Raw genomic sequence first — 72,089 nt, 5'->3', positions numbered from 1 at the left:
AAAATTATACTTCAACTGAAAGGTTTACCAAAGATGAACTGGAATTTCACTTTGCATTTAACAGGAAAGAGTGTGAAGGAAAAAAACTTATTACAATAACAGACAATGCTCTGTGTCTAAGTTTATAAATTTGACCCAAATTTTGGAAATGGATCTCTAATCTTGCTGTGCAAGCATCACATAATGCACAGCCATAACAGCAAATTTTAACAACTGCACATTCAGTGTGGCAGACTTGCTTGGAAATGATCTAACTTTTGTGGACTGCGAGTCAGAGGTAGGTTAATTTCAAAAGAAGACACATTTACTGTGGAAACTCCTTTTACCGACTTTTAATGTTGTACTACTATATTTCCTGGTTATTTGTGAGTTTCTGAAATTTCCACTGAGACACATTATATGGACAGTTAACCCTTATAATAACTGTCCATGACTGCTGTTTGGCAAGTGGGTTATCTTGGGAATTAGCTAAAGTATATTCCTATGTTGCTAGGCAGTCATCTAGTTGTCTTTGATACTTGAATCTTCAGCACTTCTCCATCCCTATGAAATCCAAGTGCCTTGCAGGTTTTAATGCACCTATTCTCAAACTGCTTCAGTAAGATAGGGTATTGCACAGAGAAAACTGAGGCCTAATTCCCTTTGGAGATGTGAGACACTTTATGCTTGGAGTCGAGGTACCTAACTTTCAGGCACCCTGACACCCAATTGAATCAATACTTCAGGTTTTCTAAATAGTTTGCAAGTGCTTAGGAATGGGATTCATAAAAGCTGGTATGCTCGGAGACACTTCAGCAGGCCCCTGGGAAATGTCCTTTCCATCAGGCAGATGCTTAACTCTGAGCTGCAGGCAGGTGGCTTTGTGCACCAAAGGCCCCACTGAGGAGGAATGTGGTGTGGTTCCCTTGTGCATCCCTAATCGTTAGGGTGCTGACCTGGATGAGAGGCCAGGATTCGAAGCCCTCTTCTGCTGGAAATGCAGCTGCCCAGCCAATCTCACCACACTGTATGGAGAGAGAGATATAATGGGCAACATTAATAAAGACATGGGCATATGAATTATAACATCTTACCGTGCCTTGTCAAATCATCTTCGTTTTGCTCTAAAATCCTCTAGGCTGTAGGGTATTCATTCCTGGGTAGGGCATGAAGTCCTGCTTTCTTTTTTCTATAATCTGATTAAGTATTATTTGAAACGGGGGGAGGATGTCCATATTAAATGTATGACTGTGGTAATCATGCAACTTCCTTGAAATTAACAGGGAAGCATTCCTGTTCTAGTTGCAGGCAGTGCCATGGATACCAAGATATGTACAGTCCAAATTTAGTAATGGGTAATAATAGTGCAGCAACAGTTAAGTTATAAGTACTAGTCAGTAATAGTAATGCTATCTCTGGCTCAGGGAGCGGTAGAGTAGTTTGTACCAAACTGTTTCAATAGAAGAGATGAAAGTATGTCTACATTGTGCCATGAAGGGGGTGGTACAGAGACACATACCTAGTAGCATTCAAGCTGCTGCAGAAAGTAGAAATAATATAGTTGAATCAGCATGTTGCAAATAAGGTCTGCCAAGAGCACTGGCATCATTATCTAATCTAGTGATTATGGAGCTTAGCCAAGAGCGATGTGTTCTTGGTTCCAGTCTCTATGTCCTTGATTATTTCTGGCTTGTTTTTGTTTTTCAATCCAGATGCCATCTAATGTTAGATGTTTAAACACCCCAGGGAGCAGAAACTGGGTCCCAGGTCTGTTCCACTCGGATCTAAGGTTAAGCTTCTCTGGGGCTCTGTCGGGCCCAATCATTCCTGCATTTTCCTGCAGGAGATGCAAGCTGTAGTTTCAGCCCTCATCAGCTGGGGTACACCTGGAATCCAGGTCTACCACTTCCTAAGCAAATACACTGCTCCGGTATTATGCAAAATGTCATGGCTGTGAATAAAAACTTGGCATGCCTTAAGATTGCTCAGAACAGACCAAATAAATCAGACTCTTCAGGACAGACAGCTAGTTTGTAAATCCCAAACAGCCTTTGTTGACAGAGAAATGCTTAGATTGTCAGCTCATCTTGGATTTTGCAAAAATCTAGTGCAAAATCCCTTTGTGTCTTCAGTTTTCATTACCCTCTGATCTGTGAGGCAGAGTATTCGTGTTTGGCATTCAGGATGAAGTGTAGTTCAGCTATTTGTCTGTCCTGTGTACCTATAGCAGCTGGGCCCCAGATCCCCGTTAAAGGGTTTTGTGCCCAGAAAACAGGACAGGAGTAAAGCAGGAAGCAGTGCTACAGCTGCTTGAGGACACAAGCCTGTGTCCTGGCAGCATGCAGGACCGAGTGAATTAGGATTCAGCACAGAAGCCTGGTGAATGTTTCAACAGGGAGAGTGTAACCAGATCCCAAGTCTGCTTGTGTGTTCAAAAGCTGCTTATAAAAGGAGAAAATAGGTTACAGATAAAAAAGTTAATTAAAAAAAATCATATGAGTAAAAATGGATGGTTTGAATTCAGCTCTGAAAGGAAAAAACCTCTTAATACATACATGAGCAGTTAACACCTGAACCTTCCTAGCTTCCTGAAAAATAATGCTTATTGCTAGCAAATGTGCTCAGAGTGACTATCCAGAGACTGTGTCCCATACCTAAGCAGTCAGATAACTTAATAACAAGCAACAGCATGTTCTTTTATGAAGCTACACTGCACTTGGCTAGCTGCTCAGGATGTCCTGGAAAATGATGTCTAGTGTCAACAGCATAAGCAAGACATTTCTCTAAGATGCATCTTGGTTCTTGTTTCAGAAATGTGAAGTTAGAAAGCTTGACATTAGTGTCCTGTGTACTGTTCATCTCATTCTAGACAGAAACTTCTTACTATGTTGGCATCTCTTTTCCTGGATACCATTAATTCTCCAGCTGAGCTACACAATGGTTTACATATGTTAAATCTAATTATGTGTTCACAGTATAAAGCTTGCCAGGCCTTATTTGCATTTGTGGTTTATAAACCTGAACCTGTTTTCCTGAATGCATGATGGTGCCATATATTGTACACTGACATGCTCTGAATACTAACCTCCTAATGACTTTTAGCCTATTCCTAAGGCTGCTTGCTTTATTGTAATGTTGTTGAGTTACCTCTAACAGAGTCAGCAGATCACTATTGAGGTTTTATTCTCCTACGAGATGGCAAAGCAACTCTTTTTCTCAGCTGCATTAGTTGTCTCACTACAGATAACTTGGCCCAAATTTGCATAGATGTTGAATGTCACAGCTGCATGTCCCAGTGGTTGCAAAGACACTGGGTAGTGCTCAGCACCTTCTGAAAAATGAGACTATTCAGATTCAAATTTACCACTGCAAATTAGAAGAATGGAAAGTATGAGGCAATGAAGGAAGGGATTTATTTGCATTCTCCTGATTCCAGTTTACTGGTGTGACTACTAAATGTTTTGAGATCTCCTGAGTGTTTGAGAACATGCAATATATTTGTCTTAACAAGAAAAGGAAAAAAATAATGGATGAAATCAGATCATACAAATTTTTTTTTAAACATGTTGTCACTGATTTGCATTTTATTTCTTCGTCCAACTGGAGCAGGAAAAATCAAGTGTTTTCAGCTCTGCAAGTTTTGTGTTTACATGAGAATCCCCTGAAGAGCTGATAAAACAAGTGTGACAACTCAAATAAATAATTGCTTCTGGCTAATTGTTTCCAAACTAAAGATGCAGTCATATCATATCCAGTTCATGAAGCAACTGTTTCTTATAGAAATCCTATGATTCATTTTGTATTCCTGTCTATTATGTGCTGATGTTGAATTTAATGCAATTACTTATGGAGAAAGATTTTTGTTTATTTTGAGGAAGACATTGGAAACTGCCATTTTTCAACAGTGTATTTCTGTGCTGTATTATTTCCCCTCAATAAAAAGCAGCCAGAAAGATGTGTCAGAAAGACAGGTATCTTTAAAAAGGCATGAAAGGTGGCACCATGGCTTCAACACAATTCTGGGTCATTTCTAATAGTTTACTGTCATATTAACTGCTAAGTACCCTATTTGGTACAGATGTTGAGAGGAAATAAGTCCAAAGCATAGCAATAGTATCTTCTGAACAAAATCACTTGAGAGAAATTCTGATGGGCTGTTCCTTCTGGAGCAATAAATAAACAAACTACCACACAAATAGAAAAGATTCTGACCAAATTTGGCTCTCCACCTGTAAAAATGAATATGGGACTGAAACTGAGGAGATCCTGGCTGCTAATTTTCCTGGGATTTTAGGTCTATTATCTTACTTTCCTCCCTGTAAAATAGGATATTAATCTTTCCTTCCTTCAGAGAATCAGTTAGGTTTTGTACCATCCTTTGGAACTATTAACTAAAGATTTCCTCTGTAGTTTAATGCACCTTCCTCTTTGTCCAGATACTCTAGACTACACCAAGAACCTTTCTCTGAAGAATCATATTCATTGTTTAGGAGTTGATCAATGTAAAGCTGAGATTTTCCCTGGGAGTTTGAAAGAGAAGCGGAAGCAGCTTCACTGAAAAGTGTGCCAGCGTAGTGAGTTTTATGTCCCTAAATTAGCACTGAAGAGAACAGGAAAACTTAAGAAGTAATTTCACAGTAAAGCTTCAATACACTGGTGAGTAGGAAAATAAAGTATTCCTCATCCATGAATCATGCTCACTCCCGGGGAGGAGAGAGAGATACTTACTGCTCTTGCCTTTTACCCTCTGGCCTGCTGTCTGAAGAAGAGTCATGCACCTATAGCCATATGTTGAAAATATCCTCTCTGCTCTCTTGAGCTGTTATAAGGTTAGAAAAAACAGGAGTTGTGAGGGATTGCATTATTCTCACCATTTAATTTTGCAGGAYGCCTTTTGGTACTTCTGCTCTGCAATACAGCAGAGTCGTCCTGATTGATGCACCCRTCTGGTGGACACCAAAATAAGGCTGCTACTACTAAGAAATACTGACTTTGATGTCATGAATTAGGCCTCCCCCCGGCTCTCCCCTCCCTCCCAGAGCAAGGCAATAGGACCACTTTGGAAAAATGAAGTAGCAATACTTATTTATTTAGCAGCTACAGCACAGAAGGAGAGCACTGGAAGGCAAATAAAAAAACCCTAAAGTATGGGAATCTAGTGCTAGCAATGCACCAGTTCACTGTTATCTCCTATGGTTACAGTTGGACGCAGCAGCAGGACTGTTATTTTCTCCCTGCATGAGACGAGTCACTTCCATAGGAGACAATGTGCAATCTTAAGAGCTAAGCGGTAGGTGTTTCATATTTTCTGAATCTCTTGCTTTGAGTCATTGATTTCTTTACATCGAATCTCATCTCTTGCCCAGTTAGCGAGCCATTAAGTGAGGAGTCTACTGTGTTGATGAAATAATAATTCTGTTTACAGAGTGCCTTCTCACCAAGGCACTGGAGGTGCAGCACAGTATCTGCTTAATTCACACTCTTTTTAATAATTAAAGCTTTTCTACCTAATGCCTTTATGCAAAACAGAATTCTTATGTTGTCTTCCACCAGAAGCAATTACAATGAGGCTATTTGGGGAACTGTTTCTAGAAGGTTGCCCAGTTGCTTGGTACAACAGTGTCCTTTCCTCTAGGATGAAGGAAGCATTCCCTTCTTTTGAGGAAGATGCTCAGGCACAAGGAGGTCTGCTGAGAAGCGAAGTGCAGTGATACTCCATTTCTGCCATAGTTGTGTCCCTTTATGGACCAGCATATGTTGAAAACATAATTAATGTGACAACTGCATGTCCTGTCTTTCCTCCACACTTAAGATGTGCTGAAATTATACATACCCCCAAAGAATAAATTGGCTGATGATAGCTGAGTAAGATATCAGAAACTCATTAAAAGTAAGGGCTAGAACCTCTTGCCTTATTCAGTTCAGTCCAGAATGGCTGGYGTTTGGCTATATCTATTTAGCTGCAAACTCCCTTGTTGGGTGTTCACACACAGTTTCAGAAAATCATTTGCTATAGCACTTATGCTATTTTGATTCTTGTGTAGGGAAGGAAGGAGATAGGATGGAACTCAGATGTGCTGGCTAAGCAGCTGATGTGCCGTCCCTTAATAATTGAACACTGCTGGCTTAATTATGAACAGTTCCTAGGTGCTTAGCTTCTAAGAATCCTTAGGGACACTTGCCCACGCAAAACCTATCCAGAGATTTACTTCTGTGGCAAACCAAAGCACATTTTTGCTCAGTGAATCTGACCCAGGAGAGAATAAAGGTTTGTTACAGAGGCAAAAAATAAAAAAGAAAAACAACCCCCCCCAAACCTTTAACCATAAAGGCTTGATTCTCCTTTTTTTTTTGATGAATATTCACAAAGTTCTTGCAAAAAGCCACGTTAGGGCTCTGTACCCACCTCGGGTAGGTGTAAAAATGATGCAAAACAAAAGGCTGTGAAGGATGTCATCGTCCTAAACTGCCATCATTAGTGATTTGCATCCCTAGACCTGCTCTTGTGCTAGTACAGTGTAATTAATTAGTTATATTGGCTGGATACAGCTGTGAAGTGACCATTTGCAGCAGTATGTGAAAAATGAATCTGAGAAACCAGCTATGATACATGATGATTTTCACACCTGGCTGATGTGACTTCCCCTTGCCCGTGGAAAGGGCACCTAGAAGCTATAGCAGTTCTTACATCAGGGTTTAGGCTTTGGGTCACATTCTCTCATTTCTGAAATATGCTTTGAGTAGGAAGAAAGGCTAGCAGGGAAAAGATGAGTCTGTATTGGTATGAATGAATCGAATTGCCGCTTGTGCCCATGTGAACACTGGCTTCAGGAAGTGGTGTCCGTTCCAGCTGCCATGGTAGGTCTGTGGATATACATGTCGGGATGATTTGCATGCTTGATACATTACTCTGGTTAAGCTGATACACTTTGGGAGTGTCCAATTTGCTATTCATGTGCTTGTATTTCTGCACCCGCTCTGCCTATGTTTGAAAGGTGCAGGAATAGATAGTCATTTCTACAGCAAACCCTGCTTCATCCTTCCAAACACTTTCTGAAGGTAGTAGGCTGCAGTAGTAGATGCATCATTCTGGTGGTATTAGCTCACTTCTGTGTAGTTTCTTTCATGAACGCCATGATGTGTCACAGTGTCTGTGTCCTGGCAGGRGGCTTAAACTCATGGGATAAGGGTTGCAAGACCCCCAGGAGAGGTGGAGGCTGAGAGCGGACTATCGTTGTCCAAACTSTGCGCCCTTTCTGCATGTAAGTGGCACTGTTCCCTGTGTGAAGGCATGGGAGCAACTAAAACTTATAATCTCTTCAAACAATGCCTCCGAAAATATTTTCCTAAGATTTTTACTTTGCTTCTGTCACAAAGAGCAGGACTGGAAAATACTTTGAGAACTCTTTAAGATAAATCCTTTTGTGCCTTTCCTGCAGATGCAGGTAATTGCAGAGAGATTTGGGATCTGTCTAAGTCAGATCCTGCCCATTAAAAAATACATCTCAGGGTTGGATTTGACATGCAGTGTTGACATCCTTCTTTCTATGGTAAGGCAGATGATATGTTTAGCAGACAGCTACTTTGACAACTTCCCTTCTGAGGAGCTGAAGGAAAATGCTGAAAATTTCCTATCGTTCTTGATATTTTGTGTGCTTGCTGGGATAATCTTTATAAAATCCTGACACTGGGGGGGGGGGGATCACACTTGCTGCTGCCACGAGCAGATGCAAGTTCAGAGACACCAGTGGAACTGCATATCAATAGAGTGGTGAAGCTGGACCTCCCTTTGAAGAAAATACTGGCTTTGCTTACATTCAGGGGAGAACAGACTCTCCAGCTCCTGAGCTTTAATACCAATTCTGCAGTTTTATAAGACTGTAGGACCTTTCCAAAGCTATATTTTCTTTCCATTAAGAGAATCACCTGCATAAAACTTTCAAGAAATTATGAAAAAGTGTTTTTTCCCCCCAGTAGTTTGAATTACACTTTGAGTCATTCCCTATACATCCTGTATGTTCTTTGCCTTCTTCCTTTCAGTTTATTATACTATAAACTGCCTTCTGTATCCCAGTGCTAAAAGCCCATATTATGTGAAAATAACTAACTTCAGAAGCAGACTCTGAAACCATTATGAAGAGCTATTGAACTGGACTTGAATTGCCAATGCTTTCTTTCAGAATAAGATGAAAACCAGGCTGGTGACTTGTAGAAAGAGTCTGTCTAGATTTTTCATTTTATCACTTTCTCCTTTAATAGGAGATTCCAGAGAGATATCTCAGTGGTTTTCTGGAAACTTTATGACTAGTTGCTATGAATATATTTTCCAAAATCTTTCTTTTTCACGTGGAGAAGTGGATCTAGTTTGTTCTCACTTGTATTGATTTGACTCATATCAAGATGTATACCAGATTTTTACTTGAATATCTGAGCAGAGTGTTTGACTTGGATATTTATAAAATTTTTAAGACCACATGTAATGAAATGGCAGAGTGTTTTGGCATAGTTGAAATTGAGTATTTTTAGTGTCTCTGATATCAAGTTCTYAAGTTGCATTACCTTCTCTGAAGGTACAGTTAGGCAAAGAGGCTTCTTCCCATACAATCAACCGTAATTAAATTTGAATATATATTAGTGTACAGAGATTTCTTTTGTTTTGTTAAATGGCTTGGACAAGTTTGCCCTCTAGTGGTAGAGAGTTTACAAACTATGGACTCCCAGAAACCAGCACAGCAAAGGCACTTTACAAAGAACATAGATAATGGATTTTGTTTAACTCTTGCCGTTTGATTCATGATTCAGTCTATTTATCTGTCTCTGTGGTGAGCATATAGTTCTTATACGTCCCTCCCTTCCCTGTTCAGGGAAGACTTTTTATCGCCTAGAGGTGCAAGTGAAATGTGAGTAAGCGTGCTTTCCTGCCTCTCCGTTCCCAAAAAGGCCAAGACGGAGAGCAGCCCCCCAAGTCCCTTATCCAGCAGGTAAGAGCAACAGCAGCGGGTGGGGGCGCGGAGACTGCAGTTACTTTTCCTGGGGTTTTGCTGTAGGGGTCTGTTCAGCTTGCTGAAACATGCTTGAGCAGGTAGTGCTGTCATTACAGCCCTGCTTTCTGGGTAACACGGAAAAAATAAGTCCTACAAATAGGATACTGAAGTATTCAGTCAAAGAGAAGAACTTAAAGTAAGACTAAAATTGAAAGGTCGTTTGATATGAAGAAAATCTTTTGGGGAGGAGAGTGAGTGATAAAACCCAGTAGCGCTGGGAAATTGCAGTATGATAACCAAGTATCCAACCTCTCAGTCAGTTGTTCAGAAAAAATGTTCCAATTTTCTGACTTGAGTCATAGGAATAGTATGGCAGACTCTATGCCATATTCTTTGTTTTGCATGTGCTGTTTTAAATGATCTACCAATATTTCTGCAGCAGAGACTTTGTTATTTTTTTCTAGCATGTATACTGAACTTAATTGGACCGAGGATTTCCAGAGCACAAATGTGAGCTTCTGCAGCTTAGCTAGTAGTGGTGAAAATCTTGCGATGTCTTCAGCACAGAGGTTACTGGAGGTTATGCAAATGTAATGCCGTTGCGACAGTGCACTGCTTGTCTCTGCTGAATACAGAGCTGCAGGCAAAAGTGAACTTGATGCTTGGAACCATGGTGAAGAGATGGGCACAATTACAAAATTTTTTATACTGCCATTATAAAATCATTGGTGTGACAGTCCTGATCACCTAATCTCAGAATGAATACATTACATACATTAATTATTTTTAAAAACCTTTAAAATGGGGCTTTTAAGCAAGGAGTTTCGCTGACTGTTTTTGAAAAGTATGCTAATGACAAGGCAGGGGTTCCAGGAGGAACATAGACTTACACATTTCAACCGCTCTTCACCTGAGTGCTGAAAACACACAGGAGAGCTAAAGGTGAGAGAGGGGGACATTCAGATGTTTGTATCATAAAGGATTTAGCCATAGAATATCTGGTAGGAGCTATAAAGAAGTGAGAAATCCTTCTTAATTATATTTATGTTTATATTGATATAATATAAATCAATACTGTAGCCTGAGCTGGAATTCTGCCTTGGCAAGGCCAGGATCGTCTCTGTAGGTTTTTCTTCCTGTAAAGCACACAATATTTGTGGTTACACTCATTTGCTGATACAACAGTGGTCCCACCTGTTTTCATGCAATGATTTAGTTACCTGAGATGTGAGACTCTGTTTCTCTGTTTGTTTTTCCCCAGTTGTGTCTCAGAAGGGACAAGGTAGGTGTCAGAGGCTGGGAGATTATTTCAGATATGTAATCCCATTCCCATGGATCCCAAAGCCCTGGAAAAGGCGATGTGTATGATGACCTCTTCAGCATTTCCTATTGACTAAGGAAGATAGCTTAGATCCAACCTAAAGTGCTTAACTCTCATTAATGTAAAGAATTTAGTACCTCACTCTGGGGAGAAGATTGTGCTCTGGGTTCATACGCATAAAAGTTAGATCTTGTAATACAGTGACTCATGATGTCAGAGACCATTGGGGTACTATGGAACATAGTCTAGAGATTTCCAAATTAGCATCAAATGAAAGTGGTATAGCCACATTACAAAGTTCAGTGAAACATCATTCAGACATACCAGTATATCTGCATTGAGTCCAAAGTAATAGAGACAGGCTGGTGTTGTCATGAGGTAAATATTCAGTCCTAGTCTGAGCCTGCGCCAGTCTCTAGTGGCCATAGTGAATCTAATCTGTATATCATCCCCAAAGTCTCATGATCATGAAYAGATCTTGAATATTAATAATTTTGCTTTGACCACATAAGCAGGAATCTGAGCAGAATTCTAGTGCTAGCTTATTCAGCCCAAATTCTTAGCTGTGTTTTTTTTGCTACAATTATCATTTTATCAGCTTGCTAGGAAACAAAGCATCAAAGCAACTCTAGCTAGAATAAATTCTCAACCTCATGAGACAGATATGACCGCTATTAAACAAGACATTTAAATATTATTTCTCAGAGTGTCTATAAAGAATGTCAAATTACTCCTAGTTGTGAAGGTAAGATGATACATGCAGGAAATCATGTGAAAAAATGATGGAGGTAGGTTTGAGGCGAGCTAGTCACAACATTTCATGCATTTTTCACCACTTACTATATTTTGAAATTCATTTCATTACCCAGAAGAAGATTTTGAGAGTCATGAAAGTGCCCTGAAGGTTCAGAACTAAAAGAGGCTGTGATCCATTTTCCCAGTGAGATAAAAGAAAGATATAGCAAAAGCCCAAGGATCGTTATTTCAGCACCATAGTTTAGCATTATTTTTGTTATAGTAAACCTTACAGAGTTCATGCAGGACCCAGGGCTTCCCAGTGTATCTCCAATTATTATCCTTTCTCCAAAGCACTCACAATTTAAATAAAGGCAAAATGCATCAAAGACAATGGAGAACATAGTTATCAGACAATAGGACCCAAGTTTACCTGGACTAATGGTGTGCACAACTTGACGGGCCCCAGTTAGCTGCTACTGTAAAGATTTTGGTTTCATTTTGCCTTCCTAATGCAGAGGCAATCAGTGCACTCCAGGATCAGCCACAGAGGTCCTGGGTGTTCAAACGCCTCTGGGCCCTGAACTCCAGCCTCGTATCACATCAGTAACCTGGCTTTAGTGCAATTACCATGCCGCGCGGTCCCTGGCCCTTAGCCGGTTTGCAATCACTGAACAAGATTATTGTAGGTGGAGAGCACAGYGAGAGGAGAGAGAGCAAGTTTCCAGAACTGCAAAAGCTGACATTTTAACATAGGGTGCAATGTAAATTTTGTCGCTGCCTGAATGGCCCCTCGTCAGGGCACACCACAGGGTGCCCTGTGTACCGGACAGGTGCTGGGAGCGGCGTGCATTTCTGCAGGCTGACTGAAGGTGCCCGAGGTGCCGGTGCTCCTCCTGCTTATGGCTGAACAGGTTGGTGTTCACTGAGAGATGGGGAAAGGGGCCTGGGGTGGCAGGTTTAAGGCAATAAAGGGGAGTGCTGTGATCAGATCCAGCTATATGTGTATATAATTCCTGCTCCCCAAATCCATCTGAAGGTAAGCTTAGTAATATGAGGACAAATAAGTGTTCACTAGGAATTACAGCTAAKTGAAATGCTAGGGAAAAAAGGCAGGAAAACTAGATATTTTTTGGTACATTGAAATGATTTCAGGTACCAMAATAATAACCTCATGCTGATCGAGGAAGAAGCATAAGCACTATTTTCAAACAGCTCTGGATTTTCTTAGTAAACTGTTCTCTCAGCCCTGCTTGCAATGTAATTACTGCCTATCCAGCAATAACAGAAATGAGAATGTCTTAGGCAATGTCTTTTTCCTCCAGAGACAATGTGAAATGGTGTTCAGAAAGGTACAGAATTGTAATGTAGTTACAGGAAAAAAAACCAAATAGTAATCAAGTGTGGAGGTTAGAGGGGAAAAAAAACCCAAACCTTGATTAGAATTTATATAAAACTGCCTGGAATGTATCAGACCTATAAATAAAGCTGGAGGAGAAAGATTTAAACTGCTGTTAGTAAAGGAGCCAGTAGATGGCACGAGAGACCTTGAGATTCAACACAAAGCTCAGGCAGCGACTAATAGCTACTCTCCTCTGCAGCCTTGTGTGCTGTCTCTGGGTTTAGGCCTAACTACTGTATTTGCTAGATTCCTGAGGTTTCTTATTCATCAGCTACACTTAGATCCACACAGTACATTTATTTTTAGGGACAACTAAAGTTCATTTAATAACTCATTTAAACATGCTGAGTAAAAGCCTATCTCTATTGAGTTTAACCATTGCCTTCAGTGGGGTTAGAATTGTACCTGTTATCTTTTTTTAGTGCTCATACTGTGGAGCAGGCTTTTCATTTCCAGGAGGGGTCTGATATTAATGGTTTTGTCCTTTCCTATCATACTGCAGCTCCTTTCTCTGGAACAGAATGACCATGCTTTCCTGAGAGTCACTGTGTCATTTAAAATTAGTGAATCAAAAGAGCCAGGTCTGATGGACAAAAGGTTTGTTGTCTTTGTCCAGGATACAAAGGCTCTGTCTCCAACAGCCTTTTGCCTATTCCACTGTAATATTAGGATCCAATTCTAGGCTTTTATGAATAATCCACTAGGGTTTAACCAAAGCTGACCGTGAACAAATTAAGTACATTGTTTTGATTTTTTCCAAATGTATAGTTATTTTACAGCTGGATGAATCTGAAAATGAAAACCTTCAACTTAGTAATAAAATATACTCATGTGGCTAGGAGATCTAGTGGAAAAATTTGCTTTTCATCTCTAGAATCGCTGAAGAACTTGCAAAAGACAAACAAGACTATAAATTTATGAGCACTTCTGACTCCATCAAGTAGGTAAGTATTCATATCCTCCTGATGCAGAAAATGAAGTAGGGAAATCCCAAGCCTCATGGAAAGCCATATTACAGAGTTGCAAAGCCAAGATTAAAACTCAAGCCTGTCACATGCTTAGCACTATGTCTTTTTTTTCTGTCACTCATTTTTTAAAACAATACTGGAGTGCTATAATTGCAAAGTCATTTTCCTTGATTACTACAGTAAAGTCCAAAGTTGATTTATACATATCATTGAGAAGCACTGGTAAAGAAAAGCAGAGTGCATAAAAGCTCAGACTGTGAAATACACATTTTAATACTCAGTAGGCAACATAACTTTGGTTTGCTTTATAAGATAGGTCAGGCATGATTTCCAAATGAGCTTTAAATCTGGACTGCAGATATCCTCCCAGATGGATTAGAAATGTCTATATGTGTGGTGTATTAGAAACTGCAGAATTGGCTTTTTCACACTCGTACTGTTAATGCTCCTCTTAATTCTTTTGGCAAAATAGGTTGTTTCTCAGTGTTTTGCTTTGCTGTGCCCAGTGCCAACCTCAGGCTTTCCTGACTTTTTCATTATATTTGGATTTTACCGCTGCAAAATAAGTGGTGTCTTTCAGTCAGTTAAATATATTCAGCTGTCTCAGTAAGAGGGCACTAATGAACAGGAACCGGACAAAATGAAAGCTGCCCCTTCGAAATGGAAATAATATGAGATGTGTCTAACCTATGCCCTAAACAGCGCAGTGAAATGAGTCTGCCTTGGTGTAGCTAGCGATTCTTTCCCATATGGCTGAGCCTGCATCCTGAACAGGGACTGTTTTACCACGTGCAGCGATGGTGAGTGATCTCCTAGTCGTGGCCCTGACGTATCCCTCCTCCGAGRCAGCGGAGCCCTGGAGCAGGACGGGGCCAGGTTGCTGGCAATTTCTGCTGGGTGGAAGCAGCGAGGGAATTGCATGGCCACTATGAGAGTGTGCTTCGGAGAGATGAGTTGTTAGAACTGGAGTCGAATTCAGCTCCACCYCCTGCATTTTGTCTTTCCTTCTCGTGTCTGGGACGAGGTGGGACCTATGTGTTTCTTTAGGATTGCAGGGCTCAAACCGCCCCATGCGGCACCCTGCTTTAGGAGCGTTACTGCCTAGCAAGCACCACGGGCAACAGAAAGTGCTAACCGAGGAGGTGCTGTGGGGGGGGGGGGAGGCATATGTGTGTGGGCTGAGCATGAGCCTGATACCTTTGTTCATCCATGACAATTTAACACAAAGAAATCTGTAAGTATTCAAGCAGCTTTACTGGAGGCTCCCTTTAATGGTTTACTTGTTGCTCCCTTTAATTGTTGAGGTGCCTTTTTGTCAGTGCAGAATCCAAACTGGGGCATCTGCAGGAACAGGCCTTACGTGGCACTTCATGGTTTATAACACTGCACAATATTTATTATTATTATTATTATTATTATTATTATATATCATCATTGTAGGAAAAATTAATTTAGGACTTCAGTCTCTCCCTCGAAGCTTTTACCAGTCTATAAATTGTTTCCAGGAGACGGCATTTGCCTTCATGAGCTGCTTGTGTTTTTCTTACTGTACATCCCAGCTTGATTGTTGTTAGCTAGTGTCATGCTACTGTGTTTTACTACAAGCATAATTACTTCACTTACTAATGGCTCTTGGTGTTACTAAATTCCTAATTYCAGTAGTTGAGCATGAAAGTTCATTTTTTTTCTTCCCTCACTAGATCTCTTCACTACCTTTGTCTTATCTGAAGTGGTTGACTGGCAAAAGTTTCTCTTTTGTAAACAAGTGGATTAAAGAGAAAGGTGCTGGATTAAAGATGACAGACCCCAGTCTGATCCTATGAAAGTCAATGGCAAAKCTCCTATAAGCCGCAGTGAAAACAATACCAGGAAGAAAAGAGGCTCTCTGGGTGTAACACTAGTGTGATTTTAAAGGAAAGTGGAATGTGATATTCTTCATCTCCTTTCTTGTTTGGGGCTACATTTCTGCAGAGTAGCACTTCTGATGAGTTAGCAAACAGCACAGCTTTTGAACAGGGAATTTGTGAATGCTTTATTACAAATAAAAACATAGTGCAAGAATTCATGCTATTCATCTTAGCTTGAACATACTTCAGTGGAAAAAAAAAACCCCACTGTTGAGCAGAGCATTGTTTGTCTGCATAAAGGTCCACTACACACAAAGGTGCTCAGAAACATCATAGAGACTAAATTAGGGCTGAGGGGAGAGAAGGAGGCAGGGAACCCCCTTGTGCACTTTGCAGTCATGATCCAGCTGGTTAACCTCAGGAAAGAGGCACATGGGGACAGTGGCAAACACTGGCAGGCAGAATGCTGTAGGGTACGCACCAGGCTTCAGAGCTCAGCCCACTAGCCCCACGTTCAGACACACTCACAACGGCTTATTTTCTTCACTAACTAATTAATTGCAGTACACTGAGAATGGCCAGGTCTCCATCATGCAGGAAACAAAACGTCTGGCAACACCTGGATAATATAGGGCAACAGGGAACAAGCAAATAATTTGGATCTTAAAGAGTTGTCCTTTGAAATCTTAGTTTGTCTGATTTTGCTGATCTCTTTAAAAAATGGGTATTTTCTAATTTCAAATTAGTTGCAAACTGCAGAGAAGGATAGAGGGGTGGGTGGGAGGGGAGAGAGAGAGAGATACTACTTTACATTACTCATATTTCTGCTCTAGAGAAAATTACTGAAAAACGTTATTTTGTAATTGTTCAGCTATTTAGTCTTCAGTCCTTCTCTTTCCAATAACTCAGTTTTTAGGAAGAAAAGTATTTTATTTAATGACAGCTTCCTGACACCATTTGGGTTGAACTATACCTTGCTCGTACTAAGGTTGCTCTTGTAACAGCATGCTTGTGGCTATGGCCCATTACGGAGACTGTATCACGATTCACTACATGGCTGATTAGTGTGCAAGGTAAAGGGATATTGTGCCATCACGTGGTGTTTGAAGGTGCCACCTATTCTTGGTCCCCTGGAGTGGGAGGGAATTGCATTTCTGCCCAGGCCAAGTGAAAGCTAACAGATTGACATTTCACTGGTTAAACACAGTCTGATGTCCTGCTTATACTTTATTTTAGCTTTATGATGCTACAGAGCTTACATATTTTTCTATATATTACTTTCTGGAGTATTTGGAATGCTACCTGATGTATTATTGTTCCCTAAAGTTTTTGTAGGCATCATTTTCATAGATATACAATAGGAAATGGTAAACCAAAAAAAAAAGTTACTATTCATACTTTTAGCTCATGAAGTAACAGCACATCCATTGAAATTTAAATCAAAATGAGGACTGTGTCACATACTATAGCTCTCTGGAAAGCTACAGTGGGAGTCTAGCAGTCCAATTCATTCCTTTGTACAATGTACTAAGGCTAATGGTCTTGCTGGGAGTAAAAAATATTTTTTTGCAGAACAGTTCCAAGAACAGACTTTGCTCTTTACCAGAAAACATAAAAGAAAACAAATGCTTACTGTGTCTTTAGTATGCTAAATATGAAATTCTTTACACAATGGAATGTTAGCAGTAGCCGTAATCATGTTTTCCTTTCATCACCTAGTGAACATAATTTTAAGAGAGGACTGCTGTAATTATATTTCAGATAAAAGGAAGCAGAATTTCTGGATAATATTATAGTTGGCTGATTGTTTTGTTGATAGGGAAAAATAAAGAGAGAGACTACATGAATACTTATTTAATGAACAACATATTTATTAAGCAGTGCAGACTGTACATAATGCATTTGACTTTGGATGCAATGCAGTAGGCTTATTTTCTTCAAGCACATTTCTGAATATTTTACTACAGCTATTATTTTGCCTTCTTATCTGTCCAGCTATTCAATTATTTGTATAGTATGTCTGTAGCACAACACTAAAGCATTTAGCTTAACTACAGTTGCCAGTGCAGGTGCAATCAATGTCAGCATCCACAGACTCCACAACATCCTCAGATGCAGATTTCTTATCGCCGCTTCTCTGCCATTCCAGCAGGCTTACAGCAGTATCTGTCAGAAGAGCGAAGCCATTGTTAACTAACATCAAGCAAATTAACACATTTCAAGGAAATACTGTTTTGATGGCTGCCAACTCCTTCATCAAGTAAAGAATGAAATCCTGCCCCCACAACTGACATCTAACTGACTCATTGACTTGGAGCAGGATTTTCATCCATGATACATTTACTCTGATACTTCCCTAAAAACAAAATGAATAACATTTCACGAAACAAAAAGACAACAGGCAGGAGCCTGTAAAAGTGCTGGAGGTAGCCACCTTCAAAGTAAGACCACTATGTACAAATACACATCAGCAATCTCTTTTTATGTTATTGCTGCATATCGCTGCATATTTCAACTCAGTGTTTGTCGAAGTTCATTCTGAAGGATAAGCCCTTTGGAGAATTTTCAGAGGTTCATAAACTTCTAATTAAAGTTTCCCATATATTGTGAAATCTGGCAGAGCATTGTCAGTTGCAGTATTAACCTTACTACACTGCTTTATCAACAGCAGCTTGAATAAGCCATATCCCTTAATGCTGAAATAATGTAAATGGAATAATAATATTCATCCTCCCAATAAATATTCTTAGGTAGTTGGAGGTTTATCATTGCATCTGGAAGCATATTAGGACCTCCATTTAAATTAAGTTTGCATAATGAGGATGTGCAAAGCTTTCATAATTTTATCTCCATTTGTTTTATCCCTCAGTTGGACAGTACATTTATAACATGCCAACTCTCATCACAGGGAGATCTGGAGGCCCCTGTATAGTTTTGGGCTGTATCGGTCAGTTATCTCCTGAAATGCTAAAAGTCTCCTTGGTTGAATTACTGTCCAACCTGAAGCACAAGTTTTGCATAATATGCATGATCATAAATATTTCCTAGAAAATTGCTTGAGATGCTTTTTAAAAATATATAATATTTTCAAGCTATGAAATGAGAGATGCTATAAAAAAGTCTGAGGGTTTTTTTTTTTATATACATTAATTCTTGCTATACCTCTTACTTGTGTACATTGTGGGTCTGATCACATTCATATCCATGTAGGAAACAGTTCCCTGTGCAAACTGGATCATGACTGAGTGACTATGATCCATAAGGTCATATAACACATAAACCAGTCTGCCTCGGTCAAGATCCTAAGACTAGAGACTCCTAGATTTCAAGGATAACAGTGGAAACTCTGCATCCTTCTACTTCATTTTGTCCTTGCTCCACTGCTGACAGTGATGTGGTCCCACTCTTTTGAGGCAGCAGACTCTCAGGTATAAGTTCCCCTATAAAGAGCTGAGAGAAAGTCTTTGTCTTGTGTATGCAAATACATGTTCTCAACTGGGAGAGAAGGGGATTTTGTTTCTGCTGCTACTCCTACTCTTTGAACAAAGAAAGAATGGTTTTTAAGGACCGGCATTGTATTCCTATTGATCCTTAGCCTGAGGAAAAACAATCAAATTTGTTAAAAAATACAAATGGCATCTTTTCCCTGCCTTCTCCTCAGGATAAATAAATAAATAAAGCCCTTGATTAGGAGTGCTGCTAGCAGACTTCCCAGCCTCTGGTTCAGTAAATGAACCAGAGAAGCCTGCAGTTGCTGTAAAAGCAGCACTGGCTGCGACAACTAACATCTTTTTTCTGATTTTCCTCTTTTTTCACACTTTTTTGTGAGAGAATGAGACAGCTTTATTATAGCCTAATATTCTGAGGCAGTGAGTGGCCTGGGGTGATGACATTTCAGAGATATAGACTTGGACACACAAAAGAAATCTGTGAAACATGGWTATGACAAGATTTAGAAGGGTTTTTTGTTGAGGGTGGGTTTTTCTTTTTATAAAAGGATGCATCTATTCACATCTTAGGGAGCTGTCAGAAAACTATTAGCACTCTCCCCGTGCTACTTGTTGAATTGGCTGTTGTAGGAGGTTGACTATTATAGAAAGATACTTGTTGCTTTTATGGGCTGATTCAGCACATTGTGAATATTAATAATATAAGCAAATTGTAAAGTTATATACAGATGTTGTTCAAAATCAGACATARTTTCTTTTCACTGTAACTCAACATAGAGATTCATTGGCTTCAGTGAAACTACACTGGATTATCTCAGCTGTGGACTTGGCTAACGTGGTTAAAATAGAAAAGGGACCACTTCAGTAGGTATTCCCTAATGGCAGGTTTCCCCCTAGGGTATATATGTCCTGTGTGATCCATTAAAAGATTTAGGAAGGAATGCACCAAAAATACCTGTAGGTTCAAGGCTGGATTCTCCTCTCTTGTTTATATAACTTTAGTGTAAATCTGTATCAGAAAATATATTGCATCCATGGTAAATCAATGTAAGGGAAAGGAGAAAAAGGCCCAGTACTTTGAAAAATCTTGATCACAAATGTGTGTGTATAACACACCTTCAGAAAAAAAACCATTTTTTGAAATAATCTAGAGAACATTTCGGCAATGTGTTTTTTGCTGATGTATTGCACGGTGGCATAGCATGGCAGCCTAATCACAGCAGTCATGTCACACTACTTGACTGACTTTCAATTGCCTTGCTTGCCCTGGTCTACACAAAATCGCAGGCTGTAATGTGCATAAAAGGACTCACTGTTCCTTATCACAACTTTATGGAGATCCTGAAAATGTGAAAAAAATTTATCGATCACTGCGGCCCCTTTTACCACCTCAAATGTTTTCCTCAGATGATGCTACCTGCCATCATCCAAACTAGCTTTTAGCTACCCAGTACTGTCAGTGGTTATAGCAAATACTAATGGGATTAAAAGCAGCAGCTCAAGGAGCCGCAGCAATACAGGTCTGTGTGTGGCTGTGCTGTGTTTTGTTCTCCTGAGTGTTCTGACAGAACTCCTACAGTACGTGACACAGAAAGAGAAAAAATATCATACCTTTAGGGAAACAGTGGAAGCCAACCTTAACTGAAGCTTTTTCAATTGGAGTACACTCTTGCATACATTTCAGTACTGGGTCAACAGAGTAGCACGTAGATTCTTCTCCATCAACAGTAGGATTTTGATTCAGCTTCACATAACTGCGCTGCAGTTTGCACCCTAAGAGGAAAAGGAAAGGTAGTTAAAATTGTAGAAATAAATCCCAATTGATCCTTACAATAATAAAGGTCCATATTTTCTCTTCAGCTTTTATTAAAACACAGGTCCCTGACAACCTTTTTCACAGTAGTGAGGTTATCAAGATAGGATGATAATAAGTTGGGGGATAGAGGAAAGGTTTTGAAAGGGGATCTATTTTTAAAATTGAATTGCACAATATAACCCAAATGGAATCATGTATACTCTCTTTTTTAGAACTACATAATACACAGAAAATAACCTCTCATGTCTGAAAGCTATTAAGAATAGATACTGTCAGCACAATGGCTACTTAATTGCATTACGAAAAATGTCAACTGTAGTGAACGGATAAAAAAAATGGCAGCATTTATATAATAACATCAAGGATAATTTTTGTATTGGATGATTTTTATAATGTTGCAATTATCTCACTAGAAAGGTATAATGTAACTTAACAGGATCCCAGCTATGACTCCGTTTCCTGACATACAGATAAGTACAATTCTGCTGCCACAGAAGTCAAGGAGAAAACAGCCATTAACTTCAATAAAGTTGTCTCAGGTCCAAGGTAAATGGAAACCTACAGAACAAAACTGTAATGATGTTAAGGGAGACCATGATTATTTTTCCAGCTCCACATGAGAGGAAACTCTTTTACCCTAGGAATATTTCTAAATATTTCCCTGAGATTGCTCCCTTAGATGGTGTAGAACAAAAATGAAATTTTGTACACTCTGAAAATGTATATAAATTTAAGATCTGACCTATTGCATTCATGTCCATTCTGTGTGACATCTATGATGTCTGCAACTTGTTTGATTAAATTAGGTCTACAGACAAATCTGAGACTGCTTTGACTGGTGAAAATCACACTGACTTCAGTGGGAGAAAAATTAGGCCTGATTTTGCCTCTTGAAGAAAGAAGCTACTCGGTGTAAGAAATTATAGTCATATCAATTATTTAACATTGAACTGCACATGAGACAAAGACTTTTGTTGAGTACAAATTCTCTATGTTCACAAGCAGTATTTTAAACAGTCAGTAGTTAATGAAGTTAAAATGGATATATACTGCTATTGTCTTCTCTAAGTAAAAGATATCTGCTTTTTTAAAAAAATCTTTCCAGCTATTGGCAGTGGAAAAGTGAAATTGTATTTTCCCCAAGCATAAATTACTCTCAGATCTACTCACCACCAGAGCAGGTTTCTTCTAGCAATACCCATGAATGAACAAAAGCAGAACAGCTGTGTGCCAGCTTATGATTTGGCATTAGGAGTTCATTGTGCTTTTCTCTGTCATTATTTCCACAAACTCCACAGGTCTTTCCTCTCATCCATGAAGCAAGAGTAACCTATAAAATAGCACATCTTTGTAGTGGATACTGAAGTGTTGGTCTGTTACATTGCCAAGAYACTAAACAGAAAGCAAGCTAGTAACCTTTAAAAAAAGCCCAATACCTTAAGGATCACACCATCAAAAGTCACATTCTTCAGGCCATGCGTTGGAGCTTCCACGATAACTGTTGTCCCATTTTTATAAATTTTAATATTGTCTGTAAAAAGACGGTTCATCATAAGGTGATCTACTTAATTTTAAAATAACGGAGAAACTGACTAGCACAACATATATTATAATGCATTTTCTTTTGCAATAATTTTTTTTTTGCTGTCACACATGGAATGTATTTCTTTGTGGAAAGATAAAGGAAAAATAGAAAAAGTGATCTCTTCATTTGTAAAAAATCTTCTACTGTTTTTCCCTATAGCTGAAACTGACTTTTGTATCCAGCTTATTAAGTCCTGAAGTGATAATGACATCAGTGAAGTTTCAGCTAAATATCTGGCCAAAAGCATCTAACAAGCACTTTCTTGTATGCAAGCACCAACATGGACATACTGTATATATAAGAAAGGGCTTCATCTACCTCTCAGTTATGCTAGTGAAAATGAAGAGTATACCTACTACAGAAAATATAGGAACATAAGTAATGCAAATCTTAAGAAAATGAAGTCTGTAGTTTTTCTTGGACTTAATCACACTTGTATTTTCTTTACATTGAGATGCTTCTGTAAAGTTTACAAAAATACAGTCTTGAAGATATTTCGTTTATAAGTCAGTCCTGGAAGGGTGGGTATCACAGCTTACCTTTTTCGTACTCAGAATCTCCACTGTGTGTTAGTACTGGCTCTTCGTTGCATGCTACAAGGAGAGATGAATTTGGTGCAGGACAGATTGTGATGTTTCTTGAGAGAAAAAAGAAAAAAATCACGGTTAATTTATTTAAGATGTGGAAAGTAGAGATTATTCATGACCAAAGCAAACAAAGAACCAATCTGAGCATCTGGATTTTGAATGAATGAATGAATTGCTTTCTTTCCAAAGTCCAAAATTCATTGTGACTTGGACTTTTGAGATTCAACCTGTAAAGAAAAGACAGAATGGGGACTTGTTGAGCAGGTCATCAGATAAGCGATGGCCATGAAACCAAAGATGAGGGCAACTAAACAAAAGACTTTCAGAGGACAGTTCCTTCTGGGACACCTCTCTTTCCCCAGCATTTGACTGCAAACTAATGTCACGTGGGAACGAGACATCTCCCATCCCCAGACTAACTCCCTAAAGTTTTATATCTAATTCTTCAGCCTTCAGATAAATTGCACTTACAATGAGCTTGTATTTATGTGAACCTCTCTTGAGAAGGACTTTGGATCAACCTTTTTTGTAGTAATGATGAATTTTGGATGTTCGGTACAGTCTTGGGCCACTATCAGGCTGCAGCTTTTATTGAAAGAATATGTACGGTTCACATGATCAAATGTTTTGAAATCTCCCTCGCTGACTTCACATGTGGCTGCAAAACAAAACCAGAAAAGAAATGGCAGGTGTAACAATGGCATGTGTGTTGCTGCAAAGAATTTGAAGGCTGCCTGAGATTTGTTTACCTAGCAAATAGGAAAGAAACTTCAGTGTCTCCTAGGCAGAAGTTTTCAAGGCTGCCAAAGTCTTTAAGGACAGGATAGCATTACAGAATAATTAAGAGATGTAGACTATACTAGTGTTGATTTTGATTACATGCTAAATACTAAACTCAAGGTAAAAGTGATTGAAATGTACTAAATTCTTGAGAAACCATGATAAAAAATAGTTAACATTTCCCACGAGTGTTAGACACCAGCCAGCTAGAACACACATGGCTCTTTTCTGAAGAAAATAAACAGGACAGGAATTCATGATCTGTCTTTACGCATCATCTGATGCCTCTCAATGCAAAGATGGCAACTTCTTAGGAGGGGCAAAAGATAATCTTCACTGCTTGCAGACAGGTGTGATTGCTGAACTCTGAAAACTTATATCAATGCAAAGTCTCTTTATTCACCGGCCAACAACAGTGCTTCCAATTGATAGAATGAGTTGCTGAGAAAGCAGATGTTATGCTTCCCTTACAAGGAAAGGCAAGGCCCAATGATGGCAGAGGATGGATCTACAAACATTGCTTATTTATGAGACAAGCATACAAGTAATATTTACATTGATCTTCTTGTGCTATTTGTGATGCTATTTCAGGAAGGAAATTCCAAGCAGTGATATCTTGAGTCTCGTAAGTTGGAGATGGGCCTAAGGGCAGAGTGAATGGAATTCGGAGTGCCTGATAGTAAAGTGTTACCTGAAAAAGCAGAAAGGAAAGTACATTAAGATAAATTGAACCATGTCATTCAAGATATGACTGCAAACAAAAAAGACTCTTATCTTGAAAAAAAATCTTGAAGAAGTATTTATACAATTGCAGTTGTGTTAGTCTCTTCAGGATGCACGCAAACCTCAGGCTTTTGTGAGGAATCATTGTCTTCTGTTCTGGTCTCACTTCCTGACTTTTATGAGTAATTGTTAAGGACACTGGAAGCTAACACAAATGGATGAAGTTTAAGTGATAATTAAGTGACTTCTTAAAAACAAGTTAAGTAACTGGATAAGTGGACGGATGTGTCCGGAAAAGCAGGCAGCATCCATTACAGGCTGAAAACTGGCATGATGTGCCAAAGTGGTAAGATCCCTTACTGCGGTTACAAACAAATTACATTTACCAAGAGAATCAAATTAATGCCTAACGTGCCTACTTCTTCATTACCATATATTAAAGATCCTGCAGTGCTAAAGCACCATTTAAGGTTAAAGACACACTAATTTCTCTGTTTATGAATAGCTAGCTGTTATTAATTTGCCACAGATTCACAGGGGAAATTTTTAAAAATGGTGCACAGGGATTTGGTGGACAAGGGCCAATTAATCATTGGGATTCTGCAGATAAAGCCTATGCAAGCTGCTCTGCAAGTGCAACCTTTCTAGTTTGGTTAAGACAGAGTTGTGTAAGTAGATGTCTAAACTTGATCAGGCCTGTCTCATCAAGGATGGTCACTGCAGACTTGGACTTAAACACAAACCTGGGTAGAGGCTCTACATGGTTGGAACTGAGCATAACACAGATGTTTTCAAGGCCTCTGTTATCTGCTCTTCAGCCCCGTATATCCCACAGAACTAGTCACACTGGGTAAAATTAATAAAGGTTTGTGTGCTGAACAGTCATACTTCAGGAAATTTGGGCTTAACTGCTGTTCTCTGCATGGAAATAAAATATTCAACTACAGAGTCTGATTTTCAACTTCAGCTTATTGCTGTGTTGCATCAAAGCAGTAAAAAAATCAAGGACCACATATTTCAAGACCCATGTATTCAGGGATGTAGCAGCTTCTCTAAGAGGTAATGTTTTGCCATTTTTTTTCTTTACATAAAGTATCATAATGTTTATTAGCTGAAAATCCATTCAAGGTGAGGAAGGGGAAAAAACCTGACACGTACCCCAGGAGCTTTAATTACTGTATCAATTGTCCGTGGAGATGTTGCAGCTGCCCTTACTATAAATTCATGAGATGGATTTCTCTGATGTGCTTCTGAGAAGCCCAACATGAGTGCTGCTCCAGGAACGTACTGCATGAATCTAGAGATAAACAAGATGTGACAAACTCAGGTCCATAAGCAAAGGATGAGGATTACTGGCAGTTCTGAAAAACTGAGAAAACAATGGGTGAACTGAAAAGCCAAAGAAATATTACTTTGGGTCAAACTAAATGCTTGGTTTTATCCACAGGAAACATACTGTTCTAATTTTAATGATCTTAAGTATTTTTTTTTAGAGACCAAATGGAAGGAAATTTCAAAACAAAAAGCCATTTTGAACTGAAATATCAAATAATTTAATTTTGAAAATGCAATTAACTGTGTCAAGTTTTTAAATATTTGGGGGATACCTTTTAATATGAAATGTGAGGGAAATAAAAAATATTCACAAAATAGTTTTGTGCCATTGAACTTGTGTTTTCCATCAAAAACAAAAAAGGTTGGGTTGAAAAGTTTCATCCAGTTCTTTCAGTGTTTTTATAAAGCCCAACTACTGCAAGGAGTACAACACAACAACCTAGAAGAGAGCAAATTACATACACCATGCTTGTCTTTTTTATCCAGGATGGAAGACTTCCCCATTGCACCTTCAGCTGCATGGCTGGTTTCCTTGCCAGCTGGCCCGTGGTAATCCTGGCTTCTATTCTGTAGTCTCGGCACTCCTTGCCCCATCTCAGTCTGGCCTTTATGAAACAGGGAAATAGTCATCCAAATTTCAGAAAAGAAATCACAGCACAACTGAATACCATTTAAAAATGTAAATGTTCCTGCTTTTCTGAAACTTCAGAATGATCCTTGATGCCCCTAAGTCTCTCTTTCCCTCTAAATATCCTCATGGAGAAATTTTGACTACATCTGGAAAAAATGTGAAGCTGAGTAGAAAATGAAGTTCACTAGGCTGTGCTAAGCTACATGTAGATGTTCCTTTTCCAAAGCAGACACTGAAACATTGTATCAAAGAAAAAAATTGCCAGACTCCAGACAAGCAAACTGGTATTTAAACAAATAATGAAGAAAAAATAAATCAGTCAATTTTTAAATTTTCTTCATACTTCTACAGGTATCAAAAATATATAATATATCAAGTATAATATAATATATCTATATATATCAAAATATCAGTATATCTCAATATCAAAATATAATATAGAAAAATATATCAAAATATGTTTTGATGCATCTTCAAAGTCAACATTTTTCTGTCTGGTTAGAAAGTGTTTTTTAATTTTTTTTAATTTGAAAGCCTGGGAAAAGATAGGAACATTTTTTGAAATTTCATGAACATGTTGTGAAACACATTTCAAAATATGTATGTTCTCCCTGTTTGATTATTCTAATCAGCAGGTGCTATATGGTTATTCAGAAAATTCTGGGCTGTCTAGAGCTCTTGCTTGGCAAAGTTGACTGCGTGCTTACCTGTGCTTTCAGAGGCAGTATTACAGCATCAGCACATGCTTTCCAACTGGTTTCAGCCAGCTGAACCACAACTAGTTGCACATCAACTTTGGCAGCATCAGAACGAACATATGCTGTAGCTTGATAACCTTGATTTCTGTTGTCACTCCTTACTGCCTGTGCCACAATCGTAATGCCAGGTGGAATTACGTCTCCCAGGAAGTTGCGCTGAAAAACAACCCCCAACCATCTGTGCTTAAGTATTTCTCTGTATTCASTTTGGAACCTACAGTCCCGTTTGTGTTACACTGATAGCAGGAAGCATTCCTTGTCTTTCATCAGTTTGGTTTGTCGTATATATTTGCATACCCCCAATATTTAAGAATAAATCTGGTTAGAATCTTAATTATTTCATTACCACCAGGAATTTTCAAAGATGTAATTGTTTTAATGAGGAATCCAAGACTCTTCCGAACTACCTCTATGCACTTTTTAAGATTTTGTGTATTATTGTAATATTGGAAACAGATGCCTATGATACATACTAGACATCTTCATTTCAGTATGTGCATTCACGATGTAAGTTACTATATAATAGCTTCTTCAAGACAACCGATTGTTTTGAAATCCTTCTGACTAGCAGAGTCCCCTTACACATTGACTGTATTTGCAGGGCTATTTATTCTATTATTATGTAGATACGTTAACTTAGTACAATTACAGAATACTAAGTGTGCACTAAAGATAAGGATGATCAGTGCTTAATGGGGCTTTATATTTTCCAAGCAGTAATGAGCATGAAGATTCTGATTTTAGTTACACTCTACATGCACTCATGACCTCGGGTCTACATTATAAAATAATTTGGAGGATTTAAGTTAAAAAAAAATCTTTAAGTAAAATCTATTTATTTCCTCTGCAGTTGCATTTTTATGTAATTGCAAAATATTTTCCATTTTGAAGGTTTCATAGGAAAAAGAAAATTCTATCCCCTTTAGCTTATAACCCCACTCCCTTCAATTTTTATCATTTCCAAATCCAAGTTTTCACATACTGCAAACACTAAAGGAAAATTTACTCAAGAAACCAACAAATGAAACCCCAAAGCCAAGAGAATTTGCAAAAATGTCAAATTACTTTGACTTTCAATTTACAAACTTAGCATGCGAAGTACTTCCTGGGCCTAACTCAGAAACTTAGGGTACAACCACCTCTAAAATTCCTGCTCAGCAGTCAGCAAAGCCCTACCATTTATGCGTACAGTGCAGAGACTACCTCACGTGTTAAGCTGGAACCACTCCTGTGATGAAWGCCAATTCCTTTGCTAACGTGGCTCCTCCTAGAGGTGCTGCCAGTATTTCCCCGGTGGCGGTGGCTGCTGCTGCTGCTGCTGCTGTGGCTGCTTCCTGATTCGGAGGAAGATGATGATGAGCTACCTGATATCTTCTGATCTGGATGCTATGGAACAAAAATATGTTATGAAGCTATGGCATGGCTTCTAGATCCAGGAGAAATGAAAAATGTCTGCTAATGGAAGCTGTTACTTCTTTAGCTTTACAAATGCAAGAACACATAGAGGTAAACAGTACTATAGGTCAGGATTCATCACTGTAAATTGTATTTTTACAGTGTAGACATCTAAATCAGATTATCAGTATCAATCTGTAGGCAATGGAGAGGCTCAGACATATTTTCAGTGTGATTCTTATTATTCTAAATATGAAATATGTTGGGTAGGAATGTGCCTTGAATCCACCTGTACCTCTCTGCTGATTAGGAAGGCCATGTAGATAATGACTGGAAATGGAGATTTCACATTGTAGAGGTCTAACATTAGGCAAGGTGAAACCCACACTTACTAAGTGATCAGAAATATCCATTTTAATTTAAAATGCTGTAAAACATCTTCCTACTCATAAGCAGGGTAAATAACAATTTTCTAGGTAACACTTACAAAAGCTACTACATTATCATCCTTTCAATGCATACTTAAAATTTCTCTGTGCCACAATGCATAGTCAGCCTGGTTTCTGATACCATCTACATACATGATGAGTTTGCTTTACTGCTATAATTATCTAAAAAATGAGGAGTTAACAATTCCTATTGGAAGATCCTCTGGTTTCTGTTTTTTATAATTCCTCTATGGACTTTCTTGGCTTAGCTTTCACTGTACTGTACCGTATCTAGCCCAAAGGTGTCCTGACCAAAAATTTATGGTTTTAAGTGCTGCAACAACAGAAGGGTGTAACAAGACCGTTGATATTTTAATAACAGAGCAGCTTATTTTGGCCATCATCAATGATATTACTAAACAATAAATAAGGTAGATTCTATAGAATGCTTAAGTGAAATGAACCTAACAAATCCCTTTAGTAATATGCTTGGTCATATCAACTATAATGATAGGAGTGCACACTTGAAGTTTGGACCTACCCAATGGACATGAGCAGACCTGAAGCGGAGTCGGTACACTTTCGGAAGGTAATTCTCCTGCAAAATTCCACAATAAGTTATAGCCTGCAGCTCAGTGAGGATCACCTGCTAGTAGAAGTCATAGCATTAGAAACTTTTACCCATTCTGTGGAAATGTCGTAACTACTGTGACTGTTAAATTGGGACTTGACGTGTTTTGTCTCAGCTTGTCTGTCATATTTGCTGGAGTGCTCCTTGCTGTGGCGATGGGGTACACCAACACTTTCACTGCTGCTGCTGCTTCTGCTGCTACTACTGCTGCTACTCTGTGTTTTAGGCCTCTGCTCATGAACACTTCTCCCTCCAACAGCAGCACTGGCATGTGGAAACGACGCGGGCTTGGGATGCTTTTTACCTGTACGTTTCATACCAGGTGCTTTGCTGCTGCTGCTGCTGCTGCTGCTGCTGCTGCTGCTGTCACTGCTGCTTTTGCTGCTGCTACTGCTACTACTGCTACTGCTTTTGCTGCTACTGCTTTTGCTGCTGCTGCTTCCACTACTACTGCTCTTGCTGCTACTGCTGCTACTGCCGCTGTCCCCAAAGGGATAGAATTTCTTTCCTTTGGCTTTAGACTGTTTTGTTTTCAGATTTATCTGGGTGCCTCCCTGTGAGGCCCTGTTGTCAGAGTCACTGCTGGAGGGGCTGCTTGTTGTACTCTCAGTGCTTCCACTGGTGCTGCTGGCACTGGACGATGAGCTTCTTGATTTTCGTGTCCCCTAGTCAAAAGTACCATTGGAAAAAGAGAATTATTTTTCTGTGTCTATGCAGAAAGCTCTAAATAAAATCAGATACAGAGAGCTATGAATCTCTTTGCTGCCTCAGAAGATAAGATGTATGCCTGAGATAGCAGCCTTGCAATACAATAAAAACACAGCTAAGTAGAACAATCCCCCAAACCCATGTGTGATAATGAACATGTGTAGAAATTATTGATCATACAGTTATGTAACTAGTGTTAGTAATGACAGTGCTGTAGCTGTGACTATCTCAAGGCAAGCTGTTTAGGAGGTATCATACCTTTTTGCAACAGCTGCAGTAGCTGGAAGGAACAGACAATCTTTTGGGCACACAAAATCTTTGGGCCTTACATAATTGTGCTAGAGATCTTCAGAGAAACCAGCAAAACCAACCAGCTCTCCCTAATCTCCTTCACCTCACCTACTGCAAAAGAAATGAACCCCAAAAAAAGACCTGCAGAAAGACTTGTGTACCTAAAAGCTTGTCTTTATTTTCCAATTTTTGTGTACTATCTAAACAATGAAGGCTACTTAGTAAAAGCAGTAAAAATAACTAAGCTTTGTGTATTGTCTCCCACAAATCTGGAAAGTGGATTTTTACAGAAGTACCTGGCCATCAGTATCATCAAGGATTTTCTTCACTCTTTTAATTGCTTCTTTGCTGGAAGATACTTGTGTCTCTGGATCTTCAAATGTTACTAAGCGTACCATTTTTGTAGGAGCTTGGGCCCCTGCCTGAATCATGAATTGTATTTTTTCAATAGGTGCCTCTGTATAAACTGAAATTGCACAAAAATAATATTAGTATACTAATAGCTGTTACTAATAGCACTAAATAGTAGAATAAGCCAATTTTTTCTGCAATTTATTTAGACATTCTTTCACATCTGAAAATGTAAATGCTCATTGGTTATTTCTGGTATTGAGTAACTGGTAAAATATTTCCCTAAGAGCTGAATGTTCATAAGCAAATTTTACAAAGTTAACACAGCACTAGATTCTTTTCAAGCCAAGAAACAGTGATTGGCAGATCTAAGTCAGTGAATTGGATTGCCTAAACAAATAATACTGTGGGATAGCGAGTTAGGCATCAGAAAGAAATTGAAACTTGTCTCTTGACAAGCATTCTTGTAAAGAACAGCCCAATGGCCATTAGTCTGATACTTAGGAGACCTAGATTCAGTGGCCTGCTGTGCTTTCACTTCTTATGACCGTGGATTAAGACATTAAGGACTAGATCCTGGCAAGGTTAATCCATAATTCCTTTTAACAGTCTGGGCTTTTAGAGAGTAGCTGCAGGACACTGCATCAGATCTGTTGCCCATGTCCAATTGCTCTGTGCCTGCATCCCAAATCCAGCGTTTCGCGATATATCAGACACCCTCTGCAGGCACAGATCAACTCTGCCTCACACTGAGCATGCAGAGTGGAGCTGTGCTGTATGGCCACTCATTGAGAGAACTGAGAAATCACTGCTCAAAGGTGGGGAGAAATAGATTCTCGCTACAAGTGTAACCTGCTGTCAATACTGGCAGGCTTGAAAGCTTTAACAGTAGTTTTAATGGTATTTAAGATACAACAAATATACATACATACCTATATACACACACACAAAAACACATGCATTACTTTCTTTTTATGCACGATTGTATTTACCTGGTTTGAAGCTCATTCTGAGTGCGTGTTCTCCAACTAGGTAATAAAGAGGCACATTTTTGATAAATGCTGCATATATGCTTTTCCTCTCAGTGCACACTTGAACTCCAAATGTACTTGCATTGAGGCACACGGAGTGAACAAATGGTTCCTTCTGGGAAGATGAATGTCCGAAGGAAAAGGAATTTCCTGATGAAACATCTTCTGCAGACTGTCTGTCCTGTTAGATAACATACAAGTCATGCTGGACAACAGTAAGAGAAATTCTAGCATGCTATGACTCCTGTTTCAGTAATAGAGTTACATATATTCTGCAAAAGGAATTAACCAGTTTCCTTGAGATAGCAAGACTGATACAGAACAACCTGGTTTTCAATACCATGAAGTTATCAGCTGAATGGCTTAATTACACTATCTAAAGTAGAAAAAGCTTCAGGATCTGGAAAGTTATATCACAAAAATAATTCTAATAATTTCATTTTGTTTTCTCTGAGTATTTAAACTGCATTAACAGATTCTTGATAAATCTGAATGTGCTCTAGAACAACTGGAGTTCTTTAATTTATGATTGGGTCAAACTACATAATCTTTATCCGAGTCCATGCAAATTCTGTTGGAGTTGAGGTCTGACAAGAATATAAGGATATATCAAGACCAGAGATTTCCTAGATGGTCAAAGCATATCAGATGTTAGAAGTTTCTACCCCAAAGTACGTAATACACATATGCTAAGCAATGCTCCCAGAAGAATGAATTAAAATTAATTAAAATAAGAATCTAATCCATGAAATCAAAGCTATGATTTCCTGGAGCAATGAAGCAAATAGCTGAAGACACATAACCATAAGCTTTCATTTTACATGTTAGACAAGGTTTGCAATTAATTTTTTGCTCAGATTATTATGTCTGACAAGATTCCTAAGTTGTATGTGCCATAGTAAAAAAAATGGAATTTTAATGCTAATCATTTTTTTCCAAAGGAAATTCTAATGATACTGGAAGATGCTCAAGTTAGTGCCATTTTTCAATTGCTGCTCATTCAAGATTAACTGCAGAGTGCTATATTTTCAGGATGCATAACACAGAGGCACAAAGTAGAAGAACTTGGCTTGTTCCAGCATATTGGAAATTTCTGTAATTGATAGCACGTTTGCATATGAACTTCTCTGTAGGAAAGTGCTGTACTCACCCTCCAGTTGTCTCTTATTTTATCTGAAAACCATTTAGAGTTGCAGGACTACAATGAAACTGAAACAGGGCAGTGTATTCCTTGCCCTTGTCAATCTTTCACTGAATTAATTGTCATGGTGATGTCTTCATGATGCTGTCCTTAGTAGAAAGCCTGTACTGGCTTTTACTGAAAACTGTAGCTCATAAAGTTATTTGACTTGACACATAAATTGATATACATCCTTGAAGTAGGAGAGTCCAAGCCTAGAAGCATTACATTTGGTTCCACTAGTCAAGTACTGAAGCAGTCTGGTGAAATAATTATGACTGTCTCAGAGATGTARCGATTGCTTAATGGTTACAATGGACTTTAAAGATTGTGAGCCTATCCTGTAGATGGCAGTGTAAAATTAATTACCAAAGAAATGCTCTTGCTTCTGAAAATGATGATGCAAGTCGGATGTGATTACACTCCAGATTTTAAAATAATGTTACTATAGGGCTATTTGTGATGTTAGATTGAACCTGACCTACTTTGAGAGACGTAGCCTTGGTCAGAGGTGAATCATACATTTCTCCTATGGATAAAAGAAATGGTCTCCCACTGATTAAAAGTCAGAAAGGAATAGTCAGACCCTACATCAGTTACCCTGATGTTATCAGTCTCGCCTGATGCAGAATCTGAATCGAAGGACATCTTCATTATGTCAGGCACTGCTTCAGGTAGAAGAACTGGAGTCATCTTACTAGCAGCCAAATCCTCGATATTCCGTGTAACAGCAAATGTCTTAGACCTGCAGAATAAACATTAGGGGGAATCTGTATCAATAAAGCACTCCTGAGGAAAAGACCTGAATAACGTCTTGTAGCACGTACTCAGCAACAAGTATCATACCTTGCAAATTGCTTTACAGATATTTACAGCATCTTTCCTGCTATTGATATTTTCAAGGACTGTGAAGATTGAATAAAAACTTGGACACATCTCAGGGGCAGATAGCTCATAGTTATGCTTTCAGACTGTCATGTACATGTTAAAAGCATTGTAGTTGATGGGATCTTTGTATGTCTAATGCCTTTAAGAATAGGCCACTTAGAAGTCTGGCTGTGGCTTAAGATATTAAAATCTTGGGTCTCTTATTTGGATATTTTGTTCTTTAAAATTTTTGAACTCAGGTTCTGTGTATTTGCTGCTAAACTTGGTTCTCATCTCCTGTAATGTTACAGTTAAAAAATACTGCCATAATTCCAAAAAACACTAGGGAGTGGTGGCTACCAAATGCTGTTTCCTCTGCAACTTTTGTTAAAGTATAGTTAAGAAAGAAGCCTAGACTCATCAGAACAAGTGTCTGGAGCTTGATCTAACTGTACTGGTACAGATTCATGACTTGGCAAGACATCGCAGAGACATATCAGAAGGTTCAGAGCCTATTTACATAAAAATCTTCAATACCTAGATTCCTATGTTGTGAGGCTAAAGAGTGTTAGGATCCAGGTCTAGTGGCATAAGATGCAACATGAAACTAAGACTATCACAGCTAAATATCCTGAGGTCCTGGCTACTTTAGGTTCTTCAAGAAAGTTGTTCCAGTGCTGTGACAATTATAAATTTTGTCTTGGGTCAGGGAAACATCTTGAATATTGAACACTTTTGAGAGAAGAAACCTCTTTCCCTCAGCTAATAACATGTGCTAACTCTACCTTATTAGCCATTTATCTCCACTAACATTGAGCTCAAAATTCCCCATGTATTGTTGCTCATGTATTAAGTGCCATGGGGTCACTGTGGCCTGCCAATGGAGGTGGCCTTTGTGACAGTGAATGGAAAGATGGTCTTCAAAATGGTCTCTATTTTAATATGGTCCACACTGTACTAGTCTGAACTTTCCAGTCTAACCTATTTGAAAGATGAATTTGTATTCATTTGATAGTGCTCTCTTCCTCTTGAAGGCTCCTGCCGTGCTGTGTGCACTGTAAAGCACACAATTGCACTTCATGTGGAACACCTCAATAAAACGTGTGTCACCTGTGGGCTTTGTTTTCTTTTCCATCTCTCTCTTTTTTTAGATAAGGACATGACAGCAACGCTCCACGCTGGGTGAGAGTAGAACCTTGAAGAATGGAATCTGAAATAAAATATTCTTCCTAACAAGCTGAGTGGATAAAAGAAAATACAAATCAACTTGCATTTCAGATGGCTCATCTGGGTAAAGGGACAAAGAAAGGAAATGGCTTTTATTTTAATCCCATTCAATAATTCAAATGACCACTGAACTGCAGGCTGGGTCTCCAAGGAGAAAGCTCTGGGGTTTCTTTTCCAATTTTTTTTTTTTGTATTTTTTATGCCAATAGTCTACTCCTGCCACCTAATGAAAGTGGAGGATCGATTCCTCCCTGTTGAGCACAGAGAGCTGACAAATGTAGCTGCATCACAGGTGACACATGTCAATGTCTGCAGAATCACACGGCACAGTAAAAATACGCTACAAGAGCCAGCTCTGGTGCTTTAACAAGAAAAACAGTCACAAAGAAGGCCTAAAGCTATGGTATGAAAGAATTTGTTCTCTCTGATCCCACACAAGGGAGAAAAAATAAAAGGGAGATTTTCCAATATGTATTAGTGTATTTTTTGGATGAGAGAAGAAGCTGTGCTATAGTATAAGCCAAATTCACTGCATGGGGAAGGGGCAAGCAATTCAACTGTGTTGGGCCCATTAATGTTTCAGTGAGTGTGGCCTTATATACATCCCTGACTTGGAGACAGAAGAGCTCAATGTCTGTTTAAAACAAAAAAAATCAATGCCAAACTATTTTTACCAGGTTTTAAAGCATGGTGTGACAACATATCTAAATAAATGAGAAGCAAGTGAAAATGCTAGCACCAGATCCTCAACTCTYGTTCCACTGCAGTGAAATGAAGGTTCCTGCCTTTCCTTCCCAGCATCCTCCTGACCTTGGTGCAAAGGTGTTATAAAAACAAAGACATGAAGTGCGATGTCACTTCCCTCCTCTGTCCCCAAACACACAGTGCTGTCTTGTGAGCTCATGCACCAACTCTTTTGCATTTTCCTTTATACATGTTGTATACATGTTGTATACAGTGCTGTAATTTTGTAATTCATATTATAAGATGCCCATGTGAAGCAATTTCTGTTTTTCCTACAGTTAAAACAAGCAAAAAAGCCCCATGATACAAGCTCTATTCAAGATTATGCATATACTTCAGTAGCCTGTCATTATGAATATGTGATATATTTGCAAAGTGCATTCTCTGGCAGCTCTCCATATTTATGCTTTAATCACAGGGCTCTAATTTTCCCTGAAATTTATTTGATTTTTACTTCTTCCTGTAAATTTTGTTAAAATGTATATTTAAGTAGCCATCTGTAGTATACCAAATAATTATGTTAAAAGAGCTTTAAAAATAACTATTATTTTTAATTAAATTTAACTTTGATAGGATTGAAATGAAACACATATTCTCTACATAGCATGATTAATTATTTTGCTCTGATTTTGCTATAAAGAGAGTTGAGTCTTTAATACTGTGTTTTGCCTTGGGAATGCAATCTTTCAAGCACCAAAGTTTTTTTTTTTTTTATAGGGTCTGTGATTTCTCACCTGAGTTTCTCTTTGGCTCTTGGAAATTCATATAAATCCCACAGTTGTGACAGGTTATAACCTGTGTGGCATATATGATATAACTGAACTAAATGCTATTGAAGACTGTTTACTTCCCCAGTCTAGGTGTAAGAGCTGATAAGAAAAGTAATATTATATCCTAGCTGGCTTTAATATCACAATACAATAGGAGGTAAGTCACTGACCATCAAGCAAAAGTGCCTAATACTAAAATATTTCGAACACAGCTCACAAACAGCTGAAAGAGCCATAGCTTTCTAGAACCATTTCTTTAAATGGAGAATTTAAAGCTTATAAGGGACAGTGCCAGAATATCTCTAAAATATTAAATTGTTTATTTTTTGGTGGAGCTATGCAAAAGGAAGAGAAAGGCTAACTAAGCTTTTGGACTCATTTTATATAGATATACATGCATTCTTTCTCTATATAGGTCATGCTTACTTGTTTCTCCTCATACCTTTCAGATTTTACTTTGCTTGTTCTTTGACCTCCTCAGTGATGTGGTTCAATGTTACATTCTCCAGTTATTGCTTTACCTTCACTTGTACTCATTGCTGTTTCATTGTTCTGTGTGATTTCCACTGATCATTTGTTTTGTAACAGTGAACTGGAATGCTTTTTTGGAAGAAAAAATTGATGGTGCTAAAAGTTAGCTAGTGAGTATTAGCTTCCTTAAATGCTTGGCATTATAGAGCTATTTCCAGCTGAGTTCTTCACTTCATAAATGATAATGCTGCAGGGTCTAGAGCAGGGCTTGGGCTGGAACTCATAGGTTCCTCAGCTGTAATCACCTACTTCCGATACTAATTTGGTTTATGTTTTTTGGCATGGCATTTAACCCTTTTGTGTCTGATTTGATTCCCCCCTAAGTCAAATGAGGAAAATATTTTTTATTTTGCTTTGCAGGGAGGATCATTCTGCTAACATTAATAGCTCATCTTGAGGCTCTAAATTCCATATAAATGCCCAATATTCTTATTTCAGTTCAATATCCTTTCTGAGTTCATTGATGTCCATCTTGCCCTCTCCAACACTGAGAGCTAGTGAGAGCAGCTGTTTGCCATCCCAGATGACCTTGAGAATGGGCTGTCGTGGTTTTCACAAGAAACCAAACAAACAACTTTTGGGTTGTGGTGCCCAAGAAGCTCACACGTACCTAACCACTGCTCTGTGAATTGCGGAAGCACTCGTTCCTCTGCAAGGAGAACCTGATTACAATCATGTTTGATGGAGTGAAGGAATCATCTCTGGGAGGAGGTTGCGATGTCGAATGCTTAATAAGATGGTCTGTGACTACTGAAGAGCAAGGGAGAATAATGATTAGCCTCTGTGGTGGCTAAACTGAAGAGACCTAAAGAGCTCCTCTGGGCCAGCAGCCATGAATGCTAATTGCAGCTGGATCAAACAACTGAGCTCTTTTGTTACGGCCATATTTCTAGAGCAGAAACTTGTTAACATTTCTGGGGATTGTATAACAGCTGATTTCTTGTCGGTAATGCTTCTTCCTTTGTAAGGAATTTTCAGCTTGTCTTTCTCAGTGTTTTTTCGTGTGTGTGTGTGAAGGTTTTCTAAGCTTTGGTCTACTGCTTTGATTCCTTGGACATACTCTTTCTGTTTTCTCCCTCTCTTTGTGCTTGTATTTCCATCTGTTTTCATTTGTTTGGCATCTGGCTACAATAGTTTTCCAGAGTGTATTGTAATTGCATGCAATGATAATAAATCAAGTAGACCTAAGAGGCAAGAAAACCAGATGCCAGCCACAGGGAAACCAGATAAAAACACAAGAAAYACCAAGTTCTCTACACTTTAAGGCATCAAGCACAAATATATATGGATTGTCTTTTATAACTGGAAGAATTTATGTGGCTTATATTTTACCTAGGGTCTTCAGTACAAATACATGTATTGGGATAGAAGTTTTATGCCATGTATGCTTTAAATAGCTTGGGAGTCTCAAGGACTGAAAAAAATGGTCCTAAAGATGATTTTCAAGTGAAGACCACAGGAGATATAGCATATTTCCAAGCAAAGCTTTGGTTCACGTCATTCTGTTTAAATTAAATAAACGACACCAATCTCTGCTGGTTAACCAAACTGTCGAAGGCATAATCCCTAAGCAAATGATTTATTTTATTTGGAAAGATTCTGTATTGCTATATAGAAAGATAATAAATGCTGTGGCCTACCTTACAGTAATAATGTTAGTTTCTTCTTTACATGGTGGAATTTCAACTTTGATGCTTTTTTCCTTCATATGGGCGGTGGCAACAACATTCACAGGGACATGAGCATTCATTTTGGTATGCGCTTCCAGTCCTGCCTGGATCATGCGTGTATTGATCCCCATTACAAAGGTCATGTCCTTAGCCATGCTGAAAAGTTAGAATGAGATGGTAAAATTATGTACATACAGTAAACAGCTGTTGAATTTTTATGACTGGCCTCTGTCACTTGGAAATACGATTCTCTTATTTTATGCTAAATATTTACCTTAGACTCACTTTGGATCGCAGCCTAATGTTGGCATTTAGTAACTCAGTCAGTCTGAAATCAGACTTTGGAGAAGGTGTAATCTGTGCTTGAACTATTACAAAGAAAGCAAGCAAAGTGTTAAAAAAAAAAAAACCCAATCCTGACAACCATGTTTGTATTGCTAAAGTCTTGAAATACGTTACCATTTCCTGCCACTTTTGTGATAGCTGTGTAATAGAAGCTTGTCTCCATTGGGAATCCAGTGCAGGTAGGCACAATACGGCGGATCTCAGAGGACAGTAAAGCCTTGGTCCACTGCCTCCCTACACCACTTTGAAGGCTACTGATTAATCTCCTTATTGAAGGGATTTTTTCATCAGGTCCATACCATGCCTGAAATTATAGAGTTCAACTTGTCTAAATAAGCAGAACTTGAATATCACGATCTGTTTCATTAACTGTTCCTCAGGAGAATGTCTGCCAGCAATGATTATAGCTAATCCTGATCAAAGTTTGAACTTATTTGCCTTGATTAATACTAAGGACAAAAAAACCTCTTGAATTAAAAAGCTAAAAAAGCAAGGGAATGTGTGGAAAAAGCAGTATTTTAAAGCTTTTGATGCTTATCTGGTGATGTTATCAAAGTAATACCTGCAATGCATTTTGGATGGTGTTTTTGTCAAGTTCACCGAAGAATAACTCTTGGCCGAACATCTTCAAGTAGCCTGATACAAAAGATTTGTCAGCAGAGAAGGCCTTCCAGTCAGAAAGCTGCATGAGAAGAAGGAAGTCTGATTCCTCATAAAATTTTGGGTATAGTAATACCTTAGAGATTTTCTTTTTCCTGAGAATTTACCGTTTTTAGGATTTCCTTGAAGTCATAGTCAGTCTCCCAGTCCTGGTCAGGGGAGTAACCTTTAGCAAACATCTCCTGCAGCCCTTCAGCTGTTATTCCCACCTATGGGAAGAAGGAAAGTGTAAATGCCAATTGGACGATGTTCAAAAGAAGGGATGAGGTGGCAAACTGCGGGTAGACCCAATTACCTCCAAGGGATCAGCAACTCTTCCAAAGAAATGTGTCCGCAGCTGGGACATTGCCATTGTTGGAACTGTGCTGCCTGCATTATTCAATACCAAATATTGAGCTGCCAGTCCAGTCATAAGAAACTCTAAAGAGAAACAGGCAGTAAAACACAGCACAGTTAGTTTTTAAAACCACAGCGTGCAGATTGTATCAATTTGCTAATTGCATTAGACAACCAATACAGCATGATAAGAGAAAGGCCAGAAAACCCAGCTATAAACTGATGTTATAAAACAGTCATAAACAGAATATTCTGCATATTTGAACTATTAATGGACAAAATTACAAGTCCCCTGCTCATTGCATAGCAGTTATGCTATTTTTCCAATTGCTTCTGGTAAATCATTTACATCCGGTCAGATTCTGCAATACCAGCTTATGAAATGCTTTTATGAGACATCATTCAAGGTAACTTGACAAAGGGGATCAGAACTGGAAACAGATTTGCCATCCCTTGCTAATAGTTTAGGGAAAGTGATATAGATGTCCTATAAGGACAGATGGTGAGGTGTAGATTTGTCTCCCAAATGACTAAAAGGCAAGTGAATGTATCTAGAATCCCACCATAACCAGAAATGAGCTTTGGAAAGTCAGTACAGCTGAGGTAATTGCAGAGCCCCCACTGATTTTAGTACCAGATCCAGCTCAAGAATATTAGTACATTTACAGAAATTACTTATTAATATATTTTCAAAAGTTATGAGAGGGAATTAGTCTTTGACCTCCTTCCAGAAAAGGAGTGGTTAAACTCCAATAAATTACATAGCTAAAATGTAAAGATTAGACAAGATTATTATTTAGTTCACAAATGTGTGGCTTTATGAGTACCCAAGACCAGACTTCTCTAGTGCCTCTCTTCTAAGTTTCAGATAACCTCCTACTTGTGGATTAAGCACCTTGCTACTCCTGCTTGAATCCATGCATGCTGACAGAGGTCCAGATGTTTGTTGCTTGACCCCCGTTTATCCCGCACACTGAATTATACAGATTCAGATTACTGGGACGGATTTTGATTTCTAATTTCTTGGGACAGATTCCAATTTTTCATGTATTTGAAAACCAATCTATTGGAAAGGCAACAGATTTAGGTCTACTAAATCTGTATGAACCAGCATTTCACTAGGTCACCTTCACTCTTTTGCTGCATTAGACTCCTTTATTTTCCCAAATGTGCTAGGTGCTGTCTAGCTACAATGTAAGCAATTCAGTAACGTTTCCTGGAATAGAAATACAAGTATTTATGCCATCTCACTGATGGCAGAAGAATCAGTGTAGAACATGCAGCAGGCAGCAAGGGAGAGATGACAAAAGTTCACATTTTAAAGCTGACCCCATAGAAAATAACAACTGAAGTGATGCCACACTGGGGCATACAAACTGACTTGAGACTTCAAAACATGAAGTCTAATTTTTCACTGAATTAGCTTAGCCAGAATGGTTCTAGGTGTTACAGACTGCGTGGACCCACCACTAGAATCAGATATGGTTCTTTTAGCCAGTTTGTTAAAGCTGCTTTTTTTTTGATTTTCTTACCCATGAAATCTGGTAGTTAAAACAAATATGGTACTTTCTGATACTTAATAAGAAGTGTTGCTCATAAATGATTAAATGATTATACAGAATTCATGAACTTGAAGAGAACATGGATCTTTTCCATACCTCAAGCATTACAAAGCTCTAATGCTCTAAAGAAATATTTACCAATGAAAAATCACACTGACATAGTCAAATGATGCACTGTAGCCACTTCATTGTGAGAGCTTGATGAGACCTGCATATATCTAACTAAATGTCATGCCCAAGGAAGAGGGAAAGAAAAATCAGTGATGGAAGAAAGCAGTCTTTGATACCTCCAAATATTAGTATACATATTTCATCATATAAATCGGCAAAAAGTTGTGCGTATTGAGAGTCAGATTCTGTCAGTCTTCATATTGAACAGTACCTAGGTCATACCTTTGATTTCAGTTACAGTGTGTAGAGCATAAAACACTATTCATGGTGGCCAAGTGCGACAGATTCCAGATTAGAGATACTTTCAGCTTACATTAGTGACTGTCATTAAAAATTCAGTATCTAGCACCACAAAGATCTGATGCTGAGGGCACATTTTTGTTTTTAGCATGGGAATAGGTACTGCATTACTGCAGTCACTATGGTAACTCCTCTAGAATGGGCTCAGGGAAATACATTTCACCTGTGACTAGTGGTGACAAATCAAATCAGAAAGGTGGAGGATGGATCCTCCTCCACACCARTGTAATATAGGACTGACTTCATCTAGCCAGCTGACTTATCTAAGTATAAAATTAGCATGTGTGAGAAAAGAATCTTCTTCCTTAGCCTTCAGGAACAAGAGGTCTAAGCATCACATCCGCATACTAACCAAATTCCCAAACCTTGTCTTCACCAAGAAGGTAGCAGCAATTCACTGATATGCTACATTCCCAGGCTCTCGAGAACAAAATAATTCATTCTACATAGCCCTTGCCAGCTACCCTGATGCATATGGTGCCTTCTTTCTCACTGTGTGAACACTAAGACAGCTTCATTTTAAAAGCAAGAATAAGAAGAGAAAATGAGTACCTAAAACTAGAAATGTGTATCTGCTTATTACTGGAAAACGTGTCTCTCCCTGAATGAATTTTAAATGGTACAAAAGTTCACACAGCGCATATTAGTGACTGTATTTCCTCAGGCACTCTCTGTCTCCATCTCTGAGGTAGCAAGTATGTGTATTATACACAGCTGTGATAGCTATGTGGTATATATTATACTTATTTTTATTATACAGCAGATTAAATGGTCATGTAAAATCTATGAAACAGAGGAAGGGCAACAATAACATCTACGAAAGTGTTCCAAACCACTTCCCCCTTCGAAAAAAGGCAAAAGTACTTGTACACTTAGCACTGCAGGTTTCAGATGTTTCAGAGTCTCTTTTTCTATTGATTACTTTGAAAAGAAGCTTTACATACACTGATAAATAACAAACGTGCTAAAAACATCCAAGAGTGCTCTTAGATAAACAGCATGTGTAAGGAGACTGTGTTTGTAGATATAATCTCCCCAGTCTGCCAGCTACATATGCCAAATCGCTGAGGCTGCCATGGTCATTTACATAGGCGAGTTGCTTAAAAAAAATCTCTCCTGAGAAATATAACATAAATGGAAAATGGAAATAGCTACAGTCTGACCAAGCAAGAGCCAGTTTGACCAGGCAAGAGCCTCTCCCTTCTAACTACTAATGTTCTTGATTTTTACATGCAGCTCYCATTGATTTAACTGGTCTGCCTCCAGATCCTGCACATGGATCTGTTCATTCTAGTAAAGAATTCTGGTAGGAAAGTGCAAGGAAAATCTGTAGCTGTAAGCCTGAGATGGCTGCTCATGGTTGCAATGAATTGTCACATCTCAACATTTTCAGCGTTTGCTGTGTCACTGGGCACTGTTGAGGGCGAAGAGCATTTAGCATCACATTTGAATTCAGCAAGAGTTGTAGGTGTTCACACCGGTAGAAATTAATCCACTTCAGCAGTAATTTAGGTCCCTTCTCTTTGTTTGGTGCTGAACAATGGCATGAAATTTGTTAAGCACTGCTGAGACTACAGAATTTGATACAAGAGCATGTGCCTCACTGGTTAATGAAAGTGGAGGGTTAGAGCCCCACAAGCCCTCTGGTAATTTCATGCTGGCAGTGTACAATGCAAAATACACAGGGACCTAAACACTCTCAAAATGGAGAGCCTGAGATTTTTGTTTCTCTGAATGCAGGAGAGCATGGAGGAGCAATATGCAGCTATCAGGTAGAACTGGGATCACATACTGTATGTTTTTTTCACACACTAACCCGTATTTATTTCTCTACAAAATCTTCAGATTCTTAACATTAGAGAGAGGAATTTGAACCTTACCTTTGAACATACTGAAGTGGAAAACCTTGCTGAACTGATATCCAGATCTGTCAAATTTGGGGCTTAATACTCTAATAGCCATTCTGCAGGCAGAAGCCCTGAAAAGATCCAGTGAGCACATTAACACCTCAGTAAGTTTATAACAAGTTCTTTTAGAGAAGGAATGCAAATTTTCCTTACATCAGTTGAAGATCTGGAGCTGTGCTTCTACCCAGAGCCCTCAGGTGAGAATAGATAAAACTTGCCACTTGCATGCTAGGTTCCTTCAGCACAGCATCAGCTAATGTCATCAGTATAGGAAGACCTGGCTTGGTTTCAAACAAAACTAAGGCAGCTAACATTCGGAGCTGAGGATGTATTTTGTGATTCAGGAAAATCTCAAGGGTAATAACTTGCACCTGAAAATAAAAGATACATTTAAATTTACTGTATGTTTGAACAGTTTGTCAATAGCTGTTCGTCATCGGTAAATGATCTCTTCATCACTGGTAGAGTACAAATCTGTATTAATTTAATTATTAGGGCAACAAAGTTTCTGGTTTCATAGTTTGAAGGCTGGAAAGGGCATTGTGGTAATGTAGTTTGACTTCCTACACAATCAAAGCCAAGGAACTTCTCTGGATAACTTCTACATTAAACCTATTCTACCTTTTTGAGCTACATCAAAATATATCTGCAGCATAACCACTCTAGGCAAAAGAGATTTCAAGAATCCATCACATATYTGAGAAGTGGTTTCATCACTTGTCCTTACCCATAAAGGTACGCCTTATTTCTAATCATTTGATTTCCTAAGGCCCTTTATGCTAGATTAAAAATCAAGTTTACTACCAGAAATCTCTATGCCACGTAGGCAATTTAAAATTGTGAATTTATGCAACAAATGTAATTCCACAGTACTACTTGTGACCGATGTGTTTGACCTCTACAATATTTAGTATCAAGACTAATTTCACACTGGAACATCTCCAGTTTCCATGAGCTGCGCTCAAGCCTTTGACCCCAACCTCAGACTGGGCTTGGACTGTCTAATACCCTTCTGGCCCCCATCTGCACAGTGCAGCTCCCGCTTAGGACAGCACACATCCATGCTCTCTGATGAAAAGTCTCATCCAATAACTTCAACAAACTTTGGAGACACCCCGGCTGGTGACATTCACTTAACTATGGTGACTATCAAATACCAAGGTAAAAGCAGTGGCAAGGATGCAGTAGCCTCATTCTAAATGTAACTACCTTTTCATATTAGGCAATAAAGGTGACAGACTACGTAGTAAGACTGTTTAATGCAATGTGGGTATGTGGCTAGTCACAAACCAGGGATTAAACTGGTTTTTGGACAATGAAAGACACAGTCACACTCATTAAGAAGCTCCAGATCAATTTCCTCCAGAGCAAATGCATAGAAAATGGATTCTAAACAGGGGTCTGGGTCATATGTGGAAAGCTGGGCCAAAGGGCACTCATGGACACAGCATCATTTTCAAACACCAAATCAACTTTTTTCTTTCCTAGCCAATACCCCAACTCCTACCCTCACTAGTCTCTCCTCCTTCCCTTTTCCACATGTAGTTCTTGCACTTTAGTACACTGTTTCTTTATTCTTTTGCTTAAAAGAATACCCTGGCACACTATTGTCTGTGGATCAATACACGCACTCAAACTGGGAGTTATATGCAAAAAAAAGAATATAATGGAAAAACTGATACAGATTAATAGGAGAATGGCTAAATAAAGCCTTTTATTTTCCTTTTTATGTTAAGAATAGTCTTATATAAAATAAAAAATTTCAATATCAGGAAAAAAACCCTAAAAATGCAAGGTTTCCTTTTAGAAGCAGATTGCTTTCAGGTGAAAATGATAGTAAAGTGATGTCTGTGGTGGATGAGATTATGCCTGTGTAACCACTGTATGCGATATCTAATCATTATCTTGTTCAGGGACAAAAGCCACATTTAGTAAATGTTCTGTTTATGACTTAAACCCACACAATGTCTGTAAATTTGTAATTAGGATGCAAACCTCTAGTATCTATTTGCAATAAGATCTGATCTTGAATTACGATTAGATGTGACACTCAGTATTAAATGTCAATTCTCTGAAAATCTTGTTTTGTGGTTCTCTCACATACCAAAATTGAAGTAGCACTAAACATATTTTGGTCAATAATTCAGCTTTTGGTCTAATGTCCTTGGAAAACAAATGTTTGCAAAGGAAATACTGCTTTGTCTTCAACAACAGGGTAATGAATGTACCCTTTTAATGGCATTTTTGCTGCATTTTGAAATACTAGAGGCTAATGTGAAAAGGAATAAGACATGACCACTTAGGAATGGTTAATTATTGTAAAGAAAACATATTACAGCTATATTCAAAAAACTGCTGCTTCCACCCCCTGCCCCCATCATCAGTTAGGAGCAATACATACAGGTATGGTAAGTGCAAGGGAGACAGCTTTACTTCCTTACCATTTTTGGGTCTCTAATGCCTATGTTTTTCAGTGCCATCACAGCAGTTGCATGAACCCTGAGTGGCAGATCTGAGGCACCAGATGCATATCCCGGCAAAAATTTCTTGATGTGCTTGATGCTGGCTGGATGTCCCACATTCCCAAGGGCTTTCAAGGCCAGGCAAATTTCTTCTGTGTTAGACTTGCTCAATACCTCTCCTGCAAAGCCATGAAGTAGCTGAAAAAAAGAAAACAAATTTTCTGTTCAATTCCACCTCTTATCTATATCCCATCCCCCAGTCTGTGTTTGAGGTTTGACTTTTCTTTGATAGTTTCAGTTTGTTCAATTCACTTATTTTAAATATTTTAAAATTCTTTTTGTTCTCATGAATAGGACATTTTATTCATAGAATGAATATAGCCAAGAAAGCAGCAATGAACAGCTTCTTCATCACTATGCCTTAAAATTATTGACTAAGATTTTTAAAGACAAAAATAATGGTTAGGGCCTAGTCCCCACTGCCTTTCAGCGTGGGTTAGGAATCTGGCAGTAATGCCTTTGGGATATCTCTCCCCACTGTATAAACACAGGTGCAAAAATGCAGATACAGTATAATCCTTCATACCCTTAAATAAGATTCCTGAAGACACAGCTAGTGGTAGTGCCCTTCGCTTCCAGTTGTGACAGCAACTTTTTAGTATGGATTAATAACTGGGAATGAGATCACCAGGTCATTCAACAGCCTTCCTTGTAAGCAACTGGATCACATTTTATTATGTGGCAAGATTAGAAATAGTTGTCTGAAGACTGTGAATATGAGAAAAGAACTAAATCCTAGTAGAAAGCTGCTTTCAATGCTAAACAATGGCTTTACAGAAGAAACACTGAAATGTCACAGAATAATTTCAATATTGTTCCCATGTTCTAAAATATCACATTTGAGATCCATTGATGCTGCAGAAACAGCACTTTTGATATTACTAATCAAACTGAATGGAAACTTGAAATGCATTGAATAACCCGTACAGTCGTTTGCTTTGGTGAAGAATTTTCTGTTCCCTGGCATTGGGCTTCCTATACTTAGTTAGCTCACGATTGTTGGTGGCAACTGTAACACAGGAGATGCACATAGGAACCAGAGGAGGCTGTTTGGGCCTCTTCTGTGTACCACAGGAAAAAAATCATGGCAGGCACACAACTTATTGAGAACTCCCTGCTCCTACTGGAGACGGTGGGTTGACTAGTGTGCAAGCCCAAGAATACCTGGGTTCTCTTTCCATCTCTATTGCTGGCCAGGTGGATGGCCTCTGTAAACAACTACATGCATGTCAGGAATGGAGAAATACTACTTCTGAAATTATTTTGAGGCCTACTGATAAAGAACTGTGCAGAACAGGTGCGTATTACTGTTATTTAAACCTCGTACTGTAAGTAGATGACTGGGTTCTGTTTCTGGCTGACAAACTGATGGGCTACGCAACTTTGGGCAAAAAAGGGGCTTTTGTATCACTTAGGTTACATATCTGTTAAGTGCCTATATTTAGAAGTGTTTCAGAGCAGTGCTGTGGAACTTCGTTAATAATTGGCAATAAAGCACTCAGAAATACTCAGATAGAAAGTGCCATGAATTACATGCTTCTTCCTTTCACTCTCTCTTCTGTGTTAATCTAAAGATAAAAATGCTGTATTTAACCGACTGGGGTTCCTGTCCCCAAAGGGAAAGTGAAACGCAGATCTCTGAATAGTGAAGACAAAACTCTAGGCTTAACTTTTAAAAGATAAATAAAAATCAGGTTACCTGGAGACATTCAGAGCAGGAATCTGATGAAGAGCACTGTTTATGGCACAATGATGCATAGCTAAGATGGCAAACCTTTCCAAGTACAGTACTTGAGCGTGGGCAATGTTTTTTCACAATGAGCTAGGGAGAAAGTAGTTGTTTATTACCACAATTAAYGAAGAAGAAACAATTTAAAAAATACATTTCTGCCAAATGCAAGGCAATACCCAGCTTTCAATATTTTTGTATTGATGGATTTATAGTTAATCGGTGGGTATTACTGTATTTGACAATGCAATCATAATGTAATTCTAAGGAACATCTGGAAGGCAGATCTGCAGCTTTAATAGTGTTCCAGATTTTAATTTTGTATAGGCTATAATCCAAAGGGAGAAAATCACCCAGTTACAGAATGGAAAAGCACACATTATTCAAAAAGCACTCATCATTGTTTTATAATTGCCTGAGCTCTAGGCACAAAAAACTTGTGATACATTCTGAGTGGACTTCAGTACTTTGGGCAGACAGGAATATTTCATATGAATGTGAGAGCTGACAGGAGGCAGCAACCCACCACTTCCTCAAGTGGGAAGCACAGCAGTACAGCGCAGTAACAGCTGAGCTGTGATAGCTTTCACAGAAGGCAAAGCTCTACTCTGAGATTCATGGTCTCTGCCCAAGCTAGGCAGATAGAAGTTCCTGCATCAGAGGGTAGAATTTGACCCTGCAGAAGAGGGTCATTATACTTTCTCCTACATGGGCTCCACATTGGCATAATTCCCTTGATTACAATAGATCTGCTCTGATTTATACCCATTCTGCTAGGTCAATCCAAACCAATATAACAAAAATGTATTTCTTACTCCCTAGTCTTTGCAGAGACTCTCAGTTAGAGATCCGATCTGACGTAACTATAAAGTATACTTGAACAAAGGAAAACTAGAAATCACTGTTTGCAGCAATAACCTCCGACACTGAGGGGTATTTTACTCTTTCTTTTCTCTTTTATGCTGGACTCATTTTTGCCTCTTTGGTTTGCATTCTCCTCCCTTAAGACAGTCAGGAAATAAACTCCTTTTAACCTCACTAGAGGATATAAAACCTTTATGTTTTCAAAGCCTTTGCAATCTTGTCAAAGGAATAAATATGATAGATGCTAAAATTAATAAAGAGCAATTAGATAGTGTTTAAAGAATCCTACTGTGGCTTCCTCCATCACATCACGAGTTGGCACGCTTGAGTGCAGACCGACAAGCAGTGTCTGAGCTGCTTCCCAGTTGGTGAGTTCTTGCCTTTCCATTTTATGCCTTAAGAACCTGAGTGCACGATGAGTGGCAACTGAAGGAACTATATCCAAAAGGTAGCGCCTGTAATGGGAAAGGCAATGATCATTTTCCAGATCTGCATTTGAACACAGTAACGCCAGATCGTCTCCAACAGAAATTTTCAGAAGAATCATCACTATATTTTTTGCTACCTGTATGCTGGCCGACTTGAGAACTGTTTCCATATTGACTCATAATTCTCCTCATTTGCTGCACGGAAAAGGTGCAAAAGCTTGAGGGCTTTTGCAGGTGCATCACTGGGAACCTGTTCATATGTGTTCTCTACTAGGTCTTGCAGGCTTTCTGCTATCTGCAGGAAGATTAAAATACACAAAGTTCACATGTGTTTTTTTCCCCACATGCACTGATTCCAGCCTCCAACAAAGAATCTGTCCAGTGGCTGAAGCTTACCTGGCTTTCCACATTTTTTATTTTGAATAAGTGGACAGGAAGCTGAAGCAATTCACTGCCAAACTGGTACTGAAGTGACCCACGTTTCCAAAATTCTTTTGGTGGGATCTCGGTCATGTGCTTTTGCACATCAGTCAATATAAGTTTCTGCCTGGAATGGAGGAACCGAGGGAGATAACATCACAARGTGCAGGGTAAAAAATAAAGAGAGGATAGCAGTATTTCTGCCTCTCCTCATTGCAATGTAAGTGCAGTTGTTTCAAAAGGGTTTTGTTGTTGAGGGGCAAAGGTATTTACAAATAGATACATTAGGACACAATGCTCAGAGCCTTACTGTGAGAAGGCGTGCACAGGGCTCAAGATCAGAGCTAGCCATTGCCTTCCTCTGGGATTAAGATGGTTTGAGAGCTTAAGGAAGAAGTGGGAGGTGAGAAGTTGTGGCTTAAATAAGATCACAGGAACTGTGCATTGTGTCTTAAGGAGTAAATTAAGGATTAGAGAAAAATAGCTGATGGGAAACTTTTTCAGAAATTATCACTTAATTTCAACCTTTTAAGAAGTACATAAAAGTCCTCAAATGTCTATGCCTCCTGGAAGCTTCAAAAGAAATTGATAATTGTTACATACCATAAGAACAGTTATAGTCTTCTTACTCGAACTATTACAATTCCCTCCCCCTTTTGCCTGGCAAGCTGAATGTCCTGGGGACTACAGAAGATAAAAGGTTCTCATGAAGCTTGAAATTGGATTTCCCAAACAAAGAGGGCCAGATAAATTCAGGATTAGACTTTGGAAAAGTACTCAAGTTTTTGGAAACTTTTCAAACAGCACCAAACCTTCAGCTTTTGTTATTAAGAATAATTCCAATGAGAGACTGTCTTTGTAAACATTTCCTGTGTGTGCTACATTTTCATTTAAAGGGATGCATCCTATCCTGACAATTAGGTTTAAAATAGGTCATTTAGGACACTATAATAAAGTCAGGCATTTGTATTGAGCATCTGAAAACATTCCAAAAGCAATATCACTGTACTGCACAGTATCTCAAAATCTCTGTAGAAAATTGGCATATTTATTTTGGAATCTCTGTGATGATCTTTTGTATCATTTCTATCCACTCCTTCCATACGGATTTCATAGAACTGCTGCAGAAAATATCATAGCACTGCTTTGCAGAGAAGCCACTGGAATTTGAATAGAAATCGCCACAGAATCAACCAAGATTCTTTCTCTCTTCAAATTTTATTCAGTATTATTGGAAGGGCATTTGGGTCAGAATGTATTAATGCTGGGTGCACTTGGACAGATTTAACTCCCCTTTCTAGAACAAAATGAATCTATTATGTCTTCATCTTCAGTGTTTTGGGAAGAGATATATGGGCCTAGAATATGTGGGAAAATGTTATACTCCATACAGAAGAGCAAACGAATACTAAAGATAGCATTAAAATGGTGAAACAATAGCAAAACATTTCTTGGCTTCAAAAGGTGCAGCAAGAGGCTTATGCTGAACAGGACTGAAAATTCAGTTCCAAATGTTTTAAGTCCTTAATGTTAGATTTTCATTTTACAAGGAAAGTGCATTATAAAAATAACTTCTGAAGAGCTGGGTGACATATCCACATCTTTCCACCTATCATACATTTGGCCCCTTCTTCTGGGCAGTGCAAGAGATCCAGAGAAAATGAGGAAGAATAAAGGCACTACCCCTTCTGGGGAGGTCAATACCTGAGGAAGAATAGTAAGGAAGACAGTCCATGCAGGCTTGCAGGAAGAAAGTTTAAATCAGCAAAGGTTCATTGGTTCCAGACCAATGCTCTCTCACAGCAGCCTATAATTTGATAAAGGTACTACAGTTAAATCTATCTTCACCTCGATCGCATGAGATAGTAAAGCTGCTTTCATTTTTTTTTTGTTTAGCCAAACTGAACATATTCATCATATTAATTAAGCAAAAATTACAGCAACTGAGGAGGGAGGTATATCTTCTGTAGTGATCTTTAGACAGAAAGCCTTCTTCTTCAGTAGTGTGTGTACAGTGACCCTGCCTACAGAGTCCATCACTAAAGCAGGTAAGTTAAAAAAAAATTCAATATATGATTTTGATGCAGATGAAAAAAAATTTCAAACTCTGAAAGTCTGAGTTAAAAAGGCTTGAGCTAAAAAGGCTTGAGTTAAGGACAAGCAGGGGGTTCTTTTCTTGGACAATCATGTTCTTGTTTTGCCTAAAACTTGTTTAAGAAATATGCAAAATTTTCTGGGGAAAATCAAATACATTTTACATGTCCTGTGCCCAACCTTTTTGCAATAAAACCCAATTTCCTATCAAGAAACAGTTCTGATGGAAGATTTGCAAGCAGCCCACAATACTTAGGAAGTATGTTGGAATCCAAAGTCATATCTAGGTTTCTTGTGAACTAGTCTCCAGGGTCTCTTACTGCATTATTATTTTCCAGGGAACTCTCTTTCAGTGAGTAACTGTCTTTCAAAGTATTTTACTGCAAATATATTAGTTCACAATTTTTCAGATGGAATTACATTTGTTTTGGCTTTTATGACATAAATCAAATATCCCTGAGAAATAAAACAGTCAAACCCTGCCAAGTTTAGCTAACAAAATTTGGATAGTGAYGTGCATGTTTCAGATTTACAACTAACAGTGAAGGTTGTTTTTATGAACTGTTTGGGGTTTTATGTAATTAAATACTGGCAAACAATAGGTTGTGGAAATAAAGGATTTACTTCAGTTATGGAGTTTGACCAGATTACTGAGATGCTGAGTTGCTGAATTAAAGGCATATGTACAGTACCTTGCTTCTACTATAGCATTTCCTCCCGTTATCTCATTGAAGGGTGCAAACTGGTGGATTTCCTCAACATCAGCTTGTGTAATTACAGCTTCATTACGTGCATATTTAATTTTGTAATTGTAAGTAGCAGTTGCCCGGGAATTCATGTTTCTCTTTATAATGAAAAAAGTGACAAAGAAAATAGGAAGTCATTTAATTTTTAAATTCTGTGACTAGAAGCTATTATATCACCCCCTTCAACCTGCTTATTTTTCAGGGCTGTTTTGTTCATTGTCCACATTAGCAGTTTATGTGAATTCTGCAAGTACACTTTCATGGGAGAGGTCATGTTTTTACTGCTAAGAAGTGTTAGCCTGTTTTTCCCTTCCCCAAATATAAGTCATTGGTTATTCCTTTGAGAAGGTGAACCATTCCCTGAGCAGCAGTATAAGCCACATGATTTCTTATTTTAAAGACAGGAAGCTGAGGTAAACATGGTCTACGCCTACACTTCACATTGCAATATGATGCAGAAATACCTATCTTGACTACCAGAATACCAGGACATCATGGCTAGCTTTTTTACTCTACAGAGGAGATGAATTAACTTATGATGATAATTAATGCTTTTCAAGCTAGCTGGTTTAAGCTGGTTGAGGAATCTCTGTAGTACACGACAGTTTACGCACAGATCAGTGCTGCTCCACAGATAGGATTTTCACATAGAAAGAAACTAGATTACTAGATACAACAGATCTGGCTCTACTTAAAATATGTAACATACATATATATGTTTTATATATAATAATAATAATAATAATAATAATAATAAATATATATATATGTGTAAACATAATCCTTCTAATTTACCTGCTGGCAGGTCCGGCAAGGATGAGTGTATGCTGAACCAGTGACCATTTGAACTCTCTCTTCACAGCTGTTCAAGTCTTTGGATTTGGTCACATATATTAGGTTTGCTCTCTTGTTTTCCTGAATTGTGTAGGTAGTATTACAAATTCCTCCGATGCTGGCCTGGCAAAAATTAGATGGGATCAGAGAATGTTTACCCCTAAGCAGAGCTCCTTGAGTTCCCCATATGAACTTTCCTGCTTAACTCTATAGTTTCAAAATTCCTGTTAGAAGTGCATACTTTTTTAGTCATAGTACTCTCCAGAAGCCAAACCAGGATGACTTTTCTTTCTTTTCTTTCCTACATGCACAGGCAAATGTACAATAAGCCAAATCAGAGTATCACTGAGAGTGCTAAAATTCTCAGTAGCTTCACTGAGACAAGATTTGGAGCCTCAGAAAAGATGGATAGTAATTTCCAGTTAGAACTGTTGATTATGCAATATGATTTGAGGAATATTAATAAAAAGTGCCAAAATAATGTGATCAGTCAGAATAAGATCTCAGTAGCAAAGTATCTGAAGGTTGGAAATGACACTCTGCCCCTAAAATTTGCTTTTATACACAGCTTATAAATGCCTATAGAACAGGCCTTGGAATATCAGGCAATCTATCATAATATGAACAGTAATAGTTAAAAAGAATTTCAGAATAGCAGAATTCTGATTGTGGTTTTTCTTGAGTTTGCAGTTTTAACTCAGATCTTCAATAATATTTCAAGCATATATATTTATAAGAGGTCTTAAATCTTCTCAGCCAGTCAGGAGATTTTGGAAAGGAAAATATTTGATTGCATTTTAGGAGGAAGGGTTATTTTCATGATTCTTTTATTGTTATTGATAACATAGCTGTTCCAGAGAGCAGCTCTGGGCTATGTTAACTCAGCCAAATGGTCATGTGATGGTTTGCAAGGCAAGACATACCCGCTTTAACAGTACTCCTGAAGGCACTGTGGCGTCACTAAGGGCTAGAAGTAAGAATACACACCAAAAGACTTGTACACTGCAAATACAGGTATGGGGCTACTCTGCAGACTGCAGGGTGAGGTAGAGACATTTACACTTTAAACGGGAATGCCCAGCCCACAGGTCTTAGCAGGATAAAGTAGTCTTCTGCTATAGCTGGACTTCTGGTAAGTGCTATTTAGGTTATGGCTTGCTCAGATATCTTACCCTACCCGCTGCAAGCTGTGAAGCAGACTTTCCCAGGTTAATCGCTTAAACCTGTCTGCGGCTCAGATTCACCTTCTGCATTTTGGGACTAATAATGATTATCTTCCTTTATAGAGTGACTTGAGATTGTCAAGCAAGGATGCCAATGCTCATAAATCAGTGGCTGTCTGAGAAAAGCAAAGAAAACTTGGAAAAGATTTTAGGAGGTGAAGTCACATATATTGCTCAGCAATGAGAGCAGGAGATATTGCTAACTGAATTAGAGAGAATGAAGATGTGAAACCAGATTATGAGAAAATAGCGCTGCAAAATATGCGACACCACCCCCCAGGTTTTTATGTGCAACAAGCAGCATGAAAATATTAAATCATGTAGTTCCCTTCTCAGAAATAACTCTATTCATATAAAAATATATTTAAAAAAAATTAAAGTTGCTCCAGTCTGCATTTTCAATAAAAATAACATGAAAGCACAGTAATTTCAAGGTTTTTGCTGATCTCTGAATCAAATGCAGTCTAATCAATGTAAATATGGTTTTGCAAAAGCTAAATACATTGCAATTTCTATGGTGAACAGTAATATCAGATGATTTACCTTGACTAAGATATTAAAACCTGAAAAACAGCGGAAATTCCAATAGAACAACTGCAGCTGTCAAAGCTGTTACAATAATATCATGGCACGTATACTATTTTCCTCCTAAAAGAGGAGCTAGAAGAGATTAAAGATTGGTAAAAAAGTGAAATTGGTGTTATTTTAGCTTTAATCTTATGTTGCACATTTAAGCTTGTTTTAACACAGTATTCAAATTTTATATAGGCTTCTGCTTTCATATGAGCTTACTTTTACTAGAATCACAAGCCAGATTTTCTAAAAGTCTAAACGCTGCAAATGCACTTTCTGAAATAATTTGATCAACTAGATTAAAAATCTACTTATTTGATTGTCCTGTTTAGCTACAGCTCAATCAAACGTTGTTCCATAAGAATAACTTAATGATGATCTCCCAAGCTTAAGTGTTTCCTTTTACTGAAGATTATGTCAACAATGAATCCAGAAAATGTAGTAAAAGAATCAGAAGAGAGGGCTTATTTAGTGACAAAGCAACCATAATGGGCAAGATGAAATGCTCACCTCCTGTAAGCTGTATGAGTTCTGCATCTTCTTTACATTCACCTCCAGCATATTCAAAACCCCTCTAATGAAGTTAAGACCATCATCTGAGAAAGACTCAGAAGCCATAAGGTTTCCAGTATGGCCACTGTTATACTCAAATTTGATGGCATTTCTCAGTTGTCCTGTTAGTGCCTGAGTCAGTTTGAGTGACCGAGAGAATGAGCTTGTAGGCCAGATACCATTGTATTCTGCTGCTTCGATTGAGTGAATCTAGAATAGAGAGGGAATATAATTCCTCTTTATTTTTTTCTACTAACTTTTTTTCAATGCATATAAATAAACAGTGCAAATATCATCCTAGAGTCCTACTCCCTTCAAAAATATAATTTTAAATAACATAAAGCCTCTTTAACGATACAACTTAACTTTAAGTCTACATTTAACACAGCTACTACCAAAATACATGTTTATATATATATATATATGGAGAGAAATGCAAATGACTGTGATATTTCCAAGTCACTGTACTTTGTTCTATTTCACAGATAATCCATATTGACAAAGGTTGACTTGCATGAAAAAATGAGCCGGAGAAGAGCTGCATGAAGCAGGTTGCTTCCATCCAAAAGCAGGATGGAAGATCTGCAGGAAATTGCAGGAGAAAGTTAATGTTGCATAAAGCATCATTAACTCCTGTTGTGAACTCTGTCATCTCCCTCACTGGGGTCACAGAGCACAGGCAGGAGTCAGAAACTAATAACAACATGGCTGCTGGGCCAGCCAGATAGTCATAATTAGTGGAGCACTGGAGAGGAGGTTGCAAAAACTGTCCTTCCCTACATATTTTTCTGTGGAGTGTCGAAGCCAAAGGCTCAGGCTAACTGGTACCAGCCCTATTCTGCACTTTGTCTTCTAGCCTTAACCTGGGCCAAGTCTAAGAGAGTAGAAAGTTATGCTAAACTATGTATAACTTGAACTATTTCTACCCCACGAGAATGGGGCATGTTTAGCTTAGTTTCTTAGAGGATCCTCCCCCCTTATATATTTTGAGAATTTAGAGAGACTTTTTTGTGACACCTTAGGCTGGCAATGTGATGCGAAACTCAGATCAATTTCCCCCAAAGCCACACAAACTAAATCCTCATACAGCAAATCGCTGGAAACTGCACTTTCATATTTATTTTTGTTATTTTTCGTGGAGATCACTGCCAACCCCAGTAAGTGAAGTTTAYGGAGGAAGCAGTTACAGAGCAAGTCCCTCATGCTGCCTCTTAGACATGCTTCTGGCATATCATATACGGGCAGGCTGAGGACTGTGCTGCAGGGTCACTTCCACTAGTTTTCCCCAGCCCTCAGGGCCCAGTCAGTACCTACACTGCCTGCTAAGGCTTTGAACACAGCAGGCGATTCTTACTTGTGGGTTTGTGATGAAAAAATTGTCAGCTGGAAACCACCCAGGGACCAGGGCTTTTTACTTGGGCTGAATGTGAACTAGTAGCCTAAAGATGAAAGATTAATTCCCTGAACAATCCCTCCGAACTGTCTAATTTAAATATAACAGCAGCAAAATAAACTTTTCGTAGTGCAGAAGGGAATAAATGTATCATTACCTTTCACTTAGAACTTGCCCAAAATCTTGTGACTTTTTTTCTTTTCTCTTCTTTTTCTTGCAAGAAAATGTTTATTTTTCAAACTGAAACTTTTCCCCAAATGCACTAGAGCAGGTGAAACAGTATTGGAAGGTTTTAGGGAACCGGAGGCAATTTTTGGTGAAGACGTACCCCATCATACCAAGAACTGTTTCCCCACGACTGGTGGGGCACAGACAAGACCTGATTCTGCCTCCTCTCTGCCAGGGAAGCCTTCTACTCACCAGTACTGACGTGTGGCTTCTATTTCCTTGGGTTTTGCAAAAAAATCCAGCCACTTGCAAAGGTCATGGAAAAGCAATGTTTCCTGTCTAGATCTATTATAACTTGAACTTACAAAAATACCTAGTAACAGAGGCTAGTTCAGGCTTGAAGGCGACAGCATTTACAGGCATTTATCAGACAGTCACCAGTTTTTTTTTCATCTGCAGTTTTCAATTTGCCAAATAAAAGCTTTTAAAAAGACCATTTTTCTTCCACATATACAGAAGACTAAGCAGAGTTTTTGCAAAGCAATTGAGGGGTATGTTTCAATAYATTCATTAGAAGCACGTAAAGGCTTCTGTTAAAGGCAGAAGTGTTTTTCACATAATCAGAACTCTTAGTAATTACTCAGCATGCAGTAAAAATATACAATTGAGGATGACAAAGGATGTCATTTGGGACCCTGCAGCAAAAGAAGCAACCAGAAGACATTAATTATGCTAAATATTGAATCACATCCAACTACTGTCGCATGTTTTATTGCTTTTCATTTTCTGCTTACGAAATCAGTTGATTAAATAATCCTAGGTTGTACAGTTTGGAACAACTGGATTGATCCAGTAATAAATTATTGTTCATTTCAAATTACATTCCATTGTCTCCCTGACCACAAAGCAGAAGAAATCCTTCAAGCCGAAGGTTGGCTTGAGCTGAGAATTACCTGGCAAAGTGCAAATAGAATTTAGGGCACTGCATAAAAATAATAGTGTTAGTTACAGTCTGCCTGAGTAAGCACAACATATGATGAAACTTAATTACTTCCCAAAAGCTTAAAAAAAAAGTCAAGTATGAAGGTAATTTTTACCTTTCAAATTGGATACATTTTCTTACCCTAATAAGACAAAGTTTTGGCCCAATACCACTAATTTCCACTTTACTTCTTATTCTTATTCCAGCTCTTGCAAGTCCTTTCTCTGGAAGTCCACTGAGAAGTACACTTTCATAATCATACGTATAAGCCTTGTTTTCACTGAAATCAGGTTCTGCAAAGAAATAGTTCCCACAAAATATTATAGAGACTGTATGGAATATATTAAAGTACCCCTATCAGAATGTATGAAACAGAAAAGATGAATTTTTTTCATTTTTATATTGCATCTGAAGAAAATTAGCAGTTTTAAAATCATATTAAACATTGATATACTTTTCAGATTCTATTCTGAATTTCACTCATTATAATTATATTAGCTGATAGGAAAATTACTTACGATAATTAAGATGTTGGCTCCCTGAAAGAGAAAAAAAAAGAGAGTAAGGAAATGACAAAGCAGAAATAACCCAAAATGTTCATATATTTTAGTATGAAAAGCTACATCTCAGCTTGTACATATGGCATAACTCTTTCCAATTAACTTTCTTTCTAATTCAGTGTATAGGTAAAAGTCTCTTTTTTTCCTACAACAAAAAATTTGTCATAAATTGGATTTTTCTATAAAACTTCAAAGCTTGTATTTATTAATGAATCACATTTAGATTCTGAAACCTTTTCCTGACTCTCTTATTTTAAATCCATCAAAGCAGATAAGTTACTTACCTACAAGGGTTAAAACCAGGGCTAAAATCAACTCCCTCATGGTGGGGATAAAGCAAAGGTGAACATGTTGGGTCCTCTTTTATAAAGGCATATGTTATCACATGTTTCTTTTGGCATGTTGGTTTGACAAATAAGCGTATTTTAGAATGTGTACTGATCAATCAAAGAATAAACATTTCTGAGAGCATGAACGCTGACAACTTAAAACCACTTCATGATGCCAACTAATTTTACTCCGTATGTGAAAGAGAGGATTTATTTTTGAAATATCTTGCTTTCTATTTTTTTAGTTCCTGCACATTGCAGTTATACAGTAAAACAATAATTTAAAAGATTTTTTTAAATCAAAATAGTTCCTCAATCATAACTAAAATAATTTGGCCAATCATATCTCCAATTATATTTTGATGTCCTGTTGAATTACTCTTGCTGAGGATCCCAGCTTTGGATACACATCTTAATCCTTCAAGAAGGAAACCTACTTTTAGAGGAAAACTTGTGACTGATTTTATAGTATTATGACTGAGATACCTTTAAGCTCATAGTCATGCAATGAGAACTATCTTTACATTGTATCTATCATGGCTTTCTGTGCAAGCGTATCTTGTTACCTTCACCTGGGAAGAATCTTCTCAGTATGCCCTTCACATTAGGTTCGGGCTAATAATCAAGGTTTATACTATAAAAACAAGAAGAAAATTAATTTATTTGCTTATGAAACAATTCTAATAAAAAACAATACTTATGTTTCCAAAAGCACCTCTGTGAGTCAGGAGGGTCAGGTTCTCAAGGGGTTTTGGATGCAGAGATACTTGGGAAAATGTATCTAAAATTTCCTCCTTGTAACAACATTTAAATCAATTCTTAGCAAAAGTATACATTTAGTCATGAGTGAGTTTGCTCCCTAAGCTCAGTTATACATACTTTTGGAAACAGTTTAGCATTCATTTTGACCTTAAGCTTGCCTTCTGGTCAAATGGCAAATCTCGTATCACGTAGAAACCATCTCCTTTCAGTGTCTGGGCACAAAGGAGCATGTTGTTGAGGGGGCGTGGAAGGAGGACTCAGAAACATACCTTCGGTATTTCTTCGCTCAGAAATATACGTTCAGTATTTCTTCGAGGCTGTTAAAGGTACAAAACACTTGCAAGTAATGCACATAGACAGCTAAACAAGAAAGAACAAGGTTTTCTTGGGCTGCAGCTCCTCACCAGGACAGAGAGGGGTGAAACCAGAGCTTGGTCCAAAGGCCTGAGAACGCATTTACAACGGGCCCCCTCCAACAGGCGCTTTACGCTATTACTTCATTTACTTGGAGCAATGCCACCGGACTGAGGAGTAATGAAGATAGAGTATTAGACATAGAGATGCCTACTSCCCCATTACAAAGTGATCAGTTCATATACCTTCCATTTGATTCATCCAATTCTGATGGAAAAGTAAATGGAAATGAGCTATTAAACCTGTTTCAGCTGTAGCATTTTCATACTTTTTAACCTTCAGTTAAACCGGGCTGTGGTTACACAGTAGTGATCTTGGGAGGAAGTATTTCATAAAATGCATACCTATTTACTAAAGGAAGAAATGCCTTGTCACAGTTATATTGTTTGCAGCCCATAATGGAAGGAAATGCATAGCAACAATGTAATACTCTAAGTGGTACCATGTAAAACAGTCCTGCTTCAGCTACCCTGCTTTTATGGCACTGCTAATCAATGATACAGTTTGACCTCTGCAGTAATATTGTGCTATCATGCTGAACTGGCCATACTTCCACAGCACAGAACACAAAAACTATGTAAGAAGAATATTAATTTAAGTGATGTTATTAACAGTATATTGAAATAATATCTAAGGGACACTTAGCTATAATATCTTTCAATTTTAATAAAAGCCTTTATAATTAAGATACAACTTAAATAGATTTGCTCTAACTGGATAGTGAAAATACTACTTTTCCTTTTTCTAATGGGGGAATAGCAAAAGAGTCTAAGCTTGCCATTAGCATGTAAACAGCTGAATGCTAGGAAGTTAATTAAAATCATTAAGATTATGCAGGATCCCCCCCCATCTGCAACACGTCCTCTCTCTTTTTTAATAGCTCTTTTCTATCCAGGTTTGGATTCTTGGGAATGAGGAGAAAGTGATCTCAAAATTGTTGTACCCACTATTACTTTAAAAGGACAAGCTAATAAATTCAGTGAGTGGAAAGGAGAAACATCTAGAATTGGAGRGTCACAGCACTGGGCTCTAATCTTTCCTCCAAAGCAGACACGTCCTTCCAGCCAGCTCTGAGAGAATAACAAGCAATCTATCACTTTAAGAAAACGAATAAAAGGAGGAAGGGTGAGAACCACATTTTTTAAAGCCAATATGATGTCATGGTAGTGAGCATGAAAATACTGGAAAAATAAATAAAATGCAATTAAACAAGCCTCTACAAACAACTTCTATGTGCCTAATTTGGTTGCAGAGGAAGGAATTTTAATGTGGGTATGGACTTTATACAGAACCTGTATCATAACTTTTTTTTTTTGAGCTATAAACAATGAAAAAAAGAAATTTTAAAAAGTGATGGGAAATATCTTGGGATTTTTTTTTAAGGGAAAGAGAATATATGGTGTTGAGTGTAACAGAGACGATGACAGCTGTATAAGAGGGCTTCAGCAAGATGAGGTAGGCTGCTTTGCATTTACAGGGTACTTGTACCATAAATGAAACATGAATGCAGCCTAATTAACCTGATTAGAGCTATTGCTTCTACACTGCAATTGTCTTTACATAACACATTCTGCTTGGGTAACAGAGTCTTATTATCTGCTGTTGTACTGCTGCCGATAGCTCTGCACTCTCCTTGTTCTGTATTCATGTTGCTGAATTATGGTGCAGTGATGCCATTTCCATCCTGCTAATATATAGCCTAACGACAAAGCAGGGATTAGCAAAACAGCTCCCAAGCAACCATAGCTGGTTAAAATATATATAATCAGTTGGCTAAGCTAAGTGATTTTTAGCTTTCAGATTTCCTCATTTCTAAAGATGAAAAAGCTTTACTCAAAAATTATAAAAAAACCTCATACCTAGTTCATATTTAACATGCATTCCTTGAAAAATTTTCAAGATATTCAGCATTTGCTATTGTAGTAGAGCCTCCAATAATGTTTGATATTCTCTTTGGAGACTCTGGACAGTGTCTAATGAATAAGAATGTGTTCTGGGTTGGGCTAAATTGCCATATGCTGATTCTAGTACATTCACAAAGGAATTTTATTACATTAGCTTGATTTAAAAGGTTTTTTTTTTTTTTTTTTTGACTTCCATTCCTTTTACTAGAAAGAAACCAACAGGCCCTACTGTTATCCTAGTTTGATGCTGGAACACCACCAATGAAGTGGTAACTGTGGGAATCGGATACAATGTCTGCAAAATGAAGGAGGTAGAAATGCTATTTATATTTTGTCTAGCTCTTGGAATATGCATGGTTCGAAAGAAGCTGTTGATATAATTTTATAGTACAGCTGGTAGAATTTATTTTCAATAAATTTGATTTTCATTAATATATGCAGTTAAACTGAAACCATGTTTTTGTGCATTTYAATGAACTTCTCAATGGGATTGTTTCTGATGTCTAGCATGGTTTCACCTGTCATTTCCAGAGAAAAGAATGAAAGTGAGAAAAAGAGAGGAAGACTGTGGAATTGAAAACTCCAGCATTCTCAATCTGAAAATGAATTGCTTCAATGCAACTTAGCTTTATTAAAACGTTCAAAAGTTTTTTTAAAAAAATTAAAATACAGAAAAAACATTTTGGAGTCTTATAATTCACCATCATTGCCATCATCATTAGTTCATCAGCTAGCCTACTAATTAAGCAGCTTTGGGATTTTTTTACCCTCTTTCAGTATATACTATTTCCCAAGTCATTCATTAGGGTTAAATGTCAGACAACTTGTCATCTGAGATTTGAGTCACGTCATATTTGAGGACTGGTGTTTGCTATGTAATTCTATTGCACTAGAAGATAACTTCTCCAAGTTTATCTTAACCCTAATTTAGACTTCTCGGTCACAGAGTGATTAGCTTTTGCAGCATTGATACTGACAGGAAATCAAATAGCCCTGAAATTTAGCCTTACCATATCTCCACCTCAGTCATTTTGGGAATGAAATGGTGACTCACAAACAGGACACCAGAGAGTTTGTGCGCACTGCATTCAACATTGTTCTTCTATAGGCCGAGGTACTGTTTGTAATTGCATTCTTGGTTAGAGCTATAATGGCTAATACATTATTCAGACAGAAATCACTTGTGTAACGTTTATTCGGATATACTGTGTATTATAAAATGTCAGCACTGTGTAATGGCTTTGCTCACCATCACCTGCAGTAGGGAGGTGAGTAGGAGCCAAGCCATCCTGTATGCCTTAGCAGCAAGGAAGGCAGAGCATAACCTAGCTTAGCAGAGACTCGGTAGTAGCCCTTTCACAGGAGGTGCTGTGAACAGCTGAGCTACAGTGCAGCCGGCACTACAGACAGAGACCCATTGTCCTCTGTAATCCACCACCGTGGTGAGGATCCTCTATCCGTAGGATAAGGCCTGAAGCACTGGTGGAAAAGAAAAGTGTCAAGTCTTTCTTCTTCTTTACACTAGGCCAAGTATATTAAGATGTAAAACTGCAGACTCTCCTGAGAAAGGATTTGGGCTTATTATTTTTTTTAAGTGTGGAGCTGTACAAATATAAAAAGAATGATCCAAATTGTCACTTATTCTGTGGTTCCACCTAAAAGGTGTAAGAGTCTTTCTGAAGGAAAGTGGAAAGCACTGACTTCTTCCCCAGAAGCCAGTATTACCAGGTATAATGATTATTATTCTTCTGTTTTGTAGACCTTCACCTTAGCTATGTACTCCCTCATACCATAGGACCACTGTTAGAGCATGATGGATCTGGATCATTTTCCTGTATTAGAGAGTCAGATAAGTTTACGATATCAGGATGCAAGCTCAATATAAACTTACTCTAGGTACAGAATATATGAGGATTGTGATGCCTTCGTTTCACAGCACTAGGTCACTGTGACACCAGGTCACGGGTCAGATAAGCAGTGTATTATTCCCAAGGAAGGAACAGATAATACTTTGCCAGTTCAAACAGCAGGCATTGACTTTACCCTCAAAAAAAATGCAAAATCACCTACCAGTATGTAATCAATGACTTTGACTTCCAAAGATTCAAGGGTCTAATCATATAAAACTGAGAACATGATTTCGTTTTTAAGTTAATATGAAAGTTAGTTCAGTAATAAATTGAGCACCATATGTTTCATTATTTTGAAAGAAAGTTGCTACATGCTTATTCCTACTACAGCATATATTAACCATAATCCCATTCTCTGTATAAAACAGTTTTAGGTTAGAATATTAAAGGGAGCACTGATATTCATATCTATTTATCAAGCAAGCACATACCCTCTACAGTGCTATGTTTCCACATTGCTCATAAATGGCATAGGACAAAACTAACTCTTGAATATACCTTTGGATAAGACTATCAAGAATTAATTTTTTTTCTTTCCAATATAAAGAATGAGGGCTGAACAAATTCCTATATCTAGGAAGTATAGGATCTAGATGTGGATCCAGGTCTGCAATTACAGTTGTTTTTCTTATACTCTAAACAAATGCATCTCCCATCTTGCAGAAAATTTCTTGCCCATTTGACTTTGTGTTGGAACAATTCTGACTTTTCCTGATGAAGACTGTCCTTTGCTGCAGGAAAAATTTTACATGGCCAGAATGATACAAATTTCATTCTGTAGCACGGTGCGTGCAGCCTTAATGTTTAACAGCTCAAATTCTATTTTCAAGGCTTTTTAGTCTGAATATAGGCAAAAGCTAAAGGCAGATTCTGGCTCACTACCCTCTCTACCCCATACTGAAGTTAATGGGATCTGTTCACTGACTTTAACCGGAGCTATATCTAGTATTACTGGCACTAATTTGCTCTTTGAGTAATCTCTGTAACTTCATTGCTAACACTCTAGGAATAAAATAGTTCTCAATATGAATAGGGCTTGAAAAATTTGCTCTATCATATCGCAGAGCATTTTTGAAAGTTCTTTAAAACTTTATTTCAGAAACCATCCCATTTCTTAACTGTATATATTTTGTTTACAGTAATACTTAAATTCATTTCTTTTTGCTCATCTCCTGAGAAAACACTAGGAAGATTATTATTTCCTTGGTGTGTAAAGGCAAATGACAGGGAAAGCAACTTCTGAATTTAATTTTCAAGCAATTCCTGCATTGATCAGCAAATAATGTTGGTCTCAGAACTGAAATGGGACATAATTACTCAATTCTTTAATTCTTCAGGGAAGGCAATGGAATAAAGCCAGCCAGAGAGATACCCTGGACAGTTTCTATAGTTTTGTCCTGTTGGCTTTCTATCCTCCTCTGGCAAGTTAGTTGTTATTTATTCATAGGCCAATGGTTTCTTCTGGGAGAAACTCATGCAGCTTAGTGAAAGTAAATGGAATTGGGTCAGTTTACCTCAGCTGAATATCCAACCCAATATTTTTAATTTTTTAACTTAGAAAGATGTTGGTTGATGTTACCTTTTTATTTTTCTAGTGGTTTTCTAAAAGCAACCAAATTCCTTTGAACTCATTATTAGTGTCTGAACCCTGTAATTGTTCCATAGAGCTCATGCTGGAAAATACAAAGAAATGCAAGAGAAATCGCACAAGTATTGTCAAGTACATGCTTCCAACATTTATAACATTTTTCCCAGAGTTTTTGGACACTGTGATACTAAAAACAAGGAATGGCAGAAGTAACAGTAAACAGAAATTTGGCATCCTCTTCATTTAAAGTCTGAGTTAGGACATGTCCTACAGCCAGTAAAAGTATTTGGATTCATACATCTGCGAGCTTTCTGAAGTAAATTGGTCAACTTTACAACTCCACTGCATACACATACCCTTAATAAATAAGTACAGCATATAAATATCTACAGTATAATAAAAATATACATTTAAACACATATATTTATTTTAACACCTAAGTAGTTATAAAAACATCCTGTACCACCTTGTCTGAGGACCACTAGCAATTGTTCCACTGCACAGGTACCCGTGGCTGCTGCCTAACGTGCAGTAAAAGCAGAACTGACAACTAACAGGACCAAAGAGTCTTAACACAATTTTTTTGTGTATGTATGAAGCTCACATCTCTTTCTTAGTGAAACTGCCACTTCATAAACATCAACGATTTTTTGAAATCTAGCCATGTTTAGGTCATGTGGACAGCTTCTGAGCTTTCTGTATTACCAGCATGCCTAAACCATTGTTCTAATAGATTATTACGGTGTCATCGTTGAACTTAGAGTCAAAAGATATCATTTTAGGTAGAAGAGTTGGTACTATATAATTCAGTGTCTTTCTGGAAGGTAACAACCCTATAACCTCTTAGTTCCCATCACCAACCAGTCTACAAAGAAATTTTGCTAGGAGGAGCTGTGGAGAAGTGTGGGAATAGCTCATCCTCCAGGCATAGAAGTAACTGCTGGTAACAACAAAGGGAAATTAAAATGTGAGACGTACAGCTGTAAAAGAAAACATGCTCTACATGAAAGCACATCAGCAGCTCCATCTGTAAATTTCCATTCACCCAACATGTTGAGAAATGTATAGAAAAAGATAAAAGGGCGTGACAGCAGTGCATGTACCAAGACTTAGGCAATGTCTGAGGAGAGCATAACAAATGCTCTGTCTTAATGAAGCATGGAAAAGAAACTGATCTTGGAGTACAGTTTGAAAAGCCAGGCCAGTCACCTGGGAAACAAGAAAAAAAAGGAAACACAAGCAAATAGGCTATCGGCTCGAGCCTCACAAAACATTCACTAAATAAAGCTACCATATAAGTTAGTGGTTAATAGGCTCTAAAATTATAGAACAGTCTACACTATACGTGGAACCACATATTGAAGAAGGTAATTACTGAAGCAGCCAGTTCAAAGTATATTGAAATGAAGAACATTAAAGGTATTTCTAGAAATGTCTCTGATTTAAAGGAACAGTTTAGGGATAGTCTTAAAATAATCTGCCTTTTCACCTTGAAGTCAGAGCAAATGGGAGCATGCTGCCAACTAATAAGTAAATTGCCTCTTACTCACAGGAAGGCCAAGACCTCTACACAGATCTTCAAAGAGGACCTGGGTTAAGTCCCCAAACCTTTGGCTGCGAGAAATAAGGTGCCAAGAATCACCACCAAAGGCAAAGCAAGGCAGCGCATTTCTTCAAAAGCAGTGGGAAGGACCATCATGGAAGTTGCCTTGAATGGCTTGCAAGGAAGTGGTGGCATGAGGGGGAGAAAAAGGTCTATGAGAACTATGTGAGAGAGCAGGCTTAGGTAAGCTGCCAGATTTATCAGTCATTCAGCCGGAGTGCACCTTCAGTAAAGGGCACAGAGGGAAACTCTCGGGAAGCCAACAACATCTTCAGATTGATCTGGAGAGAAAGGAAGAGACACCAGTGCTCCCAGTGAGGCAACCGTTCAATTTCTAGTGATAGCATTTTGCCCTCACTGTCATTCATTTTGCTCTGGAGCCTTATAAGAGCTTCGACCCAAACCAGGTGTTTTTGTCCCACTAATGATGCTTAACTGGAAACCTATTGTTTTTATAACGAGACTCTCAGATGTCCTCAGTAGGCAGACTGAAACAGTGTGAGAAACAAAGGGATTTAAACTGAAACACAGGTATTATTTTGTCACTTGTATTACCTCAACATTAGGTAGTTTATTTTTGGCTCATTGTCTTGTGAAAAATGATTGGGATTAGCCCATGTAAACGAAAGGAGATAGGGAGAACTTAGACAAATGAAATAAATACACACCAAAAACTACTTTAGAGTAGTTTTGAGAGTAATTTGAGAATAATTTGAAGCAATACAATAAAAAAGAGAGACTATATATACTGAGAGATATATATAGAGAGAGATTTATACTTCTCCAATTTGAAGCCCATTTAAAATTCTTCGGAGGAGAAGGCTTGAAAAAGGTGTCTACTCCAGTCTCTTTTCTGAAGCCAGGAGCAAGTGTACAATACAGTAAAAAAGGAACTAAAAATAAACTTTTTTTCTCTTTGATCCCTCCCTGCATCCCTCAGAACAATATAAGAGCTCCAGGTATTCTCTTTTTCTTAATCTTGCACTTCTGGAGGACCTCTGAACTTGATATATTCTGTTTTTCCCAATTGACTTTTCTCTCTTATCCAGAACATGTATTCTAACATCGCTCACCATTTTCAGCCTATCTCTTTATGGCATTATAGACACAGTGACTCTGTCTCAAACTCAAAGCTAAATGAGAAGCATAGTACAACAATATCCCTCAGATGGTACCTTTATCTCTTAAACAAGTCATGCTGTAGTTCTCCAAGCTGCAAGTAATTTGCTACACAGAGACTTAAATTGTACTATGAACAAGACTGAACAAAACCAGGGAGAGAGGAATACTGCTCTTAGCTGTCTAGAGCATGGAGAGAGAACTTTGTTTAAAACATCCTTTAGGTGCTGCTGCCTCCTCCTGCGATGCGCTGACTACACCACCAGTCAGATTTTAACCTTGTTCCTTCCCTCCTTTATACACTCAAAGATGCAGGAGCCACTAACCGCCCAAACCTCTCACAAAACTGTACTTGTGTTTACCATAGACATTGCTAGTACACAAATAAACCAAAAAAGCAGAACTGTCTGTATAAAACCACCTCTGTCTTCTTTGTGTGCATGCCAATTACCAGGTATGTTAATGGCAGCCTAGCAGAATGTAAATGCCTGTTACTAGAAATACGCTGTGTTTATCCCATAGGGACTCTAAATGGGAAAAAGCCCAACTTCATTCCAACATTTCAGCATTAAGGATCACGAGAAAGTGAGAAATGGCAAATATATAAGAAGACAGTCCAAGGACCTGACTCACTTGCTGCAGCATGCAACTTAATTCACATGCTGTGGTGGGAGGAAAGAGCTGCCAGCGGGGATACAGGGGGAGAGAAGGGAACACTGACTTAGGAGCTCCAAGTGCCTCGCTCTTACAAATAAACCTTACTGTTTGTGTGTGAAGTATCAGAGATAACAACGCTTAAGGTATATCTGCTTGGAGGAGGTTAACAGGAAAGCCATCTCTCTCCACATTTCTGTTTCTTTCTGTATTTCATTAGGTAAGAACTAGCAACAATTTATCTTAACCTCATTGGCAGTCTCCAACAACTGCTTTCTCTCCAGCTTTGCTTCCCCCAAATGTTCATGATCAAGAAAGGCACAGTTCACAGTTTTTCTTCCCTGATTTTATTCATTTTTTTTTATGAAAGCCTGCAGTATGTAATGAACGAATGCTGTCATGAGCACACTGCAAAGTGTCTATGTGACGATTATGTGAGAGGTTCATAGTCTTTCACATTCCATAGTAAAGAAGTGAGCCTTTGGGGCACTTCAAAAAGTTTTAAAACACTTGATTTCATTCAGGGAAGAATCAAAGTGTTGCAGTAGAAGAAATTGTCTTTACACACATAAAAAATGAGGTTTCTAAAGGGATCTTTTAGTTAGATGACAGAAAACCTGCATTTTGTAATACTGCAGGGGTTCTTTTAATAAGTCACTAAAAAGTTCCATTTGACGAGTTAAACCTTGAATTTTTTTCATACTTATTATAGCCAAGGAGGTGCTAACCTAATACAATGGGCAAAGGAGTGTTATCACAATACAATAGAGCAGACAGAGTTAGCACAATACTGGGCAATAAGGGATCTCACTATAATGAGTGAGAGGAGCAGTGTTTCCAACATAAGAAGCATGTTTCAGAAAAGAGAAAAGAAATGTGTTTGGTTTGTTACTGGTCATTTTATAGCTGCAATTGTAACCCAACGGAATGACCTCAAGATACTTAAGAGTCTTCTATAAAAAGTGGAATGATCACTTCAAAGCTTCATAGGCCAAAAGAGACCATTATGATATCTAAACTAGGGGCCTCAGTAAAATAGGCTATAGATTTTTGCACAATGTTGCCTCTATCTAACCTGGTAAATTGGAATTATATCAGTAGTGTTAAGTTGAGGCTTAATTTGGCCCTGTGTTCTCACATTGATGCACAGTGAGGACCACAGAAGTGTTTAACAGGCTAGGTGAGAGAGTTACTTCTAGCTTCCATTTAACTGTATTTGACAGCAATTTGCATAAATTAAGAACATGTCTGCAATCACCTATTATTCTGTGGGCTTTTGGTATCCATTTCCATGACCCTTATATTCAGGGCTCCCCAAGTCACTCTCTTCCATTTATATTCACTTCCCAGCTCATGCTCAAATTTCAAGGCTACAGCCAGCACCAGAATTGTCCTACTGAAAGCATGAAAGAGAGGTGGATTTTGCTAGAAGAACATTCCCATCCACATCACTGTAAAGCACAATGTGGGCAAAGGCTTCTCAAAAGAAATTCATACGATGTGCTATATGTAAATCTCCACGGGTATTCAGCAAACTAAACTCTGCAAATTTATGTGACCTACTTTTTCAGATTGTTTAGCACCTAATAGTATCCCTGCTGCCAATCAAACAGCAACTGCAAATATAATATATGCCCTTGATCTGAGAAGAACAGAACTGTCTATGGATAACTTGAATAATACTTGGGCAAGGTGTAGGAGAAAATGAGATGGGTAAGAGTTCGATTTTACAGCACTGTTGTATGTATGAATGCTTTGCTGGGGAAAAAGTGCTGCTCATTCCCTTGATAAGTGGCCAGAGTGAAGTATGTGGGGTAGAATGGTGACATTGAGCATAACTGTAATATACAGAGATACAATCTGGGATCACTTAAATATTCATGTGACAGGCATCTGAAAGTCCAAGTAGCACCCTTCCCGAGTGATTACCAAAAAGCCCTAATACAAAACTTCCTACAAAACATGACATGCTTGAAAACACCTGTCAGCAATCATAATGTATGATGCACTAACTTTTCTGATGTAGATATGAAAAGAAGGCAAGCAAAGTGCTGTTGGAGTTACTTAATGAAGTACTGTTTAAGGAAGAGCGTGCTTACTTCTGGACCTGAATTTTTAAACAATTTGAATAGTTTCATGTTGAGGGAAGAGGTCATTCTTATCTAGCACAGAAAAGCTCCTCAGTAGTGTATAAGCTTGAATTCAGACATGACAAAACACAGCAAAGTTAGAAACATCACTAGAACCAAACAACCCTTTTGGCTTCAGTAAAACCCAATTTATAGGTACCAAGAAAAAGAAACCGTGAAATATTTCTGAGTTCCAATTGCTAAATAGCCTGCAGGAGTCAAAAAGCTGGTCTTGTGGTTAAGGCAATGGATATGGCCTGAGAAGAAGTGTTTTCAATTTATGGTTCCATGTTGCTCCTGGACAAATCACTCTTACTATAAAATGTGGATAGTATGTTATGCCTACAGGACTATAAAGTTTTAAGACAGGGAAAATCTCTCACTAGGTGAAGACTCAGCATCTACCTCAAAGGAATATCTTTCTTGACTGAGAGGTGGAGGTATCCCTATATTAGAAACACAAATAAACAACAAAAACAAATATTTCTGTCTCTTCCCCACCTCCCCTGGTTGCTGCAATTTCTCTCAGATGTGAGATTAGATACACAGATTTTCTTCTGCACCTGGCTTACTTGTGATGTTGG

At 38.2% G+C, this 72,089-nt stretch overlaps 1 protein-coding gene across 1 annotated transcript; it reads right to left on the bottom strand.

The window, feature by feature from the left end:
- Window positions 1–17,283: 17,283 nt before the first annotated feature.
- On the bottom strand, window positions 17,284–59,417 carry LOC112975012 (vitellogenin-1-like). Its single transcript, XM_026084599.1, has 35 exons — window positions 59,378–59,417; window positions 59,052–59,072; window positions 58,675–58,826; window positions 55,949–56,200; window positions 53,604–53,765; window positions 52,755–52,906; window positions 49,945–50,095; window positions 49,686–49,843; window positions 49,410–49,575; window positions 48,227–48,349; window positions 46,447–46,665; window positions 44,159–44,376; window positions 43,979–44,076; window positions 40,025–40,149; window positions 39,837–39,938; window positions 39,632–39,751; window positions 39,184–39,373; window positions 38,999–39,092; window positions 38,695–38,880; window positions 33,516–33,660; window positions 31,697–31,916; window positions 30,650–30,819; window positions 29,405–30,019; window positions 29,265–29,321; window positions 28,104–28,286; window positions 26,850–27,056; window positions 25,974–26,116; window positions 25,335–25,473; window positions 24,009–24,144; window positions 23,145–23,331; window positions 22,626–22,723; window positions 21,938–22,032; window positions 21,672–21,831; window positions 20,297–20,458; window positions 17,284–17,402 (listed from the first exon to the last, which is right to left on the bottom strand). The coding sequence occupies exons 1-35, from the start codon at window positions 59,415–59,417 to the stop codon at window positions 17,284–17,286; spliced, it is 5,565 nt and encodes a 1,854-aa protein (XP_025940384.1).
- Between the last annotated feature and the right edge of the window lie 12,672 nt (window positions 59,418–72,089).

The sequence above is a fragment of the Apteryx rowi genome, unplaced genomic scaffold (genome assembly GCF_003343035.1).
Source record: "Apteryx rowi isolate R43461 unplaced genomic scaffold, aptRow1 scaffold_648, whole genome shotgun sequence".
NCBI classification, from domain to species: Eukaryota; Metazoa; Chordata; class Aves; order Apterygiformes; family Apterygidae; genus Apteryx; species Apteryx rowi.
The sequence above is the reverse complement of the archived record's forward strand: the minus strand, read 5'-3'. Positions and strand labels throughout refer to the sequence as shown.